Below are 71311 nucleotides of genomic sequence, written 5' to 3'. Positions count from 1 at the left end.
AAAGTATTCAGCCAACCTTGTCCAGAGAAGACCTCATTCTTCTTCCAGGAACCATCTGTAAAAAACTATCTCCCCGGAATTGTAGGAAGAGTCATAATCTCAACTTGGGGTACTGTCCTGGTTTCGTACATTACATGTGCATCAGTCCAAAGTTTTGACTCCGTTTCTGCTAATTTGAGCGTGTCTTTTGGGTCCATGTCAAGATTACTAAAAACTTTATTATTTCTTCCTTTCCAAATATACGAAAGTATCTACGCAAACTGATGATCCTCCATCTGTAGAGAGACTCCCCAGAAGAGATGATCCATGTTTGTAAAGAGGGAGTTCGTTGGGAACATAGTTGGATTTGATGGTATCTTAGAGAGAGCTCAAACCTGAAGTGCTGGAGGAAATTCAAAAAACACATGGTTGATCGATTTCTCATCCGCTCCACAACGTGCACAACATATATCTCCCTCTATTCCTCTCGCTTTCAGATTCTTCTTGAATGCTATACAACTTGTAACCAATTGCCATAGAAAATGTTTTAACTTTGGGGGGCACCGTATTTTCCAGCAGAAAACATTCAGAGCATCCATTGTGGGTCCAAACAATAAAGGTGGTCTTTCCATGTCTGGATAAATCCGTTCGATCTGATATCCTGATTCAACCGTATACTTCCCATTGTTTGTGAAATGTCATCCATCACTGTCAACCATCTGGGTTTTACTCAGTGGTATACTTTCTATAATTTTCACATCTTGGGGATCCATCATAGCCCTGAGTGTATGCGAATTCCATGTTCGCGAAGTAGAGTCAATAAGAGAATCCACTGTGAGATATGGGTGGAAAATATGTTGATTTTTATTTGCTGGTCTCGGGCGAGTGGTTGGGAGACATGGATCATTCCATACGGATATAGATGATCCTGATCTCACCCTTATGATTAGTCCTTTGCTTACCAGAGATCTAGCAGAAACGATACTCCGCCAGCCATATGACGGAAAAGAAGAGTGAATCGGTTCCAGGAGTGATGCATTCCTGTAATACTGTCCCTTGAATACCTGGGAAAATGAAGTATTTGGCTTCTCGATTAGGTGCCACAACTTTTTACAAAGCATTGATGTATTAAAATCCGTAATATCCTTAAAACCTAGTCTCCCATCTTCCTTATCAAGACACACTTTATCCCATGATTTTCAGTGCATGTATGTTGTCTTTCTCCCTGGACTCCATTAGAATTGTGTGACCGCGGTCGTCAATTTTTTAGCTGTTGCCTTGGGTAGACGATAGCAAGACATCACATGGTTTGGTATTGCCGTGACCAAAAATTTAATAATCACTTCATTTCCTCCCTTTGTGAAAAAACTTAAAAGTCCAACCATTAACTCTATTATTTAACCGGTCCTGCACAAAGCTAAAAACTTGTATCTTGGATCCTCTCAAATTTTCTAGAAGACCTAGATAAGATCTCATACCTCCAAGATTCTAAATTCTCAATATGTCTTTCAACTCATATCTGACTGATTCCTCAATTTTGTGCCCAAATTAGATAGAGGACTTATCAAAATTTATAAGCTGGCTTTATATAACCTCATATTAAGATATATGTAATGTCAATAAGATAAACCAAAACCCTTTTGAACAGATAAATGATAAGTAGTTTTTTTTTTTTGAAAGATTAGTGAACATACCTTCCCCTTCTGTATCACATTAAAAAATATCACGTTATTATTAGTCTAAATATTTTTATGCGATTAAAAAAAAGACGGACAACAGAAAGACAAACATAATATACATAATCTGTCATTCAAGATTTATACATGCTTTAAACAAGTTGTAATATGTATAATTTTTATATTCATTTCGCGCATGCGCGCGGGTTATAATTTCCAGAATTAAAGAGAGTCTGGAAATTGTAATAATCTCCATAACTATTTCGCTAGAAATGCTTAGTTAAACTCATAGATCATCCTGAAGCTAATTCTTCCCTCCTAGCTTGATAAACATAGCTTTTCCCATTTAAAAAATCCTTAATTTTAAATAAAATACAAAGATTATGAGTAACATATGAGATCTTTTTTTTCCTAAATCTTTTATTTTCTATAACAATTGTTTTGAGCCAACTAAAATACAAATGAAGAGTAAAAAGCTTTGCCTACAACCATTGGCAGATGACAACAATGAAACCAGAAGTGCAAAACGATACTCAGATATTTAGGATATTGCCTCTTTCGGATACTCATGTAGCTCATTCTATACATGAACCTCCACAACCAATACATGACATTTTGGAAGGAGTAGCGCAATTACTGAAGGGATGGGGACAATACACATGCTTCACACTTGGTCACTTGTTCCTCAAACCGAAGATATGAATGTCTTGATCACCAGTCGTTGGGTATTTACAATAAAGCTAAGACTTGATGGAACTGTTGAGAAGCTCAAGGCTCGACTGGTAGGTAAGGGTTATAAACAAGAAAAAGGACTGGACTACCTTAAAACCTTTAGTCCAGTTGTTCGAACTGCTACTACGAGGCTGGTGTTAGATATTTCACAAATGAAACAAATTGATAACACTCTTAAGGTATTCCTCATAATGCATTTATTTTTGCTGAGATGCTATAGCAATTTAGTCATCACTTATGGCGTTCCAACACTTATCAATTCAAATAGAGAGGACCATAAACTCAAAACATTTTGAATAATAAAAGAAAACCAAAGACATTGTAATAAAATGTCATTACTTATTCCACCTCTTCATTACTGAGTCCGCGTAATCCAATAGTTCCCAAGAGCAAACGACTGCCTCAAGCTCGTCTTCAGGAGTAGATTTTCCCTTCTGCTTGCTCAGCTCAGCTCATCTCTGAGTTCCGAAACTGTCTGCTCCAACGATAAAACTTTAGCAGCAGACTTGAGCTTTTCCGTTTCCAGTTCAAGGTTGAGATTCTTGATTCGATAATTATCAATATTTTCTTTCTTCCACTCCAAGGAAACCTCAAAAGCTTTATCTTTAACCAGTTTAGATTGAAGCCAGCTTTTGATATCTATCAACTCTTTGCCGGCAATGGAAAGCTCCGTACTGGTGAAGCTACGTGGAGGCTTGTCAAGTTTATCAATGAGACCCAGGATGAGATTCATGTATGTTGTCTTCACCGGTTGGCTTGTTGGTATGAAATTCAAAGCAATGTCTGGGTGTTCCTTGAAAATTCGAGTTACTTGAACAGCCTGTCAACCAGCATCTTCTTATAATTAATCAAAAGTAAATAAATGAAAAAGATAACAACACCAAGCATCTTGACTTTTCCATTGTCTCATGCCTGAGAATAAAGAACTTGGAAACCACAGACATCCAATGTCTCATTCGCAGTTGTATCTCCTTCATCGACAACTTCAATTACTTTTACTACGGCTTTAAGGATCAGCTTGTTCTTCTCCAGAATTTTTTTTTCTTAAAGCTCTTTGAGAGTTACGGCCTTTGACCAACCCCATACTGTAAGCTGAGCGCACTACGATCCGCACGACTCTGAGAGATAGAGAGATAAAAAGAGAAAAGCTCAAGTTAGATTTTCTTCTTCATCAATCTAGTATATATATACATTGAACATAAGTTAACTATAATGTCAAAAAAAGATAAGTGAATTACGAGGTGATCTATAGAGCTCTTTGCCTACTTGATTCAACAGAATTAAGGAATAACTAGCTAGCCTTTTCCATCCAAATCAAAATGATTCAGGATTCGCAACACAGAGGTACAGAGACAAGTGACCATGAACAAACTTTCCTTTGGGATGAACCTTACGATACCTGGAAAAAAAAAGGAAACAGATTTACAAAACATAATAGAATATGTTATAAGCAGACACGAGGTGAATACAAAAATAAGCATAGTCTTTTACCATTCACATGAGATTTCACGTTTCTCAGAGGAGTTTCAACAAAAACATATTTAGAGCTCTACTTCAGTGGAACGAAAACAAAATTTTGAAATAAATCCAAAGCAGAATATCTTAAACAGGAGCGAAACCAAAAATAAACGACTTACCAATTGTAGGTTACTCCTCTTCAAACTCCCCGGCGGATCGATGCTGAGAAGCAAAGTTTTGCCAAGCGATTTAGGGTTTAGGTTATTAGGATAATATCAAGAATATATAGCATTAAATAGGTAGCGAAGAGATAGGAAAGTACAGTAAAATATTGAGATATGGCAAGATACAACATTAATTGGTTCTTTTATTACTTACACACCTGGGAAAATAAACTGAATAAGATAACCCAAACCGAACCGGTCTTATAAAAGCGGTATGGGTCGGGTTTGGATCTTGTTAGCAAACCGATCGGATCCAAAGATTGATATCATGGGTGTTCGGGTCTGTACGGTATATATCCGAAACCGATTGAATATATTCATAACCCAAGTTTATATTCTATTCAAATCTTATATTTCTCTTATTCAAGCACAAAGTCTCTCTAAATACCGATATTCTCTCCACATATCATTTTAAAAAATTTATTTTAAAAAATACTCACTCACTTTCGGGGATTTAAAATCTCAAAACTCTAAATCCATTATGTTATATAATTTTCTGATTCCTCAAATTGGGGACACAAAATTTCTGATTTCAATGGTTTTCTCTTTCAGAAACTTCAACGATTCATACCATCTACTTGTAATTCTTCTTTGTACTCATTATATATGTACACAATATCATGAAAAGATTGATGGTTTTTTTGGTTTGGGTTTATCAAGTTCGATTTGTTAGACAATGATTTTGAACTTTGGTCTCATATATATGCTTTGTTATGTGTATATTCTTTGTTGTTCACAAAGTTTGCAAGTTTATTCTAACATTTTTATATGATTTGTTGTTAGCTTATTCTCATTACTTGGGTTCATATTCGTGTTAGTATATGATTTGTGGTTAGCTTATTATTCTCTATACTCAGATTTGTTCTTCTTTGTTATTAGCATAGTGTTTATGTATATGAGTTAAGGTTAAGAGTATTGTTGTCATTGTGTATGAGTTTTGTTCATTTTTATTAGTAGCATAGTGTTTTAATATATGAATATCATTAATAGTTATATTGGTTTGCATGATTTTTTCTACGACCAAGTTCTTATTTTAGCTTAATGATTTTCAGTCATCGATAAAATCATAAAGTCACCATTCAAGTTAAGTATATTAAGAATAGAAACGAGTTTTCCTGGTTCCTTAAATCCACTTTAGAACAGAACCTAATTTTGTTTTGGGTGCAACTCATTTACACATGATTTACTAAACCTGAACTGAAATTGAGTAAGTTCGAGCCAAAACTGAACCAAATTTTTATAATATCCGAATGAAGCTATACTAAACTAAATCTGAATTAATGGAGCTAAAAGGTGTATGATCAAATTACATGGCAAGAACTCCATATGTAGATAAATGATCATTTTTCCTAATGAAATCTACAAATGTTGTTCTTCCAAGAGCTTGGTACTACCAATTAGATAGAAGGCCCACCTCAAATGTTTTCAAAGAGGACCACAATTAATATTAAAGCAGAGGCAAGGGCTCTAATGAGGAGAAGAAAAGGCCCCATCACTTCATGCAAACATTGATACTGGTATCAAATTGTTATGTTACCTACTAAAGCTGTTAATCATCAACTATAACTGATTTGGATAATTTTCAAGCTTATGATTAGCGAATTATAATGATCATATCAACATACGCTTTTCTCTATTTTTTATTTGTCAGACTTCAAGTTTTGTTATTCATAAAAGGAATGTAGTATTTATCTTTATTCTCAACTAAAAATGTTATATATAGTGTTAGGTTTGACACAAAAACTTAATTTGATACCCTCTCTCTCTCTCTTTTATTATAAGAACATCTGCAGCAGCGTTAAGTTTTTTAACAGTCCCTCAACATAAATATATTAATATGTCAATAAATGAATAAAATTTAATGATTTAAAAATTGTTGTGTTATCTAAAAAATGACACATATAGATAAATCTGGTGAAAGTCTCTCCACAAAGAGGTGTTATTCCTCTTTTCGTATTTCTTTTTCTTACTTTTAGATTTTATATTAATTTTTCTGTTGAACTATTCTTACTTAATTGGACCACTGCGGATGTCCTAAGTAGTGTTTAAAAAAATATTTTGTTACAAAATAAATAATATTCTCACTATCTAGATAAAATTTAATGTTATTTGAAATTTGTGACCAACTACAAAATATTATATCGTTTTTTACTAGTTGAACTATCTTTATTTAATGATACTTTTATGTAACTAAAATAATTGTATAAAATTTTATATTTTTATAATTAGTGAGTAAAAAATCTTCAACGCCACTTATATTAAAACAGAGAGCGTAACATTAAGACTTTTATAATTGAAAGGGAGTAACATTGATATAATGATGTATTTAATTTTCTGAGATGTTATAGCAGTTTAACTTAGGTCTTGTTCATTTCATAAGATGTCTGACGTATATGGCTGCAAAAGTCCGTATGATGTTGGCTTTTTCCTAAACATTTATATTCAGCCTGAGACCGTGTGGTGGATGGTAAAGAGCCGGATCTGGGATGCTAACACGTTTGAGTAACTTGATTCACTTATTGCGCAAAACTTGGTCACATTTTTCTAAACATCTATACGGACATGGATCTATATTCAGGGCCGGCCCTTGGACCAAGCAAAAGAAACAACTGCTTCCAGCCGAAATATTTATGATCAGAATTCGGCCACATTTTTTCAAAAAACTGCATTAGTCTAGTGGTAAAACATTAAGTTCTAGGTCTAGTTAAAATGTAAACCCGGGTTCGATTCTAACAAGCGACCAATTTTTTGGTTTTTGCTTCTAGCCACCTAAACTCTAGGACCGGCTCTGTCTATATTTTTGCACTCATTTGCATATTCGGCAAAAATGTCTATCTATGGATTGCACTTCCTTGAAGGTTTACTCTGAGCCTTTCTATAGGTTTGTGATACCCATAAATTAATCGAAAATAAAAATTATATTGAGATAATTGAATCTGGATGTAAATGAATTTGCATCCCAAATTCTGGATTTTTCTTTTCCCTTTTCAACAGCTATTGCGCCATCGATTCATCAGAGAAGTCTCATTTTCTATTTTCATTTGTTTTGGTCACGTCACTCAAGTCAATAATCAAATAGTGATAGTATTTAAAATAGAATTTGAATATATTTAAAGTTTAAGACCATAAACTCAGAACTTTTTAATTTCTAGAAGAAAACAGGAAAACAGTAATAAAATGTCATCCCTTATTCTACCTCTTCATTACTGAGATCCGGGTAATCCAATACTTCCCAAGAGCGAATAACTCCCTCAAGCACGTCTTTAGTAGTAGTAGTAGATCTGGTTTTTTCCTTGCTCAGCTCATCTCTGAGATCCGACACCGTCTGTTCCAGCGACAAAACTTTAGCAGACTTGACCTTTTCTGTGTCCAGTTCAAGGTTGAGATTCTTAACTTGTTCCTCGAGTTCTTGGACTTGTTCCTCGAGTTCTTGGACTCGAAAACCATAAGAACTCAAGGAACCATCACCATTTTCTTTCTTCCGCTCCAAGGAAATCTCATCAAGCTTTTCCTTCAACCAGTCTAGCTTGAACCCTGCTTTTGTTAGATCTATCAACTCCATGCGAGCGTTGCTTAATGCATTATTGCTGAAGCTACGTGGAGGCTTGTTCAGTTTCTCAATGAGAAACATGAGGAGTTTCATGTATACTGTCTTCACCAATTGGCTCTTTGGTATGAAATTTAAGGCAACGTCAGGGTGCTTCGCGAACATAGCAGTCACTTGACCAACCTGTCAAGCAGAACCTTCTTATAGTTAGTTAATCAAAAAGAAAGAAAGAAACAAAATAGCAACAAGAAGCATCCGTGTATAATCAATCATGCCTCACTATAAAGAACTTGGAAACCATTCACATCTAATGTCTCCTTCCCAGTAACTTCTGCTTCATCAACAACTTCAACTACTTGTACGTTGACTTGGACTATCAGTTTGTTCTTCTCCGTAAAACCATTTTCCTGAAGCATTTCAAGAGGCATGGCATCTGCCCAACCCCATGCTGGAATCTGAGCGCAGAAAGTTTTGCACGGTGGTCCTGTACCACACAAAAAAAAGGCTTAAGTTACATTTTCTTCTTCACCAATCATATATATTTGTATACAGTTTACTTCTGATAAGTAAATTACCATCTCTATATAATCTGTAGAGTCTTTTGCCGGATACGTTTAATAGAACTAATGAAAGAATAGCTCTTCTTTTCCATCCAAGTAGCAATGATTCAGGATTTGCAACACAGAGGAACGTAGACAAGTGATCTTCAATACCGCATCCTCTGGGATAAACATCAACAAACCTGAGAAAATACAGGAAACAGATTAACTAAACATTGTTGAATCTAGATGTGAGATCAGAATTTAAAATATATTATCTTTGCATTAACCATTCGCAGCCTCCACTAAAGAAATTTGGTGAACGTATCAAAGCTTCCTTGTCCCAGAAGTTATCTATCTCAAACGTGAAGCTTGTCTGCTTTCGATCCTCCATTTTTTCTACAAAACAACGCTTTCCCACAAAAACATGTCACTTAAATAAAAACTCACTACTCTGCCTATGAAAAGACATTAGCAAACTACTAATCTTCCAAAACCACTACTTTATATCATAATCACTTAACTAAATATTTTTTCCACTTTTGAAATTCATCCTCGCAGTTAACATCCAAGAGATTTCACGTTTTTTGGCTACTTCGTTTTTCAGAGTGATTTTAGAGAACACTGACCAGACAATGTCAGTTCCACTCAATGCAACGAAAGCAAAATTTTGAAATGACTATAAAGTGAACGGAAAAAAACAAAAAGAAATATATGCCAAATCAACATATTATTTGACTTAAGCTTAAGTCCACAAAGACAATCAAAACTCACGACAAAGAACATATACATAAATCGAAGTTAGAATAAATGGATAAAAAATAGCAAAAGAGGATTTAACCTGACCACAAAGCAGAAGATCGTAAAGAAGCTACTCACCTATAGGAAGACGTATATGAACAAAATATTTTGGGTTTAGGTTTACCTGGGAGAATCCAAGAATCCTTTATATACTTACTAATCAATTTTTAAAAATTAAAAAATTAAACATCTTAACAACTTTCCAGATTACGTGTCAACTTAATCTCCACGCGCGATCACCATTCAGCAGCAAATATATTTACCAAATGTATATCTATCTATCTATTATATTATTTGCAAAGTAAATTTTTGAAATCGAACTCTCACGTTAAAAATTAGAGTAGTTAATATCGTTTATATCTTTAATGAATAAAATGTATAACTAAATTAAAAAATAAAAACGAAATTTTAATTTATTTGAATAGATAATTGATTAAAATTAATAATAGTAAGAATTATCCAAAATCTGAAAATATAATTTAAAAAAGAGATAATTTCTGTATATATTGTATTGTTATCTGAAAAAGTCTTTTCGTAAGAAGTTAAAAATATGAATTATATAACTAAATATTAATCAATAAAATTCTTAATTATATAATTAAAAATAGAATATTGAATTACCCAAAATCTAAAAATATAATTAAAAATAATAATTTCTATATATATTGTGTTGTTATGTGAAAAATTATTTAAGTAAAAAGTTAAAAACATAAATTATGTAATTAAATATTAATCAAATAATTTTTTTAATTATATAATTAAAAATATAATATTAAGTTATTTTAAGATTTATTTTAGTATATTGAATATAGTGTACAAAGAACTTTTTAAAAATTAAAAAAATGTTTAAGTCCGCATCGCGGGTAAAACACCTAGTTTCTTTGTTTATTTACCAAATCAACATGTTTTAGAATGATAAGAGAAATTAAAATAAGATCCGTTTTCATAAGAAGTAATAATATATTAAGGAATATGTTTTAGTGGGCCTTTTTAGTTTTCGACTTTTCTTTGATGGGTGTTTAATCTTCCATATCCCTCCTAAGTTAGGATGCTTCTTAGTTAGTTTGATTAAGAGTTTTTTTTTTGGTCTTCAGACTAGTTTTTATAAGACTAATGTCTCGTAAAGTTCTTAACTATGACCTTTTTGAGAGTTACAAATTTGTTCTTAATGTTTTTCGTATGTAGAGACCAGAGAATGCATCATTTCATGTGCAATAATAAGTACATTATATGTTATAAGTCTTCCTGGTATAAAGACAAACTGATTTTTAGAAATTATATTATGTAACCAAGGTTTTAAGCATTCAGCCAATATTTTAGAGATAAGTTTATATATAACATTCGCCAAACTAATGGGTCTGTAATCTTTGATGGTTATTGGGTTTTCTATTCCTAGAAGTAAGCAGATATGAATATGGTTTATTCTAGGATCTAGATATGTTTGCTCAAAAATAGCTTAACATGAGAAATAACACCTGATTTGATGGTTTCCCAATGTTGACTATAGAAACCAGCAGTCATCTCATCAGGCCCTGATGATTTAATTGGATTCATTGCAGAGATTGCCTTCCTAACCTCTTCCTCAGATACTGACCTAGCGAGTATGCAACAGCTTTATCAATTCTAGACATGATCATATATATACTTTGATCTTTTACCTATACCCATGTGTATTTGCCTTCTATGATTTTAACACCTTGTAGACCTAGGACATCAAGCATTTGACTAAATAGATTAAAGGAAGTGACTGACAATTGTATTTCTCCTTATTTTTCTGAATTTCACTTGATGTCATTAAAGTCTCCAATCATCAACCTCTAGGAATATTCTGCCAAAAAAAAACTACATATTCTGAACTCATTAACAGATGCAACTGATTTTGTCTAAGTTTTCCAATAGGATTTTCATATAATATAAGACAACCAAAAAATATTTGTGTACCATTGTCAACTGGCATATTTGTACAATATAGAGTATGATTATCCAAAAATGTATCTTAATCCTATCATTCGAAAAAATGTTGAGACACCACTACTTCCACAAGCTGTCACTACAAACGATTCATGATAACCTAATTCTTAGCTAAGTTCTTCACTAAACTATTTGCATTCTTAGTTTCTATGAGAATCATGATATCAGGGTTATGACATTTTCTAATATCCTTTACATGTGGTATTGTCAAGGGGCTTCCTAACCCTTCAGAATTCTAATGCAAAAGCTTCATGGGACTGTCTCATGACGTTTTGAAGATGTTGATGCTTCCTCTTCAGCATCTTATGAGATATTTATTTTGGTTCCTTGATCTGCATGAGCATTGGGTGGAACCACTTGTTGCTCTACTTAAACTGGGATAGCTTCATCTTGTCTTTGTTGTTGTGCTTCCTTGTTCAATTTCCTTGATGATTGTGCATTAGGCCTGCTATTCCAAGGGATTCTCCAGCTTCCCTTATAGTGATGTACTCCTCTATCGCAACATTTCTCTCTTGAACTGACATATAAGGATTGGTGCCAATATCCATCAACTCATATTTTCTCTGTTGCAACTAAGATTGTTCTTTACACACTCATGTTTCAAGCTTCCATATATGGTACAAAATTTCTGAATTCCTTGTACCTGAAATCAAGCTCAACTGGGTCTTTGTTTTCAATACTTCTACCACTCGAGTGAGTGTGATTGAGTGTGATTAAATCACCAACATCAAGCTGGATTTTACCCAGACTTCAGCTTCCTTAGTAGTTGTTGGTTCAATGATTGAATTCTCATCCACCTGACCAAGTTTTGAACCAATACTCCTAACTATCCCATGACAATGATAGGGGTTGGGAAGATTGTAGATTCTTATGCAGAAAGGAATATGTTTTAGAAAAGTTGGATATCCTCTGTTTCTCCATCGATCAAGAGCTACAATCCAACAACGGTATGTGCACGGCTGCTTCTCCTGAACCAATAAAAGATGGTGCTCTGTATCAAAGTAGAATTGGACGCAACCATCATCGTTAACATGGGCTTCGACCTTGCCAACTAGTTGCCAGAGCTTATGAAAAGTGACCTTGATTCCGGTAGGGTTTTGATGATCTTGGTTGAGCCCTATCATACTCTTGTTGGGCAACTGAGTACTGACCACCATGGCCTATCAGATCCAAGCTTAAAATCATGGGGCGCCTTCCATATAACCTTTATCAGATCTGTTTGTTTGTATATGTGTTGATTAGAGTCACCTAGTTGATCATTTGATTGTATGTTGACGATCTTGATTTTTTAACCAAATTTGATCGATTGAAATTTTCTTTCAAAGAGTTCAAGAAGAAATCGCCTTGTGAAAGGCTGATCAAATCTATTAAACATATTAATCATAAACAAAATGAATTATCTTCATTTCAATTTTAAATCTTTATAGTTAAATATAAACAAGTTATCATATTTAATTTGTCTATTATATTTATATAAATTTATTTTATTCCTTAAAAGTAAAAAAAAAATATATATTATAGATCAATGTAATATATAAAAGTTTAGATTTGTTATTTTGTTAAAATTAAAAATATTAATTTTCTTAAAATTATCATCACATGTTATAATGCGGCTAAATTTAACATAAATATTAAATATATTATTGTTTAATACATGTCATGATTCTTTTCAAAATCCAGATATTTGTCACACCTATAAGTCAATTAAAACAATTATGTACGCAAATTTAATGTAAATTATGTAAAATGAAATAATATATAATTATGTAAAATTTATAATTTTTATTAAATAGAATTTTTGTCAGTTAAAAATGAATTCCACATTTTAAAAATACGTATCAAAATTTAGTATCTGTTCAAGACTGATGTGTTAAGTATGAAATAGAACGAAATAGTGCAAATGTTTTTTTTTTAAATACATCTTATTTTAATGTATCTACATAGGACAAATATACGTATGCAAACAAAATAGTAATAGGTATCATTATCAAGGATAGATCAGTCAATTGGGAAACTATATAAGAAACCGTAGCAACTAACTGAAAAAGCAACTCCATCAACACTCGTTCTTTCTTCTTATTCTTGTTCCCTTCGTCTCCAAGAAACAGCTATTCTTCTTTTAGCTTCTGATCTGCTTACTTCTTGCGTTTCTTTCTCTCTAGACACCTTCATCTCCATAGTTTTTTCTTAACTATTGATCGAGACTGAGTTTCACTATGGAGGAGATCCGGGCAGCAAAGTATCCGGACGTCAAAGACGATCACAGCAAAGCAACTGACGAGAAAATGATGTCAATTTATCTGCAAAGTATCAACGACAACGGAGAATCATGGCCTGAAGAGTTCATGGAAGACAGAGACGTGTTCACCAAGAATCCAAGCGAGGTATTCGAAGCCGAGAACCCTTTCGTCGTATTCGTTTACCCAAGAACAGCGGCTGTGGTGGCTGGAGGATCATAGGTCATGATAAACTGATCAAAGACGAGGATACTGGGAAGATTCTAGGGTTCAAGAAGATCCTCAAGTTCTGCGGAGAAACGCAAGCGAGAGGTTACAAGAGAACTTGGGTGATGCAGCAGTACAGGGTTCCGAGTAAATGGAACCCTAAGCAAGACCACGTTGTTTGCAAGATTCAGCTTTTGTTCCAAACCGAGATCAGTTTCTTGCTAGCCAAGCACTTCTCGTACTCAGCAGATCCGCTTCCTGCAACGCAGTCGCTGACAGCTTATGGAATCCGTTTAGCCAATCAACAAGACGATGGTGCATATTATCTGCAGGTGATATTTGATTCTGGTGGAAACGAATGGCCTTGCTACGTTGCCAACGACGTCTACTGCGTGCATCCATCGACGCTTGTGGATCATGAAGATAAGAGGTCTACAGCATCTGGACTCTGCGTCTTCGCTAACCGAACAGAGGCTTGTGGTTACACCGACGGGTGTGAAAGCGGTCGCTGGAGGATCATGGAAGAGGATAATGCGATCTTCTCGATGAGCCATGAGGTGATGGGTTACAAGAGGGTCTTCAAGTTTTACGAAGAGGATAAAGGAAGATATTTTGATATTGTGGACGGAGAACAAGTGTTGAGAACCTGGATTATGGAAGAGTATAGGCTTGTCGAAGAAGCAATGAAGGATAAAGTGTTGTGCGTTATCAAGCGAGGTCGGAGGTAATTATAGCATTGATGATCATCATGATTCACCAGAGCTCTTTGTACATATTTCATTTCTATTCACTGTCACATTTTGATCATGATTCACGAGAACGTTGTATATATTCCAGATTCCATTTCTATTCAGTGTCACGTTTTGATCATGATTCATAAAGTCTCTGACTCTTTTTTTTTTCCTCCCTCTGTATTCTAGCTATGATATAGTTTCTTAAATGATAATGATTCATAAGAGCCTGTGAGTTTTTTTAGCACACAAGAACGCAAATCGCAGCAGCAGTAACTTGATATTGTCAAATCAAGTTAGCTTATTCTAGTTGTTCCAGTAGGTTCCTTGGCTTGACAAGAAGCAAAGTCTGTGTCAGCATCTCGATGTTATCACGCCATAGCACATCCTTTTAGTTCTGTAGTGTATCCATCAGAACAGTCTCGGTGTACAGTCTCATAATAGGTTCCACAACTTTGTTCCATTCAAGGACAGAAGAGTTACTCAACCTGCATCATCACAGAGATATATATATGTCTTGTAAGGTTTATTCACGCAAACAACCAGAATTCACCATCCTTCAGATTATGTTTCCATTTCGTTTGTTTCTCTTTAAAATCTATAGAACTGGTGATGATAGATTAGCTATTGTATAGTCTCTTAACCCTCTATGGGAAGCACGCATTGTTCCACCTCTATATTTTCTCTGAGAGAAACTCTGTTTTCTTTTTGGGGTAATAAATTGCAGTTTAGCCTAGAAACTAATACATTGTTGCGATTAAAACGATTGGCCGGCCTTACAGAAAAGGAAAGAAAAGCATATAGAAACAGAGCAGAGCTCTCTGCACCTTGGCTTAGAGCAGTTCTTAATCCAAAAGAGAAGTACTTTGGCCGACAAGAGGATGCTCTGTTTCTGATAGTTTGATCGATAGGTTTGAACATTTTAGTTTCAGTTGTATGTTTGAGAAGTGAAGTGAAGTCTATTGTTTGGCGAGCAAGAGATTATATACAAGTTGTCCCACATCGGAAAGCCAACTTATTTTACTAAGCTAAACATGAGTATATAATGGAGTCCCATATATTTAATTAAATAAATGTATTTTTTATGAAACGCTACAAAAATCCTTTTGAAGCAGCAATTGAGGAGGAGCGAGATGAATCTCCTCCAGAATCACCTGTTTCCGACAGTGGGAGAGGTGTAGATGGCAGTGAAGAAGATGTTGGCCATCTCCGTCAGGTGAAGAAACTTAAAACCTCTGACGACAATATGGAAGTTGATCTCACCCAAATCCCAACTGTTGAAGCTAGTGATCGTGCGAAGAAGGTAGCCAAGATGCATGCCATTATATCGTAATTCACAGAGGATCAAATGAGCAGATATGAATGTTTCAGGAGATCTACTCTGCATAAATCAAACATAAAGAAGCTATTAGAGAGTATAACAGGGATTAAGAATATGAACAACGACGACCCTAGGCTTTTTATTAGTGGTATAGCAAAAATGTTTGTTGGTGAGCTCGTGGAAACAGCTCGACTAATTATGGTAAAAAGGAACGAAGCAGGACACATCAGGCCTTGCCATATCCGAGAGTCCTACCGCAGGCTCAAGCTCCAAGGGAAAGTGACACAAAGGACATTTCCCCGCCTTTTCCGATAAGTCAGAGAGACAATCTAATTATATCTTACAGCCAAACCCATAATAACATATGAATTTTTTTTTGTTTTCTGTTTCTCTGTTACATTCACAAAATTTTTAAACTTTACCTGAGAATATCGTACAGCCACTGAGACCTTACCCCATAACGGAAGAGAAGTGATTAAGAAAATAAACATTTGTTTCACAGCTTCTTTAATTAGACGCTGAGATACCTAAACGATGACATATCAAAGGCATATTAGTGTGTTGAGATATGAAACGGTCGCGTATTGGGCATTTGAAGTTGTTTATTCCTCCCACATCGGAACATACAGAGAGAAGTTGTATTGTTTATATAGCGAAGAGAAGAAGGTAGACGTCACGACCTTACTTGAACAGGATCTGTTCTATAGGCTCGTACTTCTGTATCCTTGATTTCTAAGGAGACAGTCCCCTAAACCTGGTTGATGAATCATGTCCGTGCGATCTGAGTGTGATTAACGGCTACGACTGTCTTCGGACTCTCCGAGCTGTAGAGGATCGCTATCCGGTTCGGTCTGACCCTCTCCGGAGTGGTCGCATGGCTGTTTGACAGGCCCTTTTTTACCATTAACTTTCTCAATAGTTTTTGCCTATCTTCACCGACCCATAATCCATTTACCATCGGATCGATCCAATCCCAAACTTTCAATCCGAACAGACTAGAATTAGGATCATTTTAGGTCTTCCCCTCTTCGAAGCTCAAACTATATGGGATCAGAGTGATGTAGATTGTTTAATTTTGGTGAACTTTGTGGTTTAAAGACTTATAGAACCGTTTACGTTTCGAGTTTTGAGGTTCGTTTGGTGATTATCTACTCTCACAACTGGTTGAGCTATAGCTTTAAAGTTATTGTTGTAAGACATATGAGTAAATAGAATTCACCCGAGTCAATTCTTTTGATTCGCTATGACAAGGCGACATATGTTTTTCGAATTATGGACTGTTGTTAAGATGAAAATGCAATTTTGGACGATGGTTTAGGAATGATCTTTGATATGTGAACAAGTTTAACACTAAATTTTATCAACCCAAAAGTAACATCTTGATATATGAATCAGCTGTAGATTACTCTGTCTTGATTCTCCTTGGAACAGAGCTTGGCCTAGTGTTGTTGATGCTTCTATCTATAAGATGCAATGTTTTGAAAACCGGACCGGTATTGTTTCTGGATGACTGGTCGAACCGGTTCAACCGGGTTTTAAGTTTTTTCATTTAAAATATATTTCAAATATGTGTATTTATGTAACAATGTGACAAAACTGAATACACTGATAAATCTTTGAAGGAATTGTGACCACTATTTTTATATATAACCAATTAAAGTGAAAAAAATTATAAACAATGCATACTAATACTAAATCAACATTTACGAGTACTAAATATATACAAGCATGAGATGAAACACTGCCATACATGTTGATTCTTTTATCATTATATGAAAATTCTCATCCTATAAATTACATTGTTTTTTTTGTCAATGTTATCCGTTAACTTGTGGAAACAGCTCGACTGATTATGGTGAAAAGGAACGAGACATGACACATCAGGCCTTGCCACATCCGAGAGTCCTACCGTAGGAGCAAGCTCCAAGGGAAAGTGATACAAAGGACAGTTCCCCGCCTTTTCCGCTAAGTCAGAGAGTGACTCTGAGAAAGACAAAATCATTATATCTTTTTTTTTGTGCAAGACAAATCATTATATCTTAAAAGCCAAACCCATAACATATGAATTGTTTTGTTTTCTGTTTTGCTTTATAAATGTGCTGGTACTATTCGGATAAAAAAGACAAATAGACCGGTAAGGAAATGAAAACATAGTTCACAAATCACAACCCAAGAAAACAGACATAAATAAAAGTCTTTGCTTTAAAGTCGTGAATGATTTATGCACATGTACCAAAACCTGACTAAGCCTCAATTCACATGCTCAAATTTCACTATCAAGTTTTTTCGCTTTTTGTGTTTCTATCTACGTTGCACGGAAGCTTCATCGGACGTACGCTTCCCGCTTCGGAACCGGAATCGGAATCGGAACCTTGTGGAAGCTTACGGAATCTCGCTTCCAAAACGCTTCTAAAATATTCTCTTTAAAAACACGTTGGAAGCTTACGATTCCGTTTTGGAATCATGCTTCCATTCTTTAAAAAAAACACAATATCTTATATCAACAAAAATATAAAATTTTAATTTTAATTTATATAAAATCCAAATTTTAATAGTATTAAATAGATTGAATAGAAATATAAAACAATTAAAATTAATACTATAAATTATCTTTATGCATTGAGATATTTATTAAAGATAAATCATATATTCAAATATATTATGTCAATTAATTATAAAGTAATAAAAATAATTAATATAATAATTTAATTTATGTGTATTTCACAGTTTTAATATGAAATCATATAATTATCATAAATATAAATGATTTATTTTAAATTTAAATAATATAATTTTTAGTTCTAGATTTTTTAAAAAAATACTTATATATGTATATATATATATATATACATACGCTTCCAATACGTACCCGCTTCCTAATTTTTTTAAAAATCTCGTTTCTGCGCTTCCATACGCTTCCGCTTCCACGTACCCGCTCCCGTTTCCATGTAACATAGGTTTCTATGTACAAATCATGTTTCTTTTCATGATTCAGATTGACAGTTGTCTCCTAAATACCATTTACTGTAATGATCCCGAGCCAAATGAAGTCATAAAGAACAAGCCTGGTTCTCGTGGGAGGAGAATCATCACTTACTCCCTGTTAGGAGTCTTCAGATAAATCTGGTACTCCCATTATTTTGCATCAATTCAAAATTTCGACCAAGTAAAGTAAAAGTCTAATAGAAACCCATCAAACAATTTCAAAAAAGTTTCACAAATCCTAAAATTCAACATAAAAGAAAAACATTTCACAATATCAAAAAGTGGTTCACCAAATTCTTTTTTTTTTTAATGATGTGCTTCACCAAATTCTCTGTTACATTCACAAAATTTGAAAACTTTTCCTGAGTGAGAGATGATCTTCTCAACCCAGAATCTCGTAGAGCCACCGAGACCTTACACCACAACCGAAGAGACTTCCAAGAAACGTTAATCAAAAAGGGTTTAAGCAACATGAGATTCTGATTAAGAAAATAAACCTTTGTTTCACAGCTTCTTTCATCAGACATTGAGATAACTAAACGACGGCGTATCAGAGGCATTAGTGTGTTGAGATATGAAACGGTCGCGTATAGGGCATTTGAAGTTGTTTATTCCTCCCACATCGAAACACACAGAGAGAAGCTGTGTTGTTTATATAGGGAAGAGAAGAAAGTAGAGGTCACGACCTTACTTGAACAGGATCTGTTCTATAGGCTCGTACCTCTGTATCCTTGATTTCTAAGGAGACAGTCCCCTAAACTTGGTTGATGAATCATGACCGTGCGAACTGAGTGTGATTAACGGCTACGACTGTCTTTGGACTCTCCGCACTGTAGAGGATCGCTATCTGGTTAGGTCTGACCCTCTCCGGAGTGGTCGCACGGTTGTCTGACAGGCTTCTTTTTTAATTTTTTTTTTGCCTTCCATTTTTCCTGTTTTTTCACTTCAAGTTTGCAAAAACAATAAATCTTCACGTGCGTTTGAGCTTTTGTTTTTCCTTGCAACTTTTAGTTTTTTACATTAAACCCATAACTTTTTCTAATTATTTCTTAACCCAGTTTCCACCTTTCCAAACTGTACATTTGTCTTCTTCCTCTCAAGCTGTGTTGTTTCATACAATAATCTCAATTCGAACTATTGATGAGTTTTGTTAAGTAGAAGTCGAAATTTAAGGACAATCATGTAAACAGGAATGATTGTTACTACAATTTTGTTGTGGTCACGAAATTCATGGTTCAATCAGAGTCTCACCAAACTGTCCAAACCGGCCATCTAGAAGGTACCAGCGACCGAGGTTCAGTCCAAGGCGTATATCTCCACAACCAGAAGGACTTTCAACATGAAACAAATTTTATTGGATTCTACACTCAAGAAGAAGTCCAGTCCAATTGGAATCGAGCCAAAATATTCACGGAGCAATAAGTTATGAATTTTACAAGTCAGAAGTTTCCCAGCCCGTCCATCTGCGAGTACCCGACTTTAGAAGGAGATTCCAGCCCAAGGAAGGAGCGGCCTGAACCAAAGCCCATCATAGAATTCAAGAAGGATCTCTCATCTTTCCATAAAGCCCAATATCAGGAGAAATGGCCACGGAATCAATACTATTAAAAGGGAAGAAGTCCTAAAAAATCTACCTATAAAAGGTTGTTTGGACTCTTTCACTAAACTTACCTATTTTTTTGGTCTTACCTTATATTTTTGTAACAAAATGTTAGTCTATAACATTACACCATATATACCAACTTTTACTTCTTTCCTTTAGTGAGTTAACCGTATTATTTATCAAATATTACGGTAATCTTACTTGGACAATTTGCTAACAATACAATTATTTTGGTCGACTAACCCACGAACCAAAACAATATCATTCCTATACTATCGACTTCTAAACCAATTAATATATTTTGAAACTTATTTAAAAGTTAACATATATCATACGTTATATTATACTATGTCATCTTACATTATATAGTTCCAAATATTTTACAAAATCAAATTTAATGAAAAAAACTTAAGTAACCACCTGTTAAAAACAAAATTATATATTTTACATTAAATTATTCTCTATAAAAAAATTATAATAAAAAATGTTATTTAAGATAAATTTAAAAACTATTAAAACCTTACAAATCTATACTATTAAATAAGCAAAAAAATCTGCTAAATAAATCTTAAGGTCTTATAAAATGCACACAAAATAATCAGAGAGTAGGTTAGGGCATTCGAGTCGGGTACGGATCGGTTTCTTTCGGGTCTGAGTTCTTTTGATCCTAAAAATCTGGACATAACTAGGTATTTGAAAATTTCTGGTATGTGTCAAGGTCGGTTCTTTCGGGTTCAGATATGTTCGGGTTCATAATTCAAATACATGTAAAACATCTATAATTTTGGGATATGTAACGGGACTGGATGTGTTAAAAAATGGGAATGGATTGGTTTGGGTATTTAAGACCTAAAAAATACCAAAACACGAAAAAACCTGAAAACTCAAATAAATACAAAAAAATATTTAAATACCTAAAAGACCCATAAATTTACCTAAAATCTTACCAGAGGAACCGAAAAATACCCAAATGTTTTCAATATCCGAAATATTTTTTTTAAATATGGAATTTTGCCCGAAACCCGTAATCGGAAATACGAACCCAAAATTAAAAAGTATATCTAATACCTCAAAATATCCAAATATACCTAATTTACACAAAATATTTCAAGTACTTCGGATACTAATCAACCCTCAGGTAGAATCCGGACTCGAACAAGGATCCGCAGGTCCAGAAAAATATGTACTTTCCATGGATAGAAACCAAAATAGCACCTATATTTCGGTTTGGTTTTTCGGGTCTGGTAAATGTCTAGGCCTAAGAGAGAGTTATATAAGATCATGTATACCAAATTTTAAGTAAACTAATTGGTAAATTATATAATTTTAAGAAAATTTATCTTCAATATAATATGACTTTTTAACATGATATTAGAAAACAATTTTAAAATACTAATTCACAAATTTTGTTTATAATCCAAAGAAAAACCCGCGCTTTTTAAGCGCGGGTCAAAATCTAGTTATGAAGTTATGATCCAATCTCCAAAACCGGCCAAACCAGTTCTACACTTGCCTCAATTGGAAGCTAACCGGTTCAATCAGCTTCAAACCAGACATTGGCGACCAGGAGATCATTTCAACCAATCAGGAGATATTCTAGGCATCCAGGAGGAGTTCTACGAGTTCATACTATGCACCAGCAACCATTGGATCAGGAGGATCCTCATTTACTTCAACTTGCCTTATTTGGAGTCTCAAGCATTAAAACTCCAACAGCTCTTTTTCCTTCAGTCTATGCACGGCCTCAGCACATTCCAAACCATCAAGAAGGTTCCCATGAAGCTTAGTTATCCCCTCAAACCGTCCAGATACAAGGAGAACACCATCTACATTCATTTGGCCAAGATTCTCATCATAAAGGCTCCAACGGCTAGTTTTCATGGAGCCATCAATTCATTTGCTTCCAAGTTTACTATTTCGATTTTATTTCTTTCCTTATGTAATTTTATGTCATTTTATGACTGTTAGAGAGTCCCAGTAGTCGAGCCTATAAGGCTCAATTAGTTTGTCTTTGTAAATCACCCTTGAACTTTTATGAATGAAAATACAGTTTTTCTAGTTTTGTCAAAACTATTGTTCTAAGTCTTTTGAGTGAGTGAGAAACAGCTCCAGAGCAACCAGGCTTATCAAAGATCCCTTCCATAGATCTTTGTGGTGTCTATCAATCCATTTCGTCCATCCCAACCACTGGCCAAGCTTGAGAGAGTTACACAACCAGCAAGCAAAGCTCCATCTCATTCCACTTCAACCATCTTTTGATCAAGCTGAGAGTGTTACACAACCAGCAGCTTGATTCCATCCTATCCTTTGTTTATTTATCTTGTTTTATTATTATTATCATTATCAACATCATCTCATTCGTTTTCATAATTGTTTCTGTTTGCATTATAAAACTCTAAAAAACTCATAAAAATCGGTTCTCTTTGTTTTCAGGTTTAAACATTGGTTCCACCATTCAACCAATTCGTGGGTTACCCCCCTGTTCCTACAACATTTTTGGTATCAGAGCTTAAGCTCCTGAATCAGGTCCATTCTATCATTGCATCATTCATCTTGTTTGCATTTGTTTTACCATTTATAAATAAAAAGAAACCATAAAAACTGTTTTTTTGCATTGTTATTGTTCTTTAAAAAAAAAACAAAAGAGAAGAAGTTTCTTGCATTTGATTCACGAAAATTTGAAAGAGAAATCTCATATTGTGTTTGCATTCATTTCCCAGGTCCACTTGCCATATTTAGATTTTGTGCATTCATTTAAACAAAAACAAAAATCTGCATACCATATTTGTTTCTTGTTTGAATCTTGCATAAAAGTAAAAATAAAAAGGCATAACATTTTATTAATTTCGTGCATACCATATTTGTTTCATAAGTATTGTATTTGAATTTTAAAAAAAATCATTCATCATAATTTTACATCATTTGTTTCATATTGTTAGGTTTATTGCATTTCCTAAACTAAAAACTCAAAAAAAAAATCCTTGTTAGTTTGTTTCCATAAGTCTTTCCATTTATTGTTCATAGCATCCCATACTGATTTATTTCGTGCTTGCATCAAGAAAAATAAAAAAAAAAAATTTATTTAGAGCATAGTTCATATCATTTGCATATTGTGGTTTAATTGTTGCATCGAAAATTCAAAAAAAATCAGGCTTAGTTTAATTTCCATATTTTATTTCCATTTGTGGTTCTTATCATACCATATAGTTTAATTTCGAGTTTACATTCAGAAAACCAAAAGAAAAAAATTATTTATTGCATAGTTATTTCATATCGGTTCATATTTGCATATTTTCTCGGTTTAGTTAAATTGCATCATTGCATTTGTTTTATTTTGGTTCTACCAAAACTTCCCATACTTTCACTTGCTCTTTGAGATTGATTTCAGGAAGCCATGGTAGGAAAAACACACGGCCAATGTCAGATGGTCAAACAGAACCAACAGTTGACAGCTTTGCAAGAGATCAATGATCGGATTGCTCAGTTGAGGAAAAGAAACAAGGCACAAGGCCAACGTCCACAGCAAGGAGAGAGGAGATTTGGAGACGCACCAAAGGCTGTCTATGTCGAGCCCAAGCCACCAGATCCTTCGTGGATCAATCAACATCCAACTTCTCAAACCCCTACTCATCATATTGCTAATTCTCGGTTTGATTACAATTCCTTTGCTGATAAGATTGAACTCTTTACATTTTCAGGAGGATTAAGCTACCTAACATGGGAGAGGAACCTTGATGAATGGTTTCACTACAACAACATTCTGAAAGAAGAAAGGCTATCTTATGCCATTGATCAACTAAGAGGTAATGCCTTTAAATCGTGGATACAAGAAGAAGATGATAGATGGTTTTACAAGGAGCCAGCTATCAAAACATGGAGAGATCTTAAGAAAGTCATGAGGGATGAATTTGCACCAGAACTCACAAGATTTAAGATCCAAAAGATATACCCAAGGAGGTATCTAACTCATGGTTCCAAAGAAAAATCAGACAAACCGATTTTTCAAGAGAAGGCCAAGGTAAGTCCTATACTTGATAAATTTGTTTATAAATCATCTCCCACTGGTATGAGTCACTTGTCTTTGTCCAAGGATTTTAAGACAGGTCCTGAAGTTGAGAAAGACACGATCTCCACATCTTTGTTGGAATCAAAAGTTGTCCATTATTTAAGTCTAAGAGACAAGGAGATTTTAAACCCAAAGAAAGAAGAGCCATCAAGCCAATGTAAGTCTTCTAACTCTGAGGATTTAAAATATCAGACATGTTATAGATGTCATAAGAAAGGACACTATGCTGTATTTTGTCCTACTAAACAAGCATTGATAGAAGCATCACTAGAAAAGAAAACTGATTTATCTATGAAGAGTGATAGTTTTATTCAATCTGATTTATTAGCTCAAAATTCTTGTATGATGCACTTGTCTTTCTCAAAGAGTGATGTAACAGGAACTAAGGAGCATGAATTCAAAGGAGATGAGCCACCAGGCGCCACACCTGTGATGAACCAGAAGATGGTTCAAGACACAATGCAGTCCATGTTGCTTAAAGAAGCAACACCGGTCCTAAAAGTATCCCACCAAGGTAAGTGTCTAACACCAACTTTGGATACTAGTACTGACGTGTGTGTTCTTGGTGCAGGGAGAATAAATGAAAGCTATAAGCTTATTGAAGTCCCAAAGAAAGAACCAGACCATAAGCTCAGCCATGAACTCACTCCCAAGTGGAAACCGAAATCTGAACAATCTATTGTTCAAGTTCCAAAACCTATGGTAAGATTCATTTTAGATCAGCATGTTCTTAATATTTCCATGACAGATATAATGCACTTGCTTTTTGTCCATATTGTTGAGATTATTTCAGGTTGCCAAGAAGAAAGCTTCAAAGAAATCCCACCGGATAATCTTATGTTGCTAGGAGAATCAACTCCAAGGAAAATCAGAAACGTGGCCACCCAAACTTTAAAGGACCATCCACTACATAAGAGATGTAATGGCTATGACCATAGCAGAGGCGTGATCCTTTCACATCTTCTCAAAGAAGAGCCACCAGATGCACCATGCATCACCAAACCGAAATTATACCAAGGTAAGGTTCTAAACTCTCAAAAGAGAATGAAACCTGACTTTCTCTATCTTGATGCAGGTTATATAGTTTCAAGGTCGAAACCTTGTCAAGAGGGAGGGGATGTTGTGGTCACGAAATCCATGGTTCAATCAGAGTCTCACCAAACCGTCCAAACCGGCCATCTAGAAGGTACCAGCGACCGAGGTTCAGTCCAAGGCGTATATCTCCACAACCAGAAGGAATTTCAACATGAAACAAATTTTATTGGATTCTACACTCAAGAAGAAGTCCAGCCCAATTGGAATCGAACCAAAATATTCATGGAGCAAGAAGTTATGAATTTTACAAGTCAGAAGTTTCCCAGCCCGTCCATCTGCGAGTACCCGACTTTAGAAGGAGATTCCAGCCCAAGGAAGGAGCGGTCTGAATCAAAGCCCATCATAGGATTCAAGAGGGATCTCTCATATTTCCAGAAAGCCCAATATCAGGAGAAATGGCCACGGAATTATGAAGTTATGATCCAATCTCCAAAACCGGCCAAACCAGTTCTACACTTGCCTCAATTGGAAACTAACCGGTTCAATCAGCTTCAAACCAGACATTGGCGACCAGGAGATCATTTAAACCAATCAGGAGATATTCTAGGCATCCAGGAGGAGTTCTACGAGTTCATACCATGCACCAGAAACCATTGGATCAGGAGGATCCTCATTTACTTCAACTTGTCTTATTTGGAGTCCCAAGCATTAAAACTCCAACAGCTCTTTTTTCTTCAGTCTATGCACGACCTCAGCATATTCCAAACCATCAAGAAGGTTCCCAGGAAGCTTAGTTATCCCCTCAAACCGTCCAGATACAAGGAGAACACCATCTACATTCATTTGGCCAAGATTCTCATCATAAAGGCTCCAACGGCTAGTTTTCATGGAGCCATCAATCCCTTTGCTTCCAAGTTTATTATTTCGATTTTATTTCTTTCCTTATGTCATTTTATGACTGTTAGAGAGTCCCAGTAGTCGAGCCTATAAAGCTCAATTAGTTTGTCTTTGTAAATCACCCTTGAACTTTTATGAATGAAAATACAGTTTTTCTAGTTTTGTCAAAACTATTGTTCTAAGTCTTTTGAGTGTGTGAGAAACAGCTCCAGAGCAACCAGGCTTATCAAAGATCCCTTCCATAGATCTTTGTGGTGTCTATCAATCCATTTCGTCCATCCCAACCACTGGCCAAGCTTGAGAGAGTTACACAACCAGCAAGCAAAGCTCCATCTCATTCCACTTCAACCATCCTTTGATCAAGCTGAGAGTGTTACACAACCGGCAGCTTGATTCCATCATATCCTTTGTTTATTTATCTTGTTTTATTATCATTATCAACATCATCTCATTCGTTTTCATAATTGTTTCTGTTTGCATTATAAAACTCTAAAAAACTCATAAAAATCGGTTCTCTTTGTATTCAGGTTTAAACCTTGGTTCCACCATTCAACCAATTCGTGGGTTACCCCCCCCCCCCCCTGTGCCTACAACAAATTTTGAGTTGTTTTTCCTTATAGAACCTCTCTACGATGATTTGTGATGTGAAATCCTTGTCTAAGAGATGAGGCAGTGAAGGCTAGTTAGTGACATTTTGCATACTAGTTTGGACGGTTATTGCTTATGTTCTCTCGCAAATAATTGAGCTATAGCTCTAAAGCTGAGACAAGAACATGTTTGGAGTATTAATAGCTTTCAGACCTTGACGTGTTGATTTGTTTGCAGATAAGGCTCTCATTGATCTTCTTTCAGTTTCTTGTTGAAGGAGAAAGATTCAAGCTTTGATTGACCATCATGTTGTGCTTTTGGGCAAAGTCACAAAAGCTTCAGTTTCGCCTATGCCACCGTGTTGTCATCATAACATACTTTGGGACTTTTTTGCTCGTTCTGACACCCTCTTGATCATATCCTTCATCACGGAGCAATAAATTTAGAAACCAGTTAGAATGTTATTAGAAGAAAACAGCTTTATACACTATATCAGGAATCAAGACTCAAAATAAACAAAAACAATAGAGAAAACACAGCAACTTGAACATATGATCCTTCTCTCTTTTGTAACAACTAACAACTAACGTCTGACCAATATCAAGACCATATCCGAGACAAATGATTACTGATGTACGATGAGAAGAAAGGTGTTGCTTCAGAGGATCAACGAATCAAGACAAACATTCGGTTGGATAAGGTAATGTAGAGATGGATTAGTAATACTTGATCACAATTAATGCGTCATGTGAATTGGTCTATTTATCTTGGTGTAAAGTCTTCAAGTCCAGTCCCTTAAGATTTCTTGAGAATTAACTGCGTAGGTTCTTATATGCATTAATAGTTCTGGTGGTAGTATAAGCCAGCGTTAAGAGGTTGGGAAATAATAAACGTATGATTATTGCTTTGTAGAGTATTCTCCTTTGTTGCAATGCTCTGTTCTTTGTCAACGACAAAAGTTGTTGGGACTAGACAAATGACTATGGAAAGTGTAGGTTTAATTGATAGAAATGTTTGAATATGTCGATCAATACAAATAGGTGTCTAGGAACAAGGGAATATGAATGTAATGAGACTATAGTTTTGGTATGGAGAGAATTGGACACCTTTCTATCAATAAAACATACACTTTCCATAGTCATAAGCATGTACCATATTTATGAGTGGATTTTAGGATCCAACATTTTGTGCTAAAAGGAGGAGGGATTCAGCCAAGATACCCCTCTAAATACCTTACATGAATCACAAAGCCTGACTTCTGGAACCGGGAAGCTTAATTCTAACGAGCTCTCTTCTGTTTCATTTTGTCACTGAAACAGGTAAAGACGATCCGATCTTGGGTTGAGTGGTCCTTGGGTCTCTCTTTTCGAATCGGCTCCTTGGAAGCGGAGTCGAGTTTGTGCAAATGGTTTAAGGGCACTCTTCACTTGGTTAGTGCTTCTTTGTATTCTCCTCTCGTGTTCGTTTAGCGCTTCATAGTCAGTGATGATAACAAGCCTCGACGAGTTTATAGGGTTGGAAGTCTCAACATCCGAGGAAACGAAGTCAAGTTCACCTTCATGTAACTCTCGACAAAGGTTGAGACGATAAGCAATATTTTAGGATTTTAGATTTGATATGAAACGCGGCGGGAGTGATGGATCGAGCAAAGCTAATTACAAAATATGAAACGTGCTGGAAGTGATGGATCGAACGAAGCTAATTAGAAAACATTTGAATATAATCTTTTTGTTCGAGTCGAACTTATAATAAGAGTGTTATTCCCAGTGGCGGAGCTAGCATGGTATCATGTGGGTCATATGACCCATGTGAATTTTTGCAAAAAAAAATTTTACATGTATTTCTAGTAGAAAAATCTGATGAATGTAGCTCATTGACCCTTGTAAAATTCATGTGTTATCAATCTGACCCTTGTGACATAATTTTCTCCATCCGCCGCTGGTTATTCCTGTGTTTGGGTTGATTTATGAAACAAAATTTAGCTAAAAAATATATCATAATTTACCACAAAAAAATCAGTAAAAAAAACATTCGTTAATTTAACAAAGAAAATTTAATACTTTGGTAAAAGTCCTACTAATAATCTGAGTTTTTTAAAAGAGTTTTATAAAGAAAAGCCTACAGTATAAAAACACGTGTAACAGCAAACAAACAAGGGTACAGAGCCCAAACAAGTTGACAAAGAGTTAAAGATTGGAGAAATCGATTTTAGGGCAAAACTCCAGATACGGTGAAGTCATTACCCAACTAAGACTCCCATGGCCGACAATTCTTCTTCTCCGGCGACGGCAGATCCCAATTCGCACAAACCAGAGCCATCTACTCTGATTCCCAATCCAAATCCGCCTCAACAACAACAACATCCACAGCCACTCGACCCAACCAAACCACAGATCTTTCAACCTGGTCCGCCGCCGTATGCTCCGCCTCAGATTCCCGGCTCGCTCGTCCCCAATCTTCCGCCGCCACCACAATTCCGTCCCGGGATGCAGTTCAATCAGGTTCCCAACTTTCAAAACCCTATTCCTCCTCCAGGATCCATGCCTTATCAATCCCAGCCTCCTCCCAATGCTATGAGACCTTTCACGCCTATGCCTAATGGCTATCCCGCTGCTCCTCCTCCCGGTGGGTTCCTCTTATCCTCTCTCTCTATTTCCTTTTTTTTCTTTTTGTTTGCTTTTGTGTGTGTATGTTGGAATCTGATTCGCAAAAGTAGCGAAAGTGGAACTATATATATGATTGTAGTTTAATTAGGGTAGAAAGTAATAGATTAGTGACACCGATGACCACCGGGTGTTTTCTCATACAGCGTCTTTGATTGAGAAACGTTGCAAGGCTTCAACTCACTTCTACGCCTCCCTCATGTTGGTATGCGCAATATTCTCCTTCCTTTTGTTTAGTTAGTTAGTTAGTGTAGTAGCTCTATAACCACTCTCTTTAAACGTATTTTAACCAAAACCCCTTGACCTTAATAATGATGCTCCCAAATTTTATGTTAAATTGAGATTCATTGTAGCTTTTTGAGAACTTTGAACAACAAAGCTTTTTGTAGCGACTGACTTCTCCTTGGTCTTGGCTTTGAGGTATTGCTATTTCTTTTAAGGCTTCCACACATATCTCTTTCTTTTCCAACCTGCTAATGGTTGTGATAAAGTTATTATAATGGGATGATGTGAGGATGGGCGTTCTGATATTATCTAATCTCAAATCCAACGTTTGTGAGATGGTTATAGATTCTTCTCTCTTTCAAAGTTTCCCCCATGAGGTACAACTACTTAATGTGGTAACAGTGACTGCGATACTGGTGCTATCTTCTTAATGTGTCCTTCAGGTTTCTGTGTCCATCCTGGTGGTATTTGTACTGCCTCTGGTGTCCATATCTAATTTGCTCTAGTTTGTGGTAACAATACAGAATGCATTTATTTTCAATTCCGCTTTATGGCACTCTTGATTTATGCTTAATGCCGTTGTTCTGTTAACATGTAGAACATTTACTGATGAATTTCCAGAGACTTGTTTTGTTTTGTTGATGCAGGGGTTCTCCGGTATCCTTCTCCATATCCAACAATGGTTCGTCCGGGTTTTATTATGCGCCCTCCTGGTACAGTCGGTGCTGTTCCTCTTGTGCAACGTCCACCTATCCCAGGAATGCCTGGTCTCCGTCCCGTTATGCCTCCTATGATTAGACCAGTTCTTGCTCCTTTCGTACCACCTGTAGAGAAACCGCAGACCACTATTTACATTGGCAAGATAGCAACCGTGGAAAATGACTTTATGATGTCTATTCTCGAGGTTTGCTTTCTTCTTTCGATCTGCAATTTCCCCTTTTATAACTTCTAAGGCTGTCTCTGTTTAGTTCCTTCTTTTTATATATTTTCTAAGAATTGATCTTGCCACTGTTTTGCAGTTTTGTGGCCATGTCAAAGGCTGTTTACGTGCGGAAGATCCGACCACCAAGAAACCTAAAGGTTTTGGATTCTATGAATTTGAATCAGCTGAAGGGAGTCTTCGTGCAATACGCCTTCTTACCAAACTAACTATAGATGGACAAGAGCTTTTGGTAATCATGCATCTCTCTTCCAAATTTTTTAATTATGTTTTTGTTAATCCAAGCTGAGGCAATTCTGCCAGCCTTTCACCAATATCTCTACATAAGCTATCTCTTAACGTGTTTCTCATCTTTTATTTTATATGGCTGCTAGGTGAATGTTAATCAAGCGACAAAGGAGTATTTGCTAAAATATGTTGAGAAGAAAATTGATAATGCAAAGAAAGCCAAGGAAAGTCAAGGTGAAGGTCCTGAGAGTGAGCGAGAAAAAGCTGTAATATCTGCTGCGCCCACCGTTGGGGAGACGGGAAAGGATGGAGAACCAAAGAGTAAAGAAAACATTGATATTGCTAATTCTGCACTTCTTACTGATGAAGAAAGAGAGGCTGACAAAGAGGCTAAGGAGAAGATTGACAATGCCATTGAACAAAGGTCAAAGACCAACCCTCTGCCTCCACCACCCCCACCCCCACCTGCTGATGTTTCAGGCATAGAGCTTGCTTTCAAATCTAAGGATGGAGACTCCAACACTGACGTATCTCGGAGTGGTCTGTTTCTTTGCCTTCACTAGTCCTTTTAAAAAAAAGAATCGGCTCCTATTTTCTGTTTTACTTATATCATTTGTCTGACAAAATGTCTCGCTCATGTAGATTTCGCTGCAAATGATGTTGAGACTCCTGGAGAACATAGTAGGCCTGACACAAGTTCACCTGATTGGAGTAAGAGAAATGACCGAAGAAGCAGAGACAGGGGTGAAAAGGAGCAAGAAATGGATAGATATGAGAGGGAGGCTGAACGAGAACGATTGAGGAAAGAGAGAGAGCACAGGAGGAAACTTGAGGATGCGGAGCGCGCTTACCAGACTCGTCTTCGACAGTGGGAACGCAAAGAAAGAGAAAAGGAGAAGGAACGACAGTACGAGAAGGAGAAGGAGAAAGACAAAGAGCGTAAGAGGAAAAAGGAAATCCGCTACGAGGAAGAGGAGGATGAAGACGATGATGATTCGAGAAGAAGATGGCATAGAGGTGCAGAAGAGAGAAGGAGACGGCGGCAAAGAGAGAAGGAGGATGACTTGGCTGATAGACTGAAAGAAGAGGAAGAGGTTGCTGAGGCGAAGAGGATTGCTGAGGAGCAAAAGTTGCAGCAACAGCAGTTAGATGCCTTAAGGCTCATATCTGGACAGGCAGTTATTGGAAGTGAACCGAATCAGACATTAACCATTGAAAACGATAATAAGACAACTCTCCAAACTGTAGGTGAATCTTTCAGTGAGCACCGTGCATCAGGTAAGGAGTGTGTTCCTCTCTGTCTTATCCTTTCTCCTTCTGTATCTCTTTCTAATGGACTCCTTTCCTAATTGCAGATATGGAACAAAATGGCTCTGGTAATGAAATGTCCATGGCTGTTGATAATAACAGTGGGTCTGAAGCACATGCTCCCTCCAAGAAATTGGGATTCGGGCTTGTCGGATCTGGAAAACGGACATCTGTGCCTTCTGTTTTCTATGAGGAGGATGAAGAAGAAGCACACAAGGATAAGAAGATGAAACCTTTGGTTCCTATAGATTACTCAGCCGAGGAACAGGAAGCCGTAGCCCACGGTGGCTCAGGGAATACACCAACACCACCTCATTTGGCTTTAGCTGCTGAATTTGCAAAACGAATTTCGAGTAGTAATCCCAAGGACGAGACAACAGAAGGGGAGAAGCATAGGAGCAAACGTTCTCATGATAAGCCAAGCCACCGGGAAAGGGAACGGGAAAAGGACAGAGACAGAGCCAGGGACCGAGGCGACGGGCATGGTGGTTCAGCCAAAGACGGTAAAGATTCTGGAAAAGCAAAGACACCTGATACCAAGAAGCTGATGGATGCCAAACAATTGATAGATACAATCCCAAAGACAAAGGAAGAGTTATTTTCCTACGAGATAAACTGGGCTATGTATGACAAGGTAATCTCATATTGCACTTCTTCTAGATTAATGATACCTTAATAATGCCTGTGAGTTTGTTTTGGTGCTCACATGTTTTGTTCGTTGTTTTTTAACATGGAAAGCACCAATTGCACGAAAGAATGAGGCCATGGATCTCAAAGAAAATCATGGAGTTTCTTGGAGAAGAGGAAGCCACACTGGTAGATTTCATTGTGTCAAACACTCAACAGCACGTGCAAGCGGCTCAAATGCTTGAGCTATTGCAATCGATACTAGATGAAGAAGCTGAGATGTTTGTTCTCAAGATGTGGAGAATGCTCATCTTCGAGATCAAGCGGGTCGAAGCTGGTGTCCCGGTAAAATCCAAAGCCTGAAACTTTTTTTTTGTTTAAAGACTTTTCTTCCTTTGCTGCGTCCCCAATTTTTTCAAGGTCTTGTTGTTTTTGGATTTAACGAAGAATCACCATGTTTACAAGCTTTAATGTAGAAGAAGAGACTGTAAAAGATATACACATTCTAGTTGACAATAAAATATTTGCGCTTAATTATTCTCTTTTATCTTTGTGCAGTAAATATTGGTTTTTACAATGTTTGCTGTATTTCCAATATTATTCACTGAGCACATAAATTTGGATTATTTCATTTGAAATGCTTTTTGGGTGTAGATTTGTGGACTAGTCTAACTGTTTAGATCACAACTGAAAAGCAGTTTAGATCATAGTGTAGATATATTGGTTTCTATGATAAAGTTACTCATCTTCCTATTTCCAGAAAGTCAGTTGTATAACCACAATATATACACTTTGATTTTGTGCACAGCTTCTATCTGAAAACCACAAACTGATTACAAAATAGTAGAGTATTATTAGCTCTTGGGTTATTACAAAAATCTCAAAAGCTAAGAGTTACAGATGATACAAGTACATATTTATACAATAATAACATATGAAGTTTATGTTGAACATATACAAATGAAGTTAATGTTGGTATACATAATAACCCTCTGATAAAAAAAAGCTCAAAAGAGTTGCTGTATAGTGTGTGTACCAAATCACCAGGCGTGTACGAACCGTTCTCTTTCTAAACCCGTTTCGGTTTTCCTCTCCTGGAACTCATGAATCATTTTGATAAGAGCACTTGCCTTTCTCCCGCCTCCACACTCGCCGTTACTTAACGCCGTGTAAAGCGACCCCATGACTGACGGATCCTTAGCCAGGGCTCCAACGACGTCACTCCCTCCGTTAACACACAAATTCAAAAGCAGAAGGACACAGTGCTGCTTCGTCACCGGCGAAACCTCCGATGAACCCAGAACCTTCACCGCGAGTTTCAATCCTCCACGACGGAGCACAGAGATCATCCCGTCGGGATACTCCGCAATTTTCGCGAGAACCGCAATCGAATCCGCCTTGGCTCCGTCACCGATCTCGCCGGATCTCACGAGATCCAAAAGAACGGAAACAGCTCCAGCGGCGAGGACGCGCCAGTGATTATCCGAATGTTGAATCAGCAAACTCCTAATCGCGATCAACGCGTTGCGTTTCGCGGAATCTCCGTAATCACAACCGTTAACGATTCTCAACAATCCTGGAATCGAATCTGGGATCTCGCCGATGGATCTGCTGTAGTCTCCGAGAGAAGAGAGATAGAATATCGCTGCTGCTGCGTGTTGTCTACTCTCTCTCCTCGCTCCTTCGTTTAAAACCTCCACGATCATCCCCAATCCACCGCCGTCTCCGCCGATTCGAACTTTCCCGGCGTTATCTTTCGAAAGATTGAAAATCACAGCCATGGCGTTCTCTTGAATCGTCGGATCTCCAGAGCGAAGAAGCTTCATCAGCGATTCCACCACACCAGCTTCCACCAAACGAGATCTGTTGAAGCTACTCGTCTTCGTGAGAATCCGAATCTCCACTAACGCCTTTACCATCTCTTTAGAGCCGCCGTTTATCAATTCTCCGGCGAGAAAGTCCGAGATGAGCTTCCCGGCTTCTTCCGCGGCTAAACTTTCAGGAACACTCGTTTTCTTCTTCTTACTCTTATTATCAGTCTCTTGCTTGAAGTACATCTGAATCAATTGCTTGACGGAGACGTTACCAACCAAAACAGTACTCACTAGATTCTTCCCGGTCTTAGGGCACGTGATGTTACCGGCGGAGAACCACTTCGCGATAGAGCTCCGATCATATGTGTGACCTGTTTCCAAAACCACTGGATCATTCATAATCTCTAGAGAAATTGGACAGCGTAGATCGTCAACGTTTAAGCCACGAATAACCAAATCGTCTTCTTCTTCCTTATCTTCATCTTCATCAACGCCGCCAAGTATCACGCATCTGCAGTAGCTTATAAATCCAATTAAGCTGCTGAGAAGCTCGATTTCGTTCTTATCCTTACCCTCTACTGTAATCTCTTCTCCTAAAAAACCAATCTCTTTGACGCAATCGCTCCATTTTCGGACACCAACGTGATCGAGAACTCTGACTACTTCATCCCGGTTCGGGTTTATCCTGTTCTCGAACAGATTAAAGATCCAATAGACAGAGTCTAGGGCCCGTTTGTCATCCCGGTCGGGTCTTGCTTCGTATTTACGGGTCTGGCGGATTAATAGATAGATTAGCTCGTTGACTTCTTCAGGTAAGTCAATGGATCCTACTGGGAATGTGTCGAGGCACGTGGATATGGATCGGGTCAAGACCCGGAAATGAGCTGAGATTTGGTCCGAGTTTATCAACATATAAAGCTTACCTCCTTCTCGTGTACAGTCTTCTAATAAAAACATGAGTTTCTGGAAGATGACGTGGAGCTCTGAGAGGCTTAGGATTGCTGAACGAGGAAAGGAACGACCCGCTGGTATTAACCCGACCCGGATTTCTTGGAAGACGATCAAAAGACTAAGGACGTGTCGGAGAGTTTCTTTAATGCTTCGTTTGTTGGTGGAGAAATGCTTTGATTTGAAGCTGAGAATCTCGCCGGCAATTTTTATCAGTGAGTCAATGAGAGTGGTTATGGAGACTGATTCGCATGGATGTACTGCCGTAAAAGTTAGAATCCGACGGTTTTGTGTGGGGATCATAGTATGATATAGATGAGTTTGATATTTTGTTCGAGTGTGTTGAAGTTTCTGAATGTTTGTGTCGTGAGTATATATACAATTCGTGTGGCCTTTCATTTTTCAACTTTCTACATATCTTCGACACGTGAAGAGGTTTGATTCGTCAACAAACTTTTGGGGTCTGTAAATCTGCCACGTGATATGCAGTGGCGATTATGTGTTATGTGGGACCAGTTTGTTCTGAGTGCATGGATGAGAGTAGCCGACAATTTTGTAGGACCGTTCTGATAATTTTCCAAGTTCAATTATTTATTTAATTTTTGTTTTTTTATAATATGTTTAGCGACGAATAAACACGTATTTCAATTGATTGATTGATCCAATGATGTGAGCTGAAGGAGACTTCGAGGATGTTGGGAAAACAATTTCAAAGAATTTTGTTTTTCTGATTTTCAATTTTAAGCGATTAGTTCTTTATGGGGACATTTGATCATATAACCAAACAAAATTATAATTAACCAAATAACCATCACAATTAAATTAAAAAGTATTGTCATACATATTAGGGAGAATTTCATATTTACCATATTTATATTATCATTATTCATTTTTATCACTACTAAATAGATATTTTCAATAATAAATTATTCATTAAGTGTCAACAAACTCTTACATCATTGATGTTTTCAAAATAAAGGATAATTATTTAAATAAACAAAAAAAAATATTTTTTTAATGTTTTCAAATTATATTTTTTCAAATTTAAACTTTTTATAATTTTTTTTAATTTCGTTTTGAAAATCAAAAATTATTTTTGAAAAAAATTTAAATATTTATTTATATATTTATTAAAATTCTAAATTTTACTTTTCAAAAACCCAACCTCCATCCCTCAATTCTAAACCTAAGTCTAGATTAGTTAACTCTAGAAGTATAAATATTTTTTACCTTTTATTAAAAGTGAAGATAAAAAATAGTAATATAAATATGGTATTTGTGACAATTTTCCTTCATATTATTGCTATATCACCTTTATCTATACCTATATGTAATATTCAACCCTACAAACAGCCGAGAGAAAAAAAAAGGTGAAAAGAAGAGCGTTTGTAATGTTTTGTTGTTTTAAGGTATGACTAGTTTTTCCGCTACCATCCTCAAAAACATTTTTTACGGTTGGTAGCGGTTGTTGGCGTTTTGCAACAATTACTCAAACCGCTTTAAATCGCTTCAAACCGTTCTAAACTTCATAAATTCAAAAGTTGGTTTCAGCTAACGTTTGCGGTTGTGGGCGATTATGAGAGTATAATTTTTTTCATTTTTTAAAACAATATAATTACAAAAATAAAAATAAAAATAATTTTTTAATTGGAATTATAAAAATACTAAAATATATCTATTATATTTTAATTAATATGATAAAATTTTAAAATAAAAATATTTTCTATAATTCTAAAATTTTAAAACTATAACTTTCTAAATATATTTTCATATTTATTATAATATAATGATTATATAAAATGTAAATATTGTTAATTTATTATTTAACTGCCGCTGCATTTGGTAGTTAAACAGTCATAAGTATCCATGCAAATGCACCAATTTCTAACCACATAATCAGTCGTACAAATTTCTTAAAACTACTATAAACCGCAACCACTCGCATCCGCAAACTCCCGCAACCGCTGTGTTTGAACCAATCAGGCTCTTAATCAGCTGAGCAGAGGAACTTCGATGGCTCGGAAAGTCGATGTGTAGTAATATAGGTTGAGTCGTTTTATATTGCATTTCTCGTATGAATTGTGAATAATATAGTTTTTATTTTCATATTAGTATTGAAATTATTGTTAATTTTGTATAATGGGTACATAAGTTTTATTTATTTAGATATATTTTTAATTACAGAACTTAAAATTTTCATTTATTTATAATAGTAAACTGTGGTGAATTTGTGAACAAATCATTTGTTTTACTATTCAAATTTTATAAAATAAACTTTTTTTATTTTTTTTATTTTTTATTCTTTGAATATAATAGTAAGTAAATTGAAATTTCTTAAAATCGTGGACGACAAAATTTAACATGAAAAATATGAATTATTTTCTTGTTTTTTTAACAATTCGTTACATTTTGTAAACTATTTTAAATATATACATACATATATATTTTTTTAAATGATGCGAAATAACCTCTTTTATTATTAAAGTCCTTTGATATATTGAAAGAGAAGTCACTTAAAAGATTTTTTTAGCAAGCAAATTTTGTTTACAGATCATTGGTAAAATCTTAAAAATTGTTATAATTTGATTAGTCAAGAATTTTTAATTTTTATTTATTTCAATTAGATCTTAAAATTAAAGGCAAGTCTATAACCAAAATTTGGGCCAAAAAAATCTATAACTAATTAACATCACTTACCAAATAATCTAATTAATATTGGAATTAATGATTTATGGTAACTAATTAAGAAAATTATAGAAAGATAAATAATTGTTGATAAAATTTATTTTTATTTATAATTTTATAAAGTAATGAACAAAAAACCAGATATAGAGATTGGATATAAATATTTTATGTTTTTATATAATAATTATACATATATAAAAGTATAGAATTACTATTAATGTCTTATAAACTCCATACATAATTTATAAATCATTCATAATTTATTAATATAATATTTTTTATCATGGTTTACAAAAATTATTTCATCGAAAAAGTTAAATAAAAGCTTATTAATAAATTATATAAGAAAAATGGAAAACTTGAAAAAATGAAAAAAATTGTAATAGAAAATGTTATGTATTTAATTGAAAAAGTATTGTATGTAATGTGATAATTACATATTGACGTAGATGTGTGATTATTGCAGTGTGCAGCGAAGAATATAAATGTTAGTATTTCAATATACCAGCTTTAAAATTTTGACTGATTATATTCAATGAAAATGTGACTTTACAATCAAGCATTGTGCATTGACTAAAAATCTCAAGCATTGTGCATTGACTAAAAATCTGGGCAATTATAAAACTAACATGTGAATCGACTCGCATAATACTTAGTAAATTTACGCCCAAGCGTATATATACAAAAAAGTCTGTTTTGCGACACAAATCTGAATAATGATGAAAACCAAGTGATGAAAATTGCATATTTGTAAAGGAGTAGAAGTGTTTAGGGTTGTTATGTAATTTCAAAAATTTTAAAAAAATAACAATGGTATTTTGTAAATATTAAAAAAATGAAGGATTATATTGGAAGAAAATGAAAAATATAGTTGATCAAAAAGGAATTTGGATTGGTATTAGACTTCAAATTTTAGGTTACTTTAGCAAAATTCCGATGAAGATGTATATTTTTCTATTTAAAAAATAAAATTTTAGTCTATTTAATATTATATTAGTGTTATAAATTTTATTAATATTAGAAAGCTATATAGAAAAATTATGATTTTAGAACCTATATTTAATCTAGGTTGAAAATGTAGTATTTAATTATAAATATACAAATGAACTATTAGATGTTATATTGATATATATGGACCACCAATAAAAAGATTAGCAATATGAAATAATTAAAAAAAATTTAAAAAGTAGTGATGATTTATTAAAAAGTGAATTTAACTTTGTTAGTATAGATATTTATAAGCTGTTAGATTATTTCCAATGTATTTTATTTTTTTCTCTAAAATTGATTTTTTTTATAACAAAGACAAAATTTAGTTTAATATATTTTTGTATAATAGCATTACGCTAAATATACAATAAAAATAAATATGTTATTTTCTTAAATATAGAAGAAAAAAGTAAGTTCTACTCTAAAGAAAAAGCAAAGATGGAATGATGTTGGCCTTTTAATTTTTAATCTTTAAATGTTATTCTCTCCGTTATAGTAAGATAGGTGATTTAGAAAACAATATTTTACAAAAATATATTTTTGTATTTTCTATGAAAAATTGTAAATTTCAAAAAATTTAATTTATTTTAGTGAATTATTATTGGTTAAAAGTTATTAAAATTACATAAAATAATACATTTATTACTGTGATTTAGTGTGTTTTCTTAATATATGAAAATTTTACTCCCACTGTTTCAATATAAGTGGTTTTAAGGGTTTTGCACATGGATTAAAAAAATACGAACTTTTATACAATTTATTTTAATTGCAAAAAATATTATTAAATTAAACTAATTCAACCTGTAAAAACACAGTATTTTGTAATTGTCACAAATTTTAAATAATATTTTTTTTTTAGAATAACAAGAACATCAATAATTTTGAACTTGGAAGAAAGTTAAAATGATGCTTGCGTGCGCGTAATAGTAATATTTGCATTTGTGATTAATTGTTTGTACGTTGGTTATAGAAGCTGCTTGGAAGAAAGATATTTTTAAGATTAAAAAAAGAAAGATATTTTTAGGATTAAAAATAAATAAATATATTTTTAGGATTATTGATTACGACTCGGGAGACAAGAACATTGCAATGGAGTTGTCTTTTTATAATATTTTTCTTTGGTTAGATAGATTTCAAGAAAAAATGGACGGTGCCATTTTCTTATACAAAATTCTTAGAACCGTCTTGATATTTTTGTTATCGTAGGGAACTTTCATTTTCATAAAAAGAGACAATAGATTATCACTGGATACGAAAAAAACATACCAAACCAGTTCATTCTCAACCGGTAGATTATCTCACAACCGTAAAATTAAACACCAAAGCAAACCAAGATCAAACAAACCTTTACTTATATTCAGAATCTTAAGTTTTCGTGCAAGGGACCATCAAGGTTTCATGTCGGGTGGTGACATAAAAGTGATTCGGTAAAGAAACCTTAAACATAAAAGAGAAATAGAAAGCAGTTAAACACCACCGTGTCTCACTCACAACACTTTGAAAAGTTCTCTCTCGCAAGTTTATATCTTCTTGAGCTTAGAGAAGGTCCCTGACTCTGAAAAGTAAGTGCTTTGAGTCCCACTGCCTAACCCTAAAGCCTGTTGAGGATTGCACAGCTCTATTCCCTGCACAATATTGGAGTTTCTAAAGTCAATAAATACAGCACGAAAGCTGAGAAACCTTTGAAGAGAACTGAATTGAAATGTTTTGTTTTACCTGCACAGGAGTAAAAGCCAGACTCGATGTCAATCCAGAGGTAGTGGCACCACCTGCATAGTTTCTTTCTTTCAGCCTGAAAAAAACCATTCATAAACATAAATCACAATGAGATACACTGAAGAACAGGACACTGAAAATCAATAAAAATACAAAACAAACAGGAGAAATAGAGGTAGAGTTACTTTTTGGCGATGGTAGGATTAATCTTGAGCTTGCTGGGAACACTGGATATACGCAGCCTGTTGCTCCCAGCCTGGCCAAGCATCCCATATCCTTCACCTAACCCATCACCTATTATCATCAACATGAAGAGCAAGTATTAGATTCAGTGCATTACAAAAAGCGATCATATTAACAAGTGTGTGGTCTTTTACCAAGAGAGCTCTCTTCGGGTGTACCAAAGGCCATCCTGTTGGCAAGCTTCCTCATGTCTGTCACTGCATACCTTTCTTTCATTTTCCTTAGACGGCGACCACCTCTTCTTTTTTTAGGCTCGGAATCAGGAACGGGAAGCGGTTTAGGCTGCCTTGCGGGAGGAGGTTCTTGCCACTTCTCAATCTTCTTACGGATCTCTTCCCTCAAAGCTTTCCCATTCGTTCCCGACGGGTCTCCTCTAGTAGCATCAACTCTCGCCGCCAAAGTAGATTTTGCAGCCAAGATCCTGCCAGCGCGACTCTTAAGCGCGGGAGGCGTGCTCTGGAAAATCTCCGTCTGCTCCAGATACCCCACACGTAACTGCGACGTTGCACTAGAGAACCCGGCAAGGTTCTTCCTCTTGTGGCCAAGAACTTGAACATTACAGGCAGGCATTTTCGCAAGCGCCGACAAACCTCCAGCGGTTCCCATGAGCTTGGCTGCAACAGCGCTCCCGACAATAGCAGAAAGATTCGGTGCAATAGACCCCATCTTGCTTTCGACAAAGTCAAGAACCTTCTTCCTTGCGGAATCAAGATCTAAAGCTCGATCACAAGCCTCTAGAGTCTTGTGCAGGACATCCTCCGGGAGTGGGCTCCCTTTGGTGGTCAAGGCAGTGACTGAAACAACCATGATAATAGCAGATGGAAGAAGGCCTTCAAGATCAACGAGCGTTAAATCAGTCTCATTGCCTATCTTTTTGACAACGCGGGCGTAGTCAATAGGGTGGTTTACCAGAGATTCAAGCTCTTGAAACTTGAGTCTGTACTTGTCACGGATGAAGTTGTGGACGATGGCAATCTCGTTCTCAATGTCAACCGAGAGCTGGTTGCAATCCACGATTAGCTTGTATTCAGGATCGTCTTCTAGCACAGTTCCTTTCTCCGTTCCATCAGATTCCTTTCCAAGAGCCTCTTCCACTTTCTGAAATACATAAAGAAGAATTAAAACAGATAAAGAACTTAAAAAGTTTAAATCTTTGAAACTAAGTAACCTGCATAATGTCAAGATATCTCTGAGATTTCTGGAGCTTGGAAACGGAATCGAGATCATCGTAGTTGAGGGTTTCTAAGTCAGCCATGTCCATGTCGATATCTTCTTCATCCTTTTTCGCATCATCACCATCAGACTCATCCTGAAATTTAGACCATAGCTCCTCAAAGTTAATATTACGAACAAAATAGTGAATCAATAACTTTAAAGGCTCACCAGTTCTGCTTCATTGTCAGATAAGTCGTCAAGGTCTGCGAGGAAAGAATCTTCAAGAGTTGCCTTCAACAACAGATCAAAGTTTGTGTTTCAGAAACTTAGACACACTCTCATATAAAAATCAAACAAAACCAATATGTAACATCACGGACACACTAAAACTGAAATTGAACAATCGACAAGATAAATCAAATCAATTAAGAAAAAACTATATATGTCGTGACAAGACAGCAACTGGCGAATCATTTATCAAACGACGAAGACTCGTGATTTAGAGAAGAATTGATAACACAACTAGAGACAAATGATGAGAGGAGGGTTGGTGAAGCGGTTACCATATCTTCCACTCGGAACGAAAACGCTCAGAAACCCTAAATTTCTATGAAGCTCGGAGATTCGAGAAGAAATTGAACAACTCTTTTTTTTTTCTCTTGCTTTGAAAGCGATTGAATGAATCAATGCTTAAAACGAAATTGTGTTACTTGGGCCTTGATTAGATGGGCCTTTATAGCGCATATATTAATCAATTTTGTAAAATGTTAAAATCTAGATACCAAGAGTTGAGTACCCCAAGATGGATCATTGCAAATTTGAAACCATTAGGCTCTAACTGGTAACCGATGAATAAGAAGTAAAAAAAACTAAAACAGAAAAAGAAAGATAAGAGGAAAATATATTCTTGTGATACATCTCGATATTTGTGGGTAAAATAGTGTATTTTTATAATTTTATTTTTCAGTGGGGAATATTTCAGAAACTTGACCTTGTAATTCTTAAATTGTAACAGAAGATCAGTGTGTTGTGTATATAGAATCATGAAAAAAAGTATCAATTCAAAAAAAGAAATTTTTTATGCATGTCTAATGCATGTGTCTTAGAGACTATAATATTGAGCCTCTGCTCTACCATATTTATTTTGAAGCTGAAAAAATGTTACATACCTTCATTAGTAAACATTTAATGCATTTCTTCAGGTTTCTGCGAGAAGGTCTCTTACTGTATAGACAACTATTTCTTTACGTCGTCGACACAATTCTCTCCAAAAGAGCTCAGGGCCACTATGAAGGAAGTCAATGGGAAAATAATTAGTAACTAAAAAGGAACAAAAATGTATTTTGGTATCCATGAAACTCACCAGTTAATGAACTCTACACCTCTAGCTGCAACTTCGTCTGGGGTCTCTCTTGAACTCGGCTTCCACAAAATATGTGTGTTTTGTGTTGACAACTGATGATGATACTAGATAGAGATGTTAAAAGTAGTTGGAATAATTGGAGGACTGGTCGGAGCTCAAGTATTTAAGCCAGAAACTCGGAGGTGCTGACTGCTTAGTTAGTTGTTGTCTCTTGGTGTTACCCGCTTCCTAGTAATCTTCTGCACCTTTGCATTATTTATTCTCATCAGTCCTCTTGTGCTTTTCTTCTTGAAAGTTAATTTTTTTTTGTTATCACTACTCTTTGATACAACTGAAAAAGATCCTAACATTTTTAATGTTTTCTTGTTTGTAAATTTTACATTTTTTTTTTGAAATTGGTTTTAATTGTGTGGTGGTTGGTATTTACAGGGAAGTGTAGCCCAGAATTCTAAGTTTCAACTTGAAGAAAAAACTGGCTTTGGTTGCTCTTGTTGGGTAAAGTTCTTTTGATTTATGTATGTTTTTGATTCCTACATGCTTACTTATGATTATAACACGTGATTAATTAAGAGAGAATATCGATGTGAAAGCAATGTATTCTCTAAGGGCATCATTAACGCTGAAATCCTTTGAAGGTTTCTAAAAAAAAAATTATATTAATATTTAATTATTTTAGTGTTTTGAAACGTTGCAGGAACGACAACTGTCTCAAAATATGTGGAACCGGTTCCAAAACTTACTAAATAGGAACCTTTTGGCTGTTTCTCTTTCATGATTTATTAATTTTCATTTAATTTTAATTCTTAAGAACTCCTATATATCTTTGCGTTAAAGGTGCTCTAAGTTCTTGGTCACGTACATAACATCTAAGTTGTCATGTGAAGGCAATGCTTTTTCGGGCTGTAATTAGCAGAAGAGCCGTTGAGAAGTTAATCAAATCTCACTTCTTTCTTCACTCTGCTTTTTACAATACTTTTGTGTATATTATTAATAATATATTTGCATATATGGTCATATCTACATGAACTTACACATTTATATCATTCAATAATAGTTTAAAGTATAGATCAATGACTTAGAAAACAGTAAGATTCTTGTCTTTTTATAAGATGGCCGTTCATCTTGTATTTTCAGAACCCGTTCATCTTGTATTTTCAGAACTCGTTCTTCTTACCTTGCATCTTAGCTTCAACACTCTAACAGAGTAAGCATGAATAAGATCTGTGCATAAACTTGAAGTAAGTTTTGAACCTAATTTCTTCATCCGAACCGAAGGTAAGCAACTAAGCATTACCAGCCATATCACTCATCTTCTTCATCCTCCCATACGCACTTCTCATGTAAAAACTGGCCCATATATTATTCTTAGCATGTCTTGCAAAAATACAATCTTTGACAGGGTCAAACATAAGCAATATCATTTTTAACATGACTACTAATCTTCCACTTGTTTCAAGCTATGGAGACAGAATTTTCATCAGTTCCCGCTGAAGTGGCTTCTCCATGACCTTATGTTCTTGGGGCTTCTCAAGTTTCTGTTATAACCCACACAAATAGGGAAACATAAGCTCAAACTTTTATAGCCAGATCAGAGATAAAAGAGCTGGCAAGGATAGTGACATGACCCTTATGCTTGAAAAGAGTGGACTTCAATCGCTAATCAACAAAGGAAAAGAGCAGGGGAGAAAAATGAAGTAAGCTTGTGTAGCTTGTTTACCTTAGTTGATTGAATCTCTTCCTGCTGTTCTCCTATGATGCATTTATGAGTTTCGATCCACTCTGCCTTTCATGCGTTTGAATTCATACCACACAAATTTGGCTTCAAGAGAAGGTACCTCACAACTCTTTCCAAAAGCAAGCTTTGAAAAATCATGTTTCTGTTTTCTGATTTTAGCTTCCCCTGATTTAAATTCATCTGCATCTCCAGCGTTGTAACTTTCCATCTGCACAACAAAGGTTAAAAAAATACAATTTTACTATCGCTTACATGAGTCTGATATTCAATAAGATAAGCAAATACAAAGTTAAATATTTGCACATACATTTTGATATAGAGCGAAGATATGAAACTAAGCTAACTCATCCCAAGTTTGTCCTGAAGATTTTCCGTAATAAGAAACAGAAACACATGTTTCATGGGCAGAATTCGATCTTATCAGTAGCACAAAGAATCAACAATGGCTGGCTCTAACCTAATTCCGATTTGAAGATAGAAAGATGTTTTTTTCTTCAATCCAATCAACCGAATGTGATCATCATTCTCAAGCAACCTCATCATCTCCAACGTTTCAGTTTGGATTTCTTTCTGAATAATCAATGACCCCTTTTAAAATAGGAGAAACAAAACCCTAGTATTAGCCATATCAAAAGTAATCAGTATGAGGTATAAGAGATATGAAGAGAAGATGAGTTAAAAGAGAGGGACCTCACACATATTTATACTGAAACCACACCGGCTCTCAGATCCAAACAACGCTTTGAAGACACATCGTGGAGGCGTGAATCAATGAGATTAATCACGAAGCAATTAATCAGACCGTTACAGTCGTGAGAAGAATCGCAAACGTCACCGCGAAACATAATTGAAACACAGTGGTTTGTGTGGACGGGACACGTGTCAGTGCGAGAGAGCTCGATTTTTCTAGGTAGAATCTGACGTGGCATGGCTTGGAGTGAATGAACAATATTTTATATATATAGATAGATAGATATTGAATTACATATTTATAGCAAAATTGACAATGAAATTATAAATCAACCATTTCTAAACCAGGAAAATAGAGAAAATGTTTTCCTCTAAATTATCATTTTCAGCTTTCACAATTTGGGTGATGATTGTTTTAGTAGTTTTTTGTTTTTGGTTTTTAGATTTTGGTTTTTAGTTATTGATTTTTTGGTTTTTGATTTTCAGCTTTTGGTTTTTGGTTTTGGTTTTTAGTTTTTGGTTTTGCTGTATTTTTCAATTTTCAAGAAAAAGTAAATACATTACTTTACATAATACAATAAAAAGCAATAAAATATTTAGAAGTCACCATTAAAATTTATCATAATATTGGGAGTATTATTTAAAAATAAAATACATTAAAAATTTAATCATTATATTTTTATAAAAAACTTATATTATACTAAATAGCAATCATAATATATATAAATTACAAAAAAATAAATTAAAAATTTGAAACTGTTTACAATTTTTTCCTATATAAACTATTTTAATTTTTAAAAATTGAATGGTAATTTTTTTTTCAAAATAAATATATACATTATTAATTAAAAAAATTATGTTTTTATATTTTAGTTATTGTCTAGTGTTGTAGTAATTTTTTAAATTATTCAATAATTTTATTTATGCATTTAATAACTAATTGTTTACGGTTAATTATTATTATATATAAATATCTTATGTACAAAAACATGTATGGAATTTATCTTTATGACAATAGTATTTATTTAATAAAATATAACATTTTCTAGAAAAAGGAAAAAAATCGTTTTTATATAAAAACTCATAAATGTTGTTTTTCTTTTTTTTTTTTTGTTTTTCTTCGTAAATTGGTTAATTTTCTCAAAAACTAGTTTCCCTAAATTTTAGTAAATTTTAGAAAATCTATTTATTAAAATATTTGGCAAAACACATAGTTTTTACAAAAACCAAAACTAAAAACTTAATTAGATGAAAAATAGTTTTTTTGAGAAACATAAGCCAAAACCTAAAGCAAAAAATACAAACAATCAGCCTTAGTTTCTCATGTTTGTATCTGTAGTTTTCCCACTAATCAAAACCCAGAGTCTGAAACCATAAAGAGTGCAGTAAAGTAAATAGACAAATAAAAGATAACGTTTGGGAGGATACAGAATCGAGAAACACAAAAAAGAAATATATTATTCTAGTGGTGACGTTTATATAGAGTTATTTTAAAGAATTCAAAATGATCAATCAGACCTTTTGTCAGTTTCTTAGCCGTAACTCTTAAACATGTTACCCGTGAGAGAGACTGTCATTGAAGTCACATTCACCCAATAAAAATCATTGAAGAAGAAGAAGAAACCAATCCAAAACTCTGCTAAAACACTTCCTCCAACCAAACTCAAAATCTTTGCGTTTGTGAGAATCTGGCAATGGATGAAGAAGATAGGATCGAAGAAGCAAGCAGCAACACCAGCTTGAGACGTGTTGGCACCGGAAGTAGCAGTGACCGGAGATGGGTCGACGGAAGCGAAGTCGGCTCCGAAACGCTGCCGTTTCCGGAGTTCAAAGATGTTGCAGACTATAGTTTTGGGAACTTGAGGAGAAGACTCATGAAAAAGCCCAAAAGAGCTGACTCTCTTGATGTTGAAGCTATGGAAATTGCAGGTGTTCATGGCCACGATCTCAAGGTCTGATTTTTAGATTGAAAAGTTTTGATTTTTCCTTTTTTTTTTGTTATTGACTATAATAATAATCCAACTTTGGTTTGTAATGAAAGGATATATCACTTTTGGGTACGATTGGGATAGCGTTTCAGACGTTAGGTGTTGTGTATGGAGACATGGGAACAAGCCCTTTGTATGTGTTTAGTGATGTCTTCAGTAAAGTTCCTATCAGATCAGAAGTTGATGTTCTTGGTGCCTTGTCTCTCGTTATCTACACCATTGCTGTCATTCCTTTAGCAAAGTATGTCTTTGTTGTCCTTAAAGCCAACGACAATGGCGAAGGTAATAATATTACATCCCTAATCCTTGTTTTTTTTTTGTAAAAAGTGGTGTTATGTGGTTCTAAGTATATGTGTGTGTGTGTGTGTGTGTGCAGGAGGAACGTTTGCGTTGTATTCGTTGATTTGTAGGTATGCGAAGGTGAATAAGCTGCCAAATCAGCAACCTGCGGATGAGCAGATCTCGAGTTTTAGGCTTAAACTCCCAACCCCTGAGCTGGAACGAGCTTTAAGCATTAAAGAAGCTTTAGAGACAAAAGGGTATTTGAAAACTCTTCTTCTGCTTTTAGTACTAATGGGAACTTCCATGATTATTGGCGATGGGATTCTCACACCAGCTATGTCAGGTGAGTCTGTGTTTACTGGAATAGAGTTTCCCAAATGATTTGGATTCATATGGTGTAACATTTTGGCTTTTTGGTTATTATGCAGTGATGTCTGCAATGAGTGGTTTACAAGGTGAAGTTGAAGGTTTTGGAACAAGTGGGTTATTACTATCACATGATCTCTCTTTTTTATATGTATATGCAACATCGTTTTGATTTTATTTTTGATCTTTTACATATACAATCTTGTTGTGTGTCAGATGCATTGGTTCTGTCTTCGATTGTGATCCTCGTGGCTTTGTTCAGCATACAACGGTTTGGGACGGGTAAAGTGGGGTTTCTGTTTGCTCCAGTTCTGGCGCTCTGGTTCTTCTCACTCGGTTCTATTGGAATCTACAATCTGTTGAAGTACAACATCACCGTCATAAGAGCACTGAACCCGTATTACATCGTCTTGTTCTTCAACAAGAATAGCAAGCAAGCTTGGTCTGCTCTTGGTGGATGTGTCTTATGCATTACAGGAGCCGAAGCAATGTTTGCAGATTTGGGACATTTCTCAGTTCGTTCTATACAGGTTAGCACCACTTTCTTGATCATTAATGATTTTATTGATGATGGCTATAATAGTGGTATTTGGATCAGATGGCATTCACTTGCGTCGTGTTCCCATGCCTCCTCTTAGCTTACATGGGCCAAGCTGCTTATCTAACACAGCATCCTGATGCCTCAGCTCGCATATTCTATGATTCAGTCCCTGGTAAAATGATTCAACATATTATTTGTTCATGTGGTAATATGCACAGTAAACTGAAGTTTTTTTTGAAAATGCAGAGAGTTTGTTCTGGCCTGTGTTTGTGATTGCGACATTAGCAGCAATGATAGCGAGCCAAGCCATGATCTCCGCGACTTTCTCATGCGTCAAACAAGCCATGGCTCTCGGTTGCTTCCCGAGGCTGAAGATAATCCACACTTCTAGGAAACGGATGGGTCAGATCTACATCCCCGTCATCAACTGGTTCTTGATGATCATGTGCATACTCGTTGTCTCCATCTTCAGAAGCACAACTCACATCGCCAATGCTTATGGTACAGTTTGATTCAGTTCAGTTCAGTTTCCCCCAAAGCTTTCTGGTTCCTGATGTTCTTTCTTGTTTCAGGCATAGCAGAAGTAGGTGTGATGATGGTGAGCACAGTGTTGGTAACACTAGTGATGCTTCTCATTTGGCAAACCAATCTCTTTCTTGCTCTTTGTTTCCCGCTTGTATTCGGATCCGTTGAGACCATTTACTTGCTTGCGGTTCTCACCAAGATCCTGGAAGGCGGTTGGGTGCCGCTTGTGTTCGCCACTTTCTTCCTCACCATTATGTACATTTGGAACTACGGAAGCGTGCTCAAGTACCAAAGCGAGGTCCGGGAAAGAATCTCCATGGACTTTATGCGTGAGCTTGGTTCAACTCTTGGAACGATTCGAATCCCCGGGATTGGACTGCTTTACAACGAGCTTGTTCAAGGCATTCCTTCCATTTTTGGACAGTTCTTGCTCACTCTTCCCGCCATTCACTCAACGATCGTCTTTGTCTGCATCAAGTATGTCCCTGTCCCGGTTGTTCCTCAAGAAGAGAGGTTCCTCTTTAGACGGGTTTGTCCTAAGGACTACCACATGTTCAGATGTATCGCGAGGTACGGTTACAAAGATGTCAGAAAAGAAGATTCTAGAGTCTTTGAGCAGCTTCTCATTGAAAGTCTAGAGAAGTTCTTGAGATGCGAAGCGTTAGAGGATGCTTTAGAGAGCACTCTCACTGATTTCGATCCAGATAGAGTTTCCGTTGCGAGTGATAGTTACACAGACGACCTCATGGCACCTCTCATTCGCCGAGGAAAGCGGTCTGAGCCAGAGGCAGAGCAAGAGTTGGAGACAGATGTTTTGCCGTCTTCAAGCGTAGGGGCGTCCATGGAGGAAGATCCAGCTCTGGAATATGAGCTTGCGGCTTTAAGAGAGGCCACGGACTCGGGGCTAACTTATCTGCTGGCTCATGGAGATGTGAGGGCGAAGAAGAATTCGATATTTTTGAAGAAGCTTGTGATTAATTACTTGTATGCGTTTCTGAGAAGAAACTGCAGAGCTGGGGCTGCCAATCTCACTGTTCCTCATATGAACATCTTGCAAGCTGGGATGACTTATATGGTCTGATGTTTTTGATTCTTTGAATCATCTCTCCATGCATTAGGCTTTGTTTCTTGCGGTCTACTTTTGTGTTTGTTGTTACCGTGAGGAAGATTTCATAATATTCATGTTTGTAATAGTTAATTGGGGGGAGATAAAAATTTATCATGTCCTTAATAAGTAAACATAATTATATACTTTTTCATATTTATGTCAAAAACAAATTTTCGATTACAAAATGGATTCCACTTGTACGTTGTAAATCTATACTATTATTTACGAAGTAAATTTTTAGAATAGAGCTCTCACGTTAAAAGTTAGAGCGGTTAATATCGTTTATACCTTTAATGAATAAAATGTCTAACTAAATTAAAAAATAAAAATAAAATTTTAATTTATTTGATTAGATAATTGATTAAAATTAATAATAATAAGAATTATCCAAAATCTGAGAATATAATTTTAAAAAGAGATAATTTTGGTATATTGTATTGTTATCTGAAAAAGTCTTTTAGTAAAAAAGTTAAAAACATAAATTATATAACTAAATATTATTCAAATAAAATTATTAATTATATAATTAAAAATAGAATATTGAATTATCCAAAATCTAAAAATTATAATTAAAAAAAGATAATTCCTATATATATATTATATTGTTATCTGAAAAAGTATTTTAGTAAAACATTAAAAACATAAATTATATAGTTAAATATTAATCAAATAAAAATTTCAGTTATATAATTAAAAATATAATATTGAGTTATTTTAAGATTTATTTTAGTAATGAATATAGTGTAAAAAAAACTTTTCAAAAACTTATGAAAATATTTAAGCCCGCATCGCGGGCAAATCATCTAGTTGTAACTGTATTTTACTAGAACAAAACATAGGTTCAACTTTCACATCCTCTCTTGTTACCAATAAAAATGCCACATAGACTCATAATTAAATATCTTAAATCTCTTTTAAAAAATTAAAAAAATTGAAAAAAATAATGACGCCAATTTTAATGATGCTAACGCCACTAACTTAACCCTTAACCCTAAATCCTAAATTTTAAACTTTAAACCTTAAATCTAAACCATAAACCTTAAATCTAAACCCTATACCCTAAATTCTAAACCCAAACTCTAAATCCTAAACCCAAACAAGATATTTTAAACCCAAATCCTAAACCTTAAACTTTAAACCCAAACCATAAACCCTAAACCCAAACCGTAGACTTTAAACTCAAACCCTAGATCCTAAACCCAAACCTAGACTATAAACCCAAACATTAAACCCTAAAAGAACAACATCAACATTAACGAGTCTAGAGATTAGGTTTGGGTATGTGGTTTGAGTTTAGAGTCTAGGGTTTGGGTTAAGGATTTAGATCTAGGATTTGAGTTTGGGGTTTGGATTTAGGGATTACGGTTTGGGTTTAGGGTCTAGGATTTGAGTTTAAGATATAAAGTTTGGGTTTAGGGTTTACAATTTGGATTTAGGGTTTAGGATTTGGATTTGAGGTATAGAGTTTGGGTTTAGGGTTTAGAGTTTGAGTTAGGGTTTGTGGTTTGGGTTTAAGGTTTAAGGTTTAGGATTTGGGTTTAAAATATAGGGTTCGGGTTTTTGGTTTGATGTTTGGATTTAGAATTTAGGGTATACGGTTTAGATTTAAGGTTTAAGGTTTATAATTTAGGCCTTATGGTTTAGTTAGTGGCGTTGCGTTCTTAAAACTGACGTCATTATTTTTTTTTTAATTATTTCAGATTTTTTAAAAATAAAATTAATCTATTTAATTATTAATCGTGGCATTTTGATTGGTAATAAGAAGGAAGGTGAATTTAAAGGTTCACCCTAGGGGTGAACTTAAGTTTTGTTCATTTTACTACATGTGACATATTTCATCACTACAAACTTAAGCATTATACATGAAAATTTGGTTTGTCAAAGTCTTACACAATTGGCTACTTTGCCTGCGTTTTAGACTGACATGCTCATAGAACCAACTAGTAGTGGGAAGTTTCAATTTGTTTGTAATGTGTTTGTAATAAATGTTTTGATGTACCTGATAGGTTTATGGAAGGGAGAGATTAAAAGTGGTTGTTGGACTAATGACAGATTAAGTTGATCATATGGGTGATCATAAGTTGATTAAAGCAAGTACTTGTATTCTTTTTATTTGAATGTTGTTTTAGGTTATATTTGTCTGGGAATATTTTTCTCAAGTGGTCTTGTTGTCATGACAATGGTATATCTCCGGAGAATGTGGATGAGTCAGACGATATATATATGATATGCTCGCGTTGTGTGGTTGTGGATGTTAGGAGTGGGGAATGTGTTGTTGAAAGGCTAAGGGAAGTAGAAGATGCATACATTTGTCTTATTCATATTCCAACAATTATGACATACTAGTGGTGTGTTCGCGCTACGCGCGGATCGTTGCCATTTATACTATTCACTTGTGTAATTTATTTTGCAATTTTTTGTCTTTTAAAAAAAATGTATTTAATGAATTTGATATTTGGCTAGATGCGTTAGTATCAATTTATTCATGGAAGTTGTAAGAAATTTTTATGAGGAATATGTTTTTTTGTTTATAATGTTTACTATACATGATGGTAACATATGTGTCTAAAGCATCACAGTTTAAGGCTTGAAAGATGTGGTTGGTGTCATGTGTTTTGATCTCTTCTCACTTTGCATCATATAAGGTTCTTTATTAGGCTATTGAATTGAGAGGAAAGAGATATTTTGCTGGGAATCCAATTTTTTTTTTTTTGTATGATTGCCTTGTTAACATGTATTGAAAACTCATTGAGGAAGCCTTTTATAAAGCAGACGTGTCTGATTGTTCGAACGATTGTTTCAGCTCTTAATGTTTATAATCTATAATATAATAGTACAGTTTCCTCTTTCCTGAGGCCACACGTCAGCATTTTGGTGGGTCTAACTTTTAAAAAGTGTGAAAAAGTGTCAAACTTGTGGTTCGAATCCGAATATTGAGATATAAACATCAACATTTATACCACTAAACTAAAAGATACTTTGTACATTGATGGCCGAAACTAATATATATTTATGAAGGTCGGAAACCTTTGCTTCTTCAGTTTTCTCTGTGGGTCGGGCCTACAAGTGTATTATGAGTTTCATTTTTAAATAAGGTTCATCACGTTATATGAAAAAAAAACAATTATGGTTTTTTTATATTGTAAACTGTCTTCGTTTAACATGAGTTAGGGTTCTTTTCATCATTGTCTCAGACAAGTCTGAGTTACAAAGTTGCGCCGTGTGTCTGTTCGTAATCTTTTTTTTTTACCGGTGAACTCTGCATCTCCCCATCTTAAATCGCTTGATCTTAAATGTTCCTGATTTGTAGCCTTTCTGTAAATCATATATATGTGATTCTCATCTTTGATGAACCCAATCTGCATCTCCACAAAACTCATTGATTCCTCTTAGCTTTAACGATCTTCTAGAAAATGTCTCTCTGCCTCTCCAGTTCCTCAAACCGGCGTTCCCGGCATCCGTCACTCAACCTTCGAGTCTCTCCGTGTTGGTCGTAGTAGTCAGAGCATACCCTCTAACCTCCTCGCTTATGAAATTCCCTGAACTTCAAGAAAGACAGTGAGTTTATGGGAATCACGGTTCACTTCCTTGATGAAAAGGTAAGTTAATCTTCGATTTATCACACTTATTTAATATAATTGTTTTTAATTGATTTCCTGATTCTTTGTTAAATAATATCATTTGTAGATTCCGTGATTCATGGATTTATTCCCGCCGGACGTGCTAATCATTACATGTAGTAATGTCAAATGGGTGGGCTATAAATGGGTGGCCCGTGTCCAAATAGATATGGACCGAAATGGACAAGCCCATATTGAACCATAAATAATTTTTGTCCAAATGGGTGAACCCAAATACATCTATGGCCAAATTTGGGCTTAACCAGTTGGACAATGGGCAGCCCAATAAGCTTAAATGTCTAGGGTTAGGAAATTAGGGGAAAACACGATTTCTTTTTTTTTTTTCTCGTCTCCTGCGATTCTTCTTCTTCTCCTGCGATTCTTCTTCTCCTTCTTCGATTTTCCTTCTCCTTCTTCGAGTCCTCTTCGCTCTTCTTCGATTCTTCTTCGCTGTCTCTGATTTCGTCATCTCTCGAGGTTTGATTTTGTCATCTTTGAACTGTTTATGTGTGATTTGTGTTATGGCTTTTCATTTTTAGCTACAGATTCGATGGTGTTGATTCTAACTTAAAGCCTAAGGTAATAAATCGTTTAAAGTCATCTGCTTTCAAGTGTGTTTCGAGAATGGGTTCTTTGTCTTGTTGTAATTTGACAACGTATATACCTTAAGAAAAAATGAGTAATAGGTTCGCCCGTGATGATATCTGAGGGTTCTCCATTAGCCACACGTTCAATATAAGGCTTAACATCTTCGTAGGTAATTGTTAAAGTCATCTGCTTTAGAGTGTTTCGAGAATGGGTTGTTACCTGTTGTAATCAGAGAGATTGTTGATTGAATCGGATCTGTCTTTTGGGTTTTGTAAAGTTCTTACCTTTATGATTTGGGCATTGTTTAAAACCTATGGTAATCGTTAAAGTCATCTGCTTTCTATTGTGTTATGTGTTAATGATTGAGTTTAGCCTTTAGTAGATCATGTCAATTTTTTTTCTCTTTGTTTGGTTAGGTGGTGGAAAATCATCTAGTTTGAAGCTGCTATTGTTGTTGCTTTTGTTGATGTTGCACCTCCCCTTCCCTATTGCATTTGATTGACAAATTCAAGTCAAGGTGAGTCCTCTTGTTGCTGCTTAAATCTATAGTTTCAGAACGTATTTTATATGATGTGTTCTTTTTGACAACATTAGTGCTGTTAAATAATAAATAATATTTCTTGCCTTCAACTTGAGCGACGCACGTAGGCAACTTGATATATTTTGGTATAAGACAAATGAGAGAGATGTACAAGCTCTCATCTGTACAAGAAACTGGCTACGCGGCTTTGAACCGATGAGTAAGTCGTCTCATCTGTACAAGCTCTCATCTGTTAGGGGACTACTGATTTTGATAGCTAATAATGATATCTGTACAAGCTCGGTTTTAGGGCAGTAGGGTTGTTCTCTGCAGACACTTGTTATGTCTTGTGTGAATCATTTGTTTAAGTAGAGTCGCTCTCCTTGGAACACTGATATTCAATTAGCTTGTTTGGTTTTATTGCTCAGCTTTATTGCTTGACAGTTTAAGTAGAGTCGCTCTCATTTGTTTAAGTAAAGTCATTTTTTGTTATATTATATATGATATGGTCATCATCGATTCTTGACTTTTTGTTGATATCATTATATGTTAGGTGATTCTGAAGATGAAAATGAAGAAAATGAAGGTGAATATGAAGAAGAAGAACAAGAACAAGAAGATGGTGGAAGAAAGAAGAAGAAGGTGGTGACCAAGTGAAGAAATGAAACTCTCTTTGTTATAAAACAATATTGTGACTTGTGAACTTGTGATTTGTGAACTTATGTATTTTCACTTTTCATTGTTGTGTGAACTTGTGTGTTTTTTTATCACTTTGAACTTATCTTGTGAGTTGTGACCTTATCTTGTGTGTTTTTTTTTATAATTTTGAACTTATCTTGTGTTTTTTATAACTTTGAAACATGAAGTTTAAAACATAAAGATTAAGTATATCATATTTATAAATCTTTTGAACTGTATCTAGCATCTTTAAAATTGAAAAATTAAGAATCTTTGCATCATTAGAACTGAAATTATGTTTTTTATATTAAGTGGGCATATGGGCCGTCCATGGATAACCCAACAAATCATGGGCTTATTTGGTTATGGTCTCATTTGGACATGGTTCTATTTGGGCTTCGACCAAAAATGTCCAGCAAAAAATGAAGCCCATTCGGACACACCCAAACCCGCCCAACCCGCCCATTTGACATCTCTAATTACATGTCATCTTTGAAAGCCGGTTTCATTGTGAAAGTCGACCGTTTTGAGGTTGCTAGATGCTCAAGCATGTACAAGATAATTGATCATTTATTCCTCATTCGTTTCATTTCACCAACTATTATTGATGAAGTCATCTTGGGTGCTCTTGAGATCAATTTCCATTCATAATTAGACTGTTTGACAATTTCCAAATGATTGCGAACACAAACCTAGAACTCTCACGTATATTATCATATTGCATTTGAGTTTATAATATGTTTCGTTATCATAATTGATATTTAAACTCGCAGATGTGGTTGGGCAAATCCGTTATGTCCAAAGCTCTGACCTTAGGAAAGAAACAACTCGAGTTGTTATCCGTCTCCTCATTGATCCGTAAGAAAAAATCAACCAACACACGATTTCCTTTATATTATTATTTATATTGTGCTAACATCAATAATCAAAAAATATTTCCTACCCAAATTATGTGGTCGTCTATTTATCTCCCTTACTTACCAAACTAATTTTACACAAACTTTTATTTTACAGTTTAAAAGAAACCACAACAACCCAAACAATCAAAACACCAAAAACTAGAATTCCAAAAAAGATGAATCATTAGTGATCACCTTTCTTTTTTGTCTAATCTTAGAAATAAACTTCAAAACAAATATACCAAATCAATTATCTCAACTAAAAGTCAACGACACATAGATCGAGTCAGCTAAACAAACACAAACTACACAGCCAGCTATTTAATACAAACTTACTTTCGCAACGACACATACATTACATCCAGTTAGCTAAACAAATACAAACTACACGGTCAGATATTTAACAATTTACAAACTTACTTTCGGAACGAAGAAGACGAAGACGACAACCAAGATCAGTGAAATTACCTAAACAAAAAAAGCATAGTAATTTATGAACTTTGATAAATACAACTAACAATGACTTTTTTTTACATTTTACCCATCAAATAAAAGATAAACAAACACATCCACAATAGGAGATACAAGAGACAATCCCGACATACACAAAAGCGGCAACAACATCTCCACCTCCTCACTCCTCTTGAAAATAGCTTACATGCCCAATGTCAACATGCCAATGCTATTTTGTCTTCTTATGAGAAATACATAAATTCGTTTAAAACTCATTAAAACCCAAATACTCAGAACTGTCACTCATTTTATAGTTATTTCTACAAGTCTTCATGTATTTTTTAAAAAAGTCCGGTAAGAGCAACAAGTTTAAAAATAAAATAAAAACATATAACAAAAATAATAAGGATAATAAAAATTATTACTTAACGCACACAACTAAACTGGAAAAAAAATATCCGGAAACAAAAGGTACTCTCAACAACTTTAATATAATTTATGTACTCTCAACATTACAAGAAACAAATTAAAAAGACAAACAAACAATAAGTCTTAGTGATTCAGCAAACAACAACACGAACTATATCAATCACATTACTAACACAGTTTAGTCATTCATAAATGGAGAATAATGCATACACAGTTCATCATCACAAATCTAACCTATAATAATAAAAAAACTTGAAAAACAACTCAAAACGCTAAATTCACAACTACAATAACCCTAGCAAATATTGAGATGAAACAAGAACTATGTCCACAACTCTGCGCTTGGGCGGGGCAATGCCCCTAGTAGCTATAAATGTTTCAGTGGCTGTTTATTTGTTTATATTTAGTGGGTAATTGTAAGCTACTATGAGTGCATACTTATTTTAGACGTTGTGGGAAGACTTTTTTTAACTTGGGCTTAGATGCCCCCTTTGTTATGAGTTATTATTTGTGAAATTTTTGGCTAACGCTCCGAATGGTGACTGCGGTTTGAGAGGTGCGAGACAAGTGGTTCAGCTGCAGTGCGGTTTTGACAGTTATAAAAACGTATAGATATATAGTATATATAAAGATTTTTGTTACTGTTAACTGCGGTGCGGGACGGGGCGGTTGTAAACATTCGAAGCCTAAGTATTTTTATTTACATGAGCCTTACCATTTGGCTTCTAAGGAATATGTACTTGTAACTTAAAGAATTGTTATATTGATTTGAGCTTATTCTAGTGTGAATGGTGACTTTGGAAACTTGAGTTATTTTAGTTGTGTCATTGGAGCGTGGGACATATGGTTTTTGTCAAAGAGTGAAGCAGAGATGTCTTTGGAAGAAGATCATATAATATATTTGAGATGGCTTATCGATGGATTAAGACTCACTTGCTCTGCTTCTCAGAATGTGTTAGGTTTGGAGTTTGTCTAATGATATCTAATAGTATGGGGGTGTTGACAATTATTATGATGAGTTGTGATATAAGAACATGGAGCGAGACATTTGTTCGTAACTGCACCATAATTTTTTGTTATGTAGTCAATCAATGACAGATACAACAACAAATCACAATATAACCGACAAAACACAGATAAAAAACTAAACTTTGATACTGATATGCTATCAACAACACAAGAAAACTAGACACTAACTTCAAACTTGGAACGGCCATGGGCCAATGGACAATCCTTAGATTCTCATCATTCTGCACCTTACCACTTTTCTTCATCGCAACCCCTCCACGACAATCACCGCTGTCGACATAAGCTTAATACTTCAAGAAGAAATCCAACAGTAACACGACTCAATCAAGACAAAACATCACAATACAAAGCCCACCACCGAGTTTCAAAATCGCAGCAGAATCTTCATCCCGGACATACGACATGAGACTCCCGAGGAAGTTAGACGTGTTGGTGAAGATGAGAACAGAGACAGATCCTTGGAATATAGCTGTGAGCACAGTGTTGACCTTGTTAGCTACCAACGGATTCTGCCGCAGGAAGAAGCGGTGCAGCCGGAGCCGAGGCTGCGATGGTGGTGGCGTGGAGGATGATGAGGAGGAAGCCGCAGATGGAAAGGATGAGACGGAAAGAGAGTGTGAGGAAGATGCAGCTTGTGAAACTTCTCAAACAGATCCAGCCTCTTCTTTCAAGTAAACAGAGAAAGAAAATGAAGCAAATTGTCCTGAGTACTGCAATAAAACTAAGAAAGAAAACTTATTATATGGTTTAAGTATCTTATAGGTCACACCGGTCCGTCTTTTTCCAAAGCAATCACGCAAAGCCAATAACGGAGATTTTACTTTCTAAAATATTTTTGGTCAGATATTTGAAGTACCTCAAAATGAAATTGTAATTCATAGTTTGGAGAAGTTGGAATCGGTGGTGACGTTATGGTGATCTTGTCGTTATCTCACGTAATGGAAACATAGTCAGTAAGAGCCCTGATGATTTCGACCACATTTATATGTTTAATCAGTTTCATTGTCTATTTAAGCCGCACAAGAAAAATAGACGTATGCCCATTATATATCTTCTAGATCTTATTAACCAGCATTCTTCTGCTCCTATTAACCATCTTAGGATCCTTCTTCTTAGGAAAATGCCTTGGTGCAGGCTCAGGCAATGTCATAGATTCATAAACCTGATAAGAGCATAGCGACTAATACTATTGAGTAAAACAAAATCTACACCAAGTAAAGAGGAGTTCTTTGTAAAAAGAAAATGTAAGTGGATATTGATTACCTTCTTGGTCCCTCGTTGTTCACCATCCCTCTGGGACCAACTTCAAGGATGATGGCCATATAGCTTCTTGTCACTTTGATCTTTACCTTCAGGTCTTCAACTTGAGTCTCCTAATAATAATTTAAGGAAAAAAAACACTTTGTATGATCTATTACTGAGAATATATTACTTTCTGAAGAGAAACCATGTTAGTCTTAGCGTACCTTAACAACGGCGGAAGAAAGTCTCTACTTTGCAGGAGGATCATCTTCTGTGTCATTCCTCTCAGCCTTCAAAATCAGATAATCTATAAACACAGTTTATTCCATCTCAAAGAAGAGAAAAATAGGGAAGTCAAAGGAAAGTAAAATTACAGGTCGAAGAAAGCCTCTCGGGATTGTGCGGGGAGCAGCACCTGAGATCGTTCTCCTCGGCGGAGTCAGCAAGGATCACGAAGCCTCTCCATAGTCTGATTACGATATAGAACTGCCTTCAAAAATAGAATGGAACGTAGACTTAAGCAAATACCATTAACGTCTTCTTCACCAGTCTTCAGTTCAGAATGCGAAACCTGCAATGGCGCCATTGTGGATTACTATGATTTGAAGCAAAAGGAAATATCGAGTATGGTGCAGTGATGAGAATAACGCAGAGAAACTTGCCTATTTGCAGGAATGAGTTCCTTTTCGTGAAATTCATCACTTCGACGGAGTTTATGTTAATAATTAATTCGAGGGAGTGGGTGGAGTGGTGAAGAAGACGTTAATGGTTGATTAATGTCTTCAAGTGACTATAAATGAAAACGTTACAAAGACGACCTTCGGAATCGGTGAAATGCAAAGAACCATGGCGTCTGTCTCTCCAACTCCAACGTCCAAAAAGAAACAATCTCTAATCTAAACTGGCATTTTCAGATTAAAAAAGAAAGCCCACATATTTAATCAAATTACAGGCCATAGCCCAGACTTAAAACAAAACGAGGAAGACATGAGAAACAACTTTAGTTAGTTTTTGACATTCCACCAAGTGTCAAGAAAAGAAACATCATTCTCTGAGCTAGCGGGCTGAGAAGTGACAAAAACCAAATTTATTGTAATAGATATTAGGAGGGTGTCCGTCCTTCGCGCATAATATTGTTTTATTGTTCTTAAATATAATATTTAGATGATCTGATTATGTGGTCAGTATTTATTGTGAATAACATTATTTGATGTTTTATTATGTTATGTAATAGTTGCTAATAAATTAATATATTACTAGATTTTGATCCGCGCTTTAAAATCGCGGGATATTATGAATTGTCATATTCTAATAAAAATTTGTTAAATTCTTTGTTAAAAATGATCAAATGGTAGATCCATCTTATTTACATGTGTATCATTTTTGGCAAACACATTTATGTCTTGACCGTTTGAACCCATTTACTTTTAAGTTCTTAATAATGTTATCCATTAAGATTCATGTAATTGTATTGATCATCTATTTAAACCGGTTTGAGTTAATTTTGAGTGACCAAAATCATTTAGTTTTTAGAACAATAGATTTGTATTGTATTTTTCTTAAGAAATGTTTAATTCATTTCTAAAAAATTGAAAACGGTCTTTAGATTTTTTATTTTGAGAAATAGAAAATTAAATCAATGTAATTCATGTATAAAAATTTTAGTATCTACAGTTGTCATGCTTAGCGGGTTCAAAATAATGTAAATTTAGTTAAAAACAATAAAAGAAAGTTAGTAAGAAATTGATACACGTAGGAAATTTACATCGTGAAAGTGAACCGGCCTCCACATAGATCAAACGAAATCAAATAATTATTCACACTAATTTCTAACCAATATTTGAGAATATTAAATAAATTTAAAATTAGATATGATTGTATATATATTTATATATATATGCTATTTATACAAATCGTTTTTGTTAAGTATTAAATGATTGAAAGATTGCAACTTTTTCAATTAGCTAAATATTAGGTAATTTAATGTAATACCTACGATTTATAAGGAAACTCATATTTATCATATTTTTTGTAAATTCATTTATTAAAATTAATTATATTTAGGAGTAAAAAAGAAATGAAAGTAGATGTGATTAAATGGTTATTTCAAATTTTAATTCATATAGGTACTTCAACTTTAATAATACATATAGGAAAACACGTTAAGCTATTTTAATATTTAGGTTGTTAGTATTTTTAGGGAATACCTTGGAGCGTATAAAAATTTTCAAAATTAAAATATTGTTAATATTTTAATATTGTGAATTTTTAAATGATGAGACAAATTTGGTTGCCATAATTTGGAAAATAGTTTTAAATATATTTATATTTTCCAAAACCTATTAAAATAATAATTATTGTTGACATGCCATATATATAGTTTTCCATATATATATAAAATCTGTTATATTTCTTGCCAATTTTAGTTCAAAATTCTAAAAATAAAGAGTGATATGGTCTTGTAAATATGATAAAAACTCAAGGGAATAATCCAAAATTTTAAAATAAGATCCTGCTTTAATAGTATAGATGTGTTGTCTTTTTAATAATGTGTTGTTGTATGTATAATACTACTTGTTAGTGATGAAATGAGTTTCTGATGTAAAACATATTGAATTTCAATGACTTTGTCTTTAAGCATTTGTTGATTCTAAGATTTTAGTTTTTCACATTTTTTCACATTACTCTTTTTAGATATTTTTAGCACTTTCCCCCATATTTTGACCTTGAGTCGTCACCATCTATGTATTTCGTTTACCTCTCCCGTGTGCAGTGTTTCTCACCATCACTGGGAAAAGACTCACCTCTGTGCTCTTGTTTTCCTCACCTTCTTTTTCTATGAGATTATCTGGTATTTGTCATAGATCAGGCATATTAGTTCCATGTTGTGTGGTTGTTTCTTACGGCGTTGTATGTTATTTCAGTCAATATTGGTCATTTTTTTTTCCTTTCGATTTTGGCTAAGGTTATAAACTACATCTCGTTGGGTTGGGTCAGAGTTTAGTTGTCATTGATGTTGTTTTCCTCGTCGCTGGTTTGCCATCAATAGTCTTTCCTCGTCTTGGTTTTCAAGATCTAGTTTTTGGTGATCTGACTTCTATGGTCTTTTTTCATAGCTCGAGGATGGCTCCACGGTTCGTTGATTTAATTTTGTCTCTTTTATCTCTTTGTTCTCTCATCTCATTGCACCTTTCATCGCTGATCACGTCTCTAGTGGCTCTCCCTTTCGCCATATTTGCTACTCCAGGTTTGGATAGTGTTTTTCTCTGTGTATGCTTTGTGTGTTTGAAAGGTTTTTTATATTCTTCTCATGCATCCCTTGGTGTACGTGTGCGGAGCTAGTCTTTTGTAGCTTTGGTTTATTCTATTCAGAGTTTTGTGGTTCTTCGTTGTCATGGGCGCCTTGTATATACTTGTTTAGTTTTTGAGGTGCTTCTTATCTATTAGCTGGTGGTTGTGCTGCTGGTGCTTTAGACATGTGTCTTTTTGTTTTGTGGTGACTTTGTTCTTCCGATGATTATTTTTTTTTTGACTCGCTTTTTTGGTTTTTTTGCGCTGGATCGTGATTCTTTGTGTTCCGGGTATTGCTTTATCTCATATTTTATCTTTTTACATTTTTCTGACATCTGCTTGTTCTAGCCAAGATATTGTATGGTAAGATGAGATAAATTAGTCTTCTTTGTTGATCTTTTTTAGCTCTAAACATTTATTGAGTTAGTATTACTATGGTATTTTGCTTTTTCTTTATGATTGTGGAAGTTTTATGTTTAGATTATGTATTGCACTCTAATTTATTTTTATTAGTTTGGTCATTTTATATTTTTAATAGTTAAATAAATATATAATTTGTAAATTAAATAATAGAAAATGGTAAAAATAATAAAATAAAAATTATGTTATTTTTAGTTATGAATATATTAAATATGTAAACTTTATTTCTATTATTTTATTTATTTGGTTATTCATATTGAATTTTAGTAAGCAATAAAATAGATTATCAAACTTCATATGATAATAGTTATTGCGAAAATGATTAGATAGTGCACAATTATAAAGTATTTGGCCAAATTGCAATAATCTAAAAGAAGAAGGACCTAAAATATAAGTCAAATATATGGATGACACGTGTCGCAAAAGTCTCTGCCACTTGTCAAAAGAAGGAAAAAATCAACTTTATATATATAGATGAATATGAGCATCATTAACACTCAGGTAAGTATTTCATAGTAACAATAATAATTATTTATAAATTAATTAGATAATTTTAAGTGACAAAAAACAAAAGTAAATAGACAATGAAAATTTTACGCAAACAATTTGTATTTTTGTAAAAAATTTAAATAAGAATTGTTTCTCAACCTTTTCTTTGCCTTCTTTTTCAATATTTTATCAATCATTTATTTTTGAAAGACTGTTGATAATAATAATAATAATAATAATAATAATAATAATAATAATAATAATAATAATAATAATAATAATAATAATATGAGTAGTGTTTTAACTTCTAACACCATTAGTTACAATACAATACAAAAGACCATTTAAAGATGTGTATTTTGTAAAATAATTTTCAAAATCAGGATATTTGGATTGAAACTTGTTTTTAATCATCACAACAACTCACCAAATATGATATCATATCCCAAACTAGTTTGTAACAAATAAAAAAAACGAATTTGTTTTGTCAACTTGCAGAGAAAAAGATGGAAAATAAACAATTGAAATGACCTGAGAGGATCTTAAGGATGAAGGTTGTAGTTGGGACAGAGGGCTTCAAGGTTTGGAAGTTAAATAAGAGTGGTGAGTATTTATCGAAATCAGGTTACTGGTTTGGATCCCAAATCCTCTAAAGGAACAAATCTGGAGTCTTAAAATTCCGCCAAAACTCAAAATATTTCTCTTGAAGATAGAATTGACTCTACGTGTTGGTCTGTGGTGAAGGTTCTGAATCTACGAACCAGTTATTGTTCACCTGCCTTTGGCTAAATGGTGTGGACTGTTGCTTTCCCGTCTCACTAGAACGGGTTTACTCCTTGTCCACCTTTTAGAACATATAAATAATTCCTTCTTCAAACAAGTAGGAGGAAAGGTGAGGTCCCAATAGAAGCCATAATGGTTTTTCCTTGGCTATTATGGATATTGAGGAAAAACCAGAATGCTTTGATATTTGAAGGAGGTGTATTTGAGGTTGGTGAAATGGTAGATTGATTTGTCTTAGATTTCAGGGAATGGTTACAGGCTCAAGTCATTGATTCTCAGGTGGATCAATTTTCTTTGTATCCTTCTGATTCTGACAGGAATAGATGGGTGCCACCAGAAACATCTTGGCTTAAGTGTGACATAGGTGTGACGTGGAACAACTCATCCTTGGTTAATAGCGTATCTTGGATTCTGAGGAATGAAGCTGGTGAGGTACTCCTACATAGTAGGAATTCGTTTGTTAATGTGAAGTCGAAGTTGGAGGTTTATGGTAATGGATGGCTTTGGGCTATTGAAAATATGGCTAGCCTTCGATACACCAAGATTGTTTTTGGTGTTGAGGCCTTGATTTGTTGGGGGTGGTGTTTAGACCACCTGCATGGCCATTCTCTAATGTTCCGACTAATCTCATCGCCAAATGTATAGTTACCAAGATTTTTTCTCAATCGCGTGTAGCTAGAAGCTATCCTCCCTGATTGTCTTTCAATTTTTTGGTTAAGATAGCTGTTAGCTTTTGGTTGAATATTTTGGTGTTTGATTAAGATTGATTCTTGTATCAATGGTTCATTCTTGTTTTGGTCCATTTTTAAGTTTGTATATCTGGTGGTGATTATTATGAAATGAAAGTTCGGTGTTAAAAGAAAAGGTTGAAATGACCTTTGATTTATGTCGATACTAATTGATTTTTTTTTTTTACGTCGAAAGGCTATTCTATTACTCAAACTTGAGGTGGTCTAGGTAACAAGACCGGAATAGAACAACCAATAAAAAGTAACTCCCTATGGAAAGATCTTGCAATACTAATTGATTTTTCCGTGCTCATGCACGGAAATAAATATTTATAAAATAAATATATTATAGTAACTGATAACAGACTTACACGTTTGTCTATTTATAAATATATTATAGTAACTGATAACAGACTTACACGTTTGTCTATAATAAATATCAAGACAATTAATTATTCCTTTTTGGTCTCTATATATCCATTCGTTAGGTCTTTTTCACAACTTTTCATTTCCTTTTCTTATCTCCATATATGTTATCTTCTTTAATTTTTGTCCTTTTGAAAAGATTGATGAGCATCCCCTATATATTAATTGAGGATCTTTTAAAAAGATGTAACCTCAACTTTGTACTAATTAAATTTTAGACCTGCTGATGTGTCTATCTATTAAGTCTTCTTCTTGCTGATGTGTCATGATTAGAAAGAGTTAAGCTAAACCTTAGGCTAATATTATTAATCTCTAGGAATGTAAAATAACGGACCGAATAATTGACGAGTTAGTATAATGGTTGTGTCATAGTCTACGTTTTGTTGAAAACTTAACAGCTACTAAAAAATATATTATATTGGCCCTGGCGATAACTATACAAAGGTTCTTGATCAATCTTCACAGCAAGTTGTCCATGTTTTATAGGGGATGTGATTCAGTCGTGTATATATGCAAAAGAGTTGTTTAAAAGATGGTATTGGCCATGTCGATAACTATAAGAAGTTCATGATCATTGTTCATAGCAAGTTTTCTATGTTTTGTTTATAATGTTCTTCAGTAGAGTATATGTTCTTCATAACGAATTTTAAAGAAACATAGAAGAGACAGTGTCGAATGTGATTAATTCTAAAATAACAGTATGTATTGAACAAAGCTATTTCATGATTTAATTCATTTTTCTTTCATGCGAAATCTATTTGAAAACCATATCCATGAAAAACATAAAGCATATAGGGTCAGATTATTAGTGATTTTGGTTAAGAGGCAAGTTTATTTTAGTTGAACCGAACCATAATTAGTCATAAATAATAAACGGAATTTAGGTAACTAAAATTTATGTCTTTATTTATTAACAGAAATAACTAAATGCACATAGCTCAATGAAAAAAGGAATATTCATATCGAATATCCCCTATATATTAATTGAGGATCTTTTAAAAAATTATAACCTGAATTTTGTAAGAATTAAAAAAAGCCCCAATCCTATGTGGCAGTTAAATAGAGCTTAAAATTGCTTACGTGGTGTGTTTTTAAGAAGTATCGTTGGAGCATAGTCTAAAAATAATTGTCCTAGCAAAATACAAGTTTTAATTATACGGGCAGTCATGTATTTTATGGTTAAAATCATAATGTTAAATACAATAGAGCGAACGACGCCGGTTCAGTTGAAGTCGTAGTCTATGGAGCTTTGGTCGTAGAAATAGGTGCTGCTGTTGTTCTGCTTATGTTCGCCATTGTTGTGGGTTATGCTTTGGTCGTAGAAATAGGTCCTGCTGTGTGTCTGTTCGCCAACCGCCATTGTTGTGTGTCTGTTCGCAATTTAGTTCGAGTCGTAGTCTATGGAACTTATGGTTAAAATCTGTTCGCCAAGTCTGTGTCTCTGTTATTTCCGATGGAGCTTATGTAAAGTGTCGTATGGTTAAAATATGTTCGCAATTTAGTATGTGTCTTATAGTTATTAGTAGTCCTTTTAAAGTTGTGAAAACAATTCATATTATGAGAAAAACAGTTCAATGCTTTCACTATTTACATATACAAGAAATGTATATGCGGGCTTTAAGTGTTTGATATAAATATGTTTATGTCAATATAACTTCTTTAAAGTATTTTCATAGTGCTGGCATGGTCGCCCGTTCAGTTCAAGTCGTATTCGATGGAATCTTTTTGTGCTGTTGTTCTGCTTCTCTACTAACTCAACATGTCTGTTCGTCATTGCTGTTTGTATGTTTTTTTCGAAGGAGCTTTTTTTAAAATGAAGTTTATCCCGCGCAAAGTGTATCTATATACGGTATTTATGTGTTTCATGTCGATATGGCAAATTTAAAGTATGCTTATACATCGCATCGGGTCCAAATCTGATACCCTTAATCAGACCGGGTTATAATATTAAAGTTCTCAGGACCATTGATAACAAAACTAATACAGACGGTTGAAGCAATATATAATTATGATTTATTATTTAACGGTTGAAGCTTTGGTCGTATTTGAATGGGTTTATTAAATATACAATATATTTTCCTTGCTCATCAATTCAGCATCCAAAGTTTGTATCCTAATTAATGTCAAGTTAGATAAGGAAGATTGATGAATGTTGTGATGTTAATATGAGAAATCAAAAGTACAACTTTCCGTATGAGAGGTAGAAAATCTTAAGGGGATTATTGTGCATTCGTAAGCAAGTGTGTATCTTAAAAATAAGTTAAATCTAATCTATTAAAACAGAAGTATATTATAGAAATAACCCTGAGTTTTTCACTATATTTACCAACCCATGCCACTGAGTTAATTTTTCCTTTTTAAAATAACCTAAATCAGAATAAAATCAAGCCGTCGAGCCACTATGTTTTGATCTATTAAATACAAACTTATATTGTACACATAAATTTCGTGGAAGCTAATAACTACTTTCCATATATTCACTTTTCGAAATTACTCCTAAATATGCTTACACTTTTCTAACTTGAATCAATATAAGGAATATGCTCAGTAAAATTTTCAACATTGCAATATTTTAACCTCAAATTACGGTACAAATAAAATATTGCCATATCATTAGTTAAATTTCAAAATATCTAAACAAGATTTTAGGAATGTTGCAAAAAATATCGCAGATATACCCTACCTATAATCTTTCCATATCTAACTATTAAATTCAAAATAAGAGTTAACCGTTTTTTTCAAAAAAAATAAAAATGAGAGTTAACCTACATCGTTTCACCATGTCAATATATACAGTATAACTTCTTTAAATTAATAATCTATAAATTAATATACACTAAAAATCTCTATAAAATAATATAATGTTATAGTCACAAATTGAATTTTTGGTTTAATTAGTATATCGATAAATTAATATCTCTATAAATTAACAAAAAAATTATAGTTTTGGTATAGTCCCAACATTATTAATTTATAGAGATTTTACTGTATAGCTATTCCAGTTACGTACTTCCCATTCATAATCTGAAATCGCAAAATAATGTCGCTTACTAAAAATTTACACCTCTTAACGATGTTAAACCCTACAAGACTTGATGGGAGTACACATGAAGTTACTTCATTCGTGAAATCAGAACACCGGTTGGGGGAGAGTCTCTTGAGTGCATTCTTGAAATCAGAACACCGGTTATGGAGAGAGTCTCTTTTGAAAGAAATATCCTAATATTCCTCAACATAAATTTTTAAAAAAATCTTAAAATATATAGATAGTTATATAAATCTCTCTATTAAGTGGGTTTACATATTATTTAAGCCTAAACTATTTAATATTTTTTTCAATCATTTATCATTCTCAAATTACAAGCCAAAATAAGTAATCCTCTTAAAACCTAATTTATTAGTGTAGATGATTATTTTAAATATTAAAAAAAAATAAAATAAAATTTCTACATACTAATTATGTAGTGATAATAATTTAAAATTTAACTATACATGAAAGTACCAAATTTATTAATATAGAAATTATTGATACAAATAATATTCAAAATGTAATATATTCTCTGATCCAAAACTCCATCTTAAAACTAATATAATCCCCTATATATTATTTGAGAAGCATTACAACATTTTTTTGTAGCCACATGTCATCACTAGAATGATTCTTAGAATCCTTAGAGAAATATGTTGGTCCATCTAAATATATAATAAATTTTTTATTAAACTAACAATAAATACATTATTAATGTGCTTCATTATTTCCATAAATAAAATTACGGAATTACCTAATATGGCTAAAGTATATATGATAATTAATGACTTTGAATAATAACGATTTGATAAAAATAAGTGTATGTTATATTATATTTGTTTAATTTTAAACTATTAAAATAAATTAAACAATCATAGTAACCATTTAATAAAAATTAAAAAAATTCTTTATATGTTGTATTTTGAATTTTTAAAAACGAATATAAATTAGTACAACCATTAAAGGTTTCACATTCAAATTTTGTGATCTATGCTTTAAACTTTTTGTTATGACATGATACAAATAATTAAAAAAATCATATAAGTTGAAAGTGTCATTTAATAAGTATTAAAAATAATATATATATAAAAATATATATGTATATGCATATTAAATTATATGTCATATAAGAAAATAAATTAATATCTTAATTTTGAAATTTACTTTTAACAAAAAAAAATTTGAAAAAATATTGACAAATTAATTTTTAAAAATATTATAAATTACATAAACTATTAATCACACAGTGAAAATTTTGTTATCAGTAATTTAAATTTTTTGCTATAATAGATACAAATGATAAAAAAAAAACATGAGCATAAAGCATCATTTAATAAATATTAATATTAAAATATACTATATATATGTTACTATCATTTAAATTTAATCATATACCATATCAAATAAAAAAAATTTATTTTGGATTAATAAAATTTATTTATATGTTCGCACCAACTTAATTATATAGGTAATAATTACTGACTTTTTAATTATTCAATATATATTTATTGTTTCATAATAGGTTAGAAACATATAATATATAAAATAATTTATATATATAATGTTCATCCCGCGCAAGGCGCGGGTCTTAACCTAGTATATTATTATTGTCAACTACTGATTTAACAGAACTAAATTATAAAAAAGCACACTTGATTTGTTTTCCTCAGTAACGAATATGAATAACTCAACTTTTTTTTGTCAGCATGAATAACTCAACTGTATACCATTTTGTGGGTTAAATTATTTTTTTTATAATAAACCAAAACTTATATAAATCAGAAAATACAAATAAACTAGGGGTGTTCAGTCCGGATTTCGAGTTGGTTTTGATTCGATTTTTTTGGTTTTTTGGTTTTTCGGTTTCGGTTTATTGGGTTTTAGGGCATCTCCAACTCTACTCCATTTTTGACTCCAAACTCAATTATGGAATAAAATCTTCTCCAACCCC

At 34.3% G+C, this 71311-nt stretch overlaps 6 protein-coding genes, 1 long non-coding RNA gene, 2 other non-coding genes and 2 pseudogenes across 11 annotated transcripts; 6 read left to right on the top strand and 5 right to left on the bottom strand.

The window, feature by feature from the left end:
- Window positions 1-2722: 2722 nt before the first annotated feature.
- Window positions 2723-4339, bottom strand: LOC111201507 (annotated as a pseudogene).
- A 256-nt stretch (window positions 4340-4595) lies between these two features.
- Window positions 4596-9332, bottom strand: LOC111200435 (MATH domain and coiled-coil domain-containing protein At2g42470). Its single transcript, XM_022691600.2, has 4 exons — window positions 8446-9332; window positions 8192-8358; window positions 7892-8100; window positions 4596-7799 (listed from the first exon to the last, which is right to left on the bottom strand). The coding sequence occupies exons 1-4, from the start codon at window positions 8547-8549 to the stop codon at window positions 7257-7259; spliced, it is 1023 nt and encodes a 340-aa protein (XP_022547321.2). The 5' UTR covers window positions 8550-9332; the 3' UTR covers window positions 4596-7256.
- A 3811-nt stretch (window positions 9333-13143) lies between these two features.
- LOC106362690 lies at window positions 13144-14099 on the top strand. The gene is made up of 2 exons (XM_022693604.2): window positions 13144-13311; window positions 13356-14099. The coding sequence occupies exons 1-2, from the start codon at window positions 13144-13146 to the stop codon at window positions 14097-14099; spliced, it is 912 nt and encodes a 303-aa protein (XP_022549325.2).
- A 225-nt stretch (window positions 14100-14324) lies between these two features.
- On the top strand, window positions 14325-16346 carry LOC111215695 (annotated as a pseudogene).
- Window positions 16099-16315, top strand: LOC125579407. The gene has a single exon (XR_007317432.1). It is a non-coding gene; the product is annotated as a small nucleolar RNA U3 (small nucleolar RNA).
- Window positions 16347-19089: 2743 nt separating the features above from the next.
- Window positions 19090-19306, top strand: LOC125579408. The gene has a single exon (XR_007317433.1). It is a non-coding gene; the product is annotated as a small nucleolar RNA U3 (small nucleolar RNA).
- A 9450-nt stretch (window positions 19307-28756) lies between these two features.
- Window positions 28757-33122, top strand: LOC106450059 (RNA-binding protein 25). 3 transcript variants are annotated; one of them, XM_048735336.1, is made up of 8 exons: window positions 28980-29222; window positions 29407-29465; window positions 30133-30389; window positions 30505-30657; window positions 30800-31193; window positions 31296-31931; window positions 32009-32595; window positions 32700-33122. In XM_048735336.1, the coding sequence occupies exons 3-8, from the start codon at window positions 30165-30167 to the stop codon at window positions 32949-32951; spliced, it is 2247 nt and encodes a 748-aa protein (XP_048591293.1). In that variant the 5' UTR covers window positions 28980-29222; window positions 29407-29465; window positions 30133-30164; the 3' UTR covers window positions 32952-33122. The 3 variants fall into 3 exon arrangements, with proteins under 3 accessions (XP_048591288.1, XP_048591293.1, XP_048591292.1); XM_048735331.1 differs by lacking the exon at window positions 29407-29465 and having other exon boundaries at window positions 28757-29222; XM_048735335.1 differs by having other exon boundaries at window positions 29407-30389.
- A 296-nt stretch (window positions 33123-33418) lies between these two features.
- Window positions 33419-35726, bottom strand: LOC106450052 (U-box domain-containing protein 19). The gene has a single exon (XM_013891708.3). The coding sequence runs from the start codon at window positions 35651-35653 to the stop codon at window positions 33629-33631; it is 2025 nt and encodes a 674-aa protein (XP_013747162.2). The 5' UTR covers window positions 35654-35726; the 3' UTR covers window positions 33419-33628.
- Window positions 35727-40358: 4632 nt separating this feature from the next.
- Window positions 40359-42944, bottom strand: LOC111215693 (U4/U6 small nuclear ribonucleoprotein Prp31 homolog). The gene is made up of 7 exons (XM_022719650.2): window positions 42703-42944; window positions 42368-42430; window positions 42153-42293; window positions 41119-42082; window positions 40927-41035; window positions 40742-40817; window positions 40359-40650 (listed from the first exon to the last, which is right to left on the bottom strand). The coding sequence occupies exons 1-7, from the start codon at window positions 42703-42705 to the stop codon at window positions 40546-40548; spliced, it is 1461 nt and encodes a 486-aa protein (XP_022575371.2). The 5' UTR covers window positions 42706-42944; the 3' UTR covers window positions 40359-40545.
- Window positions 42945-47442: 4498 nt separating this feature from the next.
- Window positions 47443-50917, top strand: LOC106450078 (putative potassium transporter 12). The gene is made up of 8 exons (XM_013891740.3): window positions 47443-47879; window positions 47969-48197; window positions 48292-48540; window positions 48626-48676; window positions 48780-49093; window positions 49162-49276; window positions 49351-49605; window positions 49677-50917. The coding sequence occupies exons 1-8, from the start codon at window positions 47622-47624 to the stop codon at window positions 50708-50710; spliced, it is 2505 nt and encodes an 834-aa protein (XP_013747194.2). The 5' UTR covers window positions 47443-47621; the 3' UTR covers window positions 50711-50917.
- Window positions 50918-59003: 8086 nt separating this feature from the next.
- LOC125575939 lies at window positions 59004-64557 on the bottom strand. Its single transcript, XR_007314482.1, has 4 exons — window positions 60570-64557; window positions 60420-60485; window positions 60217-60326; window positions 59004-60115 (listed from the first exon to the last, which is right to left on the bottom strand). It is a non-coding gene; the product is annotated as an uncharacterized LOC125575939 (long non-coding RNA).
- Window positions 64558-71311: the final 6754 nt, after the last annotated feature.

The sequence above is a fragment of the Brassica napus genome, chromosome A1 (assembly GCF_020379485.1).
Source record: "Brassica napus cultivar Da-Ae chromosome A1, Da-Ae, whole genome shotgun sequence".
NCBI classification, from domain to species: Eukaryota; Viridiplantae; Streptophyta; class Magnoliopsida; order Brassicales; family Brassicaceae; genus Brassica; species Brassica napus.
This window is presented reverse-complemented; position numbering and strand designations above follow the sequence as displayed.

Coding starts and splice junctions, on each gene's coding strand:
- LOC111200435 (XM_022691600.2), bottom strand. CDS start 8,549: ATGGAGGATCGAAAGCAGACAAGCTTCACGTTTGAGATAGATAACTTC. Junction 8,359..8,445: donor TTTAGTGGAGGCTGCGAATG/GTTAATGCAAAG, acceptor GTATTTTCTCAG/GTTTGTTGATGTTTATCCCA. Junction 7,800..7,891: donor TCCAAGTTCTTTATAGTGAG/GCATGATTGATT, acceptor TCTGCTTGACAG/GTTGGTCAAGTGACTGCTAT.
- LOC106362690 (XM_022693604.2), top strand. CDS start 13,144: ATGGAGGAGATCCGGGCAGCAAAGTATCCGGACGTCAAAGACGATCAC. Junction 13,312..13,355: donor TCACCAAGAATCCAAGCGAG/GTATTCGAAGCC, acceptor CGTTTACCCAAG/AACAGCGGCTGTGGTGGCTG.
- LOC106450059 (XM_048735331.1), top strand. CDS start 28,856: ATGGCCGACAATTCTTCTTCTCCGGCGACGGCAGATCCCAATTCGCAC. Junction 30,390..30,504: donor TTATGATGTCTATTCTCGAG/GTTTGCTTTCTT, acceptor ACTGTTTTGCAG/TTTTGTGGCCATGTCAAAGG. Junction 31,194..31,295: donor CACTGACGTATCTCGGAGTG/GTCTGTTTCTTT, acceptor TCGCTCATGTAG/ATTTCGCTGCAAATGATGTT.
- LOC106450052 (XM_013891708.3), bottom strand. CDS start 35,653: ATGATCCCCACACAAAACCGTCGGATTCTAACTTTTACGGCAGTACAT.
- LOC111215693 (XM_022719650.2), bottom strand. Junction 42,083..42,152: donor GATATCTTGACATTATGCAG/GTTACTTAGTTT, acceptor TATGTATTTCAG/AAAGTGGAAGAGGCTCTTGG. Junction 41,036..41,118: donor ACCCGAAGAGAGCTCTCTTG/GTAAAAGACCAC, acceptor TGATGATAATAG/GTGATGGGTTAGGTGAAGGA.
- LOC106450078 (XM_013891740.3), top strand. CDS start 47,622: ATGGATGAAGAAGATAGGATCGAAGAAGCAAGCAGCAACACCAGCTTG. Junction 47,880..47,968: donor TTCATGGCCACGATCTCAAG/GTCTGATTTTTA, acceptor TTGTAATGAAAG/GATATATCACTTTTGGGTAC. Junction 48,541..48,625: donor TCTCACACCAGCTATGTCAG/GTGAGTCTGTGT, acceptor GTTATTATGCAG/TGATGTCTGCAATGAGTGGT.